General features: G+C 40.6%; 6 protein-coding genes, 1 long non-coding RNA gene and 3 other non-coding genes across 21 annotated transcripts; 4 read left to right on the top strand and 6 right to left on the bottom strand.

Moving 5' to 3' along the window:
- Positions 1–4125: 4125 nt before the first annotated feature.
- Positions 4126–16215, bottom strand: LOC114560540 (uncharacterized oxidoreductase YjmC). The gene is made up of 11 exons (XM_028585979.1): positions 16060–16215; positions 12244–12392; positions 11671–11859; positions 11087–11148; positions 10911–10964; positions 10730–10828; positions 10121–10256; positions 6896–7014; positions 6207–6302; positions 5922–6032; positions 4126–5551 (listed from the first exon to the last, which is right to left on the bottom strand). Exons 1-11 carry the CDS (start codon positions 16065–16067, stop codon positions 5486–5488), a joined length of 1089 nt encoding a protein of 362 aa, XP_028441780.1. The 5' UTR covers positions 16068–16215; the 3' UTR covers positions 4126–5485.
- Positions 16216–21708: 5493 nt separating this feature from the next.
- On the bottom strand, positions 21709–27340 carry LOC114560635 (interferon-induced transmembrane protein 5). Of its 2 annotated transcripts, none has more exons than XM_028586152.1 (4): positions 26911–27340; positions 24341–24516; positions 23804–24236; positions 21709–22188 (listed from the first exon to the last, which is right to left on the bottom strand). In XM_028586152.1, the coding sequence occupies exons 3-4, from the start codon at positions 24008–24010 to the stop codon at positions 21967–21969; spliced, it is 429 nt and encodes a 142-aa protein (XP_028441953.1). In that variant the 5' UTR covers positions 24011–24236; positions 24341–24516; positions 26911–27340; the 3' UTR covers positions 21709–21966. The 2 variants fall into 2 exon arrangements, with proteins under 2 accessions (XP_028441953.1, XP_028441954.1); XM_028586153.1 differs by lacking the exon at positions 26911–27340 and adding an exon at positions 26151–26490.
- trnam-cau (transfer RNA methionine (anticodon CAU)) lies at positions 25623–25694 on the bottom strand. The gene has a single exon. It is a non-coding gene; the product is annotated as a tRNA-Met (tRNA).
- Positions 25984–44973, top strand: fanci (FA complementation group I). Of its 4 annotated transcripts, none has more exons than XM_028586140.1 (39): positions 25984–26351; positions 26899–27046; positions 34260–34359; positions 34476–34548; positions 34688–34818; positions 35429–35582; positions 35740–35797; positions 36008–36049; positions 36250–36373; positions 36617–36702; positions 36795–36927; positions 37026–37106; positions 37196–37332; positions 37442–37625; positions 37738–37825; positions 37951–38081; positions 38190–38260; positions 38409–38523; positions 38646–38768; positions 39019–39087; positions 39192–39293; positions 39388–39576; positions 40026–40147; positions 40248–40409; positions 40780–40959; positions 41069–41235; positions 41328–41404; positions 41716–41832; positions 41903–41954; positions 42038–42165; positions 42379–42444; positions 42544–42640; positions 42765–42949; positions 43444–43500; positions 43580–43639; positions 43739–43813; positions 44014–44109; positions 44265–44366; positions 44636–44973. In XM_028586140.1, the coding sequence occupies exons 3-39, from the start codon at positions 34267–34269 to the stop codon at positions 44696–44698; spliced, it is 3990 nt and encodes a 1329-aa protein (XP_028441941.1). In that variant the 5' UTR covers positions 25984–26351; positions 26899–27046; positions 34260–34266; the 3' UTR covers positions 44699–44973. The 4 variants fall into 4 exon arrangements, with proteins under 4 accessions (XP_028441941.1, XP_028441940.1, XP_028441942.1 ...); XM_028586139.1 differs by lacking the exon at positions 25984–26351 and adding an exon at positions 26559–26661; XM_028586141.1 differs by lacking the exons at positions 25984–26351; positions 26899–27046 and adding an exon at positions 33965–34110 and having other exon boundaries at positions 37029–37106.
- Positions 28071–33870, bottom strand: LOC114560633 (uncharacterized). Of its 4 annotated transcripts, none has more exons than XM_028586146.1 (6): positions 32436–33057; positions 32219–32346; positions 31337–31486; positions 30009–30078; positions 29549–29673; positions 28071–29431 (listed from the first exon to the last, which is right to left on the bottom strand). In XM_028586146.1, the coding sequence occupies exons 1-6, from the start codon at positions 32509–32511 to the stop codon at positions 29210–29212; spliced, it is 771 nt and encodes a 256-aa protein (XP_028441947.1). In that variant the 5' UTR covers positions 32512–33057; the 3' UTR covers positions 28071–29209. The 4 variants fall into 4 exon arrangements, 3 of the variants coding, with proteins under 3 accessions (XP_028441947.1, XP_028441948.1, XP_028441949.1); XM_028586147.1 differs by having other exon boundaries at positions 32219–32316; XM_028586148.1 differs by lacking the exons at positions 32219–32346; positions 32436–33057 and adding an exon at positions 33759–33870.
- On the bottom strand, positions 32453–32525 carry trnar-acg (transfer RNA arginine (anticodon ACG)). Its single transcript has one exon. It is a non-coding gene; the product is annotated as a tRNA-Arg (tRNA).
- polg (polymerase (DNA directed), gamma) lies at positions 43885–53255 on the bottom strand. 3 transcript variants are annotated; one of them, XM_028586143.1, is made up of 23 exons: positions 53170–53255; positions 51955–52552; positions 51520–51715; positions 51155–51322; positions 50883–51029; positions 50658–50737; positions 50304–50486; positions 50066–50208; positions 49781–49904; positions 49271–49495; positions 49038–49155; positions 48531–48614; positions 48177–48290; positions 47913–48073; positions 47778–47831; positions 47559–47676; positions 47317–47452; positions 46892–47138; positions 46642–46764; positions 46317–46485; positions 45880–46088; positions 45622–45782; positions 43885–44869 (listed from the first exon to the last, which is right to left on the bottom strand). In XM_028586143.1, exons 2-23 carry the CDS (start codon positions 52524–52526, stop codon positions 44805–44807), a joined length of 3597 nt encoding a protein of 1198 aa, XP_028441944.1. In that variant the 5' UTR covers positions 52527–52552; positions 53170–53255; the 3' UTR covers positions 43885–44804. The 3 variants fall into 3 exon arrangements, with proteins under 3 accessions (XP_028441944.1, XP_028441943.1, XP_028441945.1); XM_028586142.1 differs by having other exon boundaries at positions 53088–53198; XM_028586144.1 differs by having other exon boundaries at positions 43885–44628; positions 53088–53198.
- Positions 53256–53472: 217 nt separating this feature from the next.
- On the top strand, positions 53473–53545 carry trnar-ucg (transfer RNA arginine (anticodon UCG)). Its single transcript has one exon. It is a non-coding gene; the product is annotated as a tRNA-Arg (tRNA).
- A 198-nt stretch (positions 53546–53743) lies between these two features.
- Positions 53744–55409, top strand: LOC114560634 (Golgi apparatus membrane protein TVP23 homolog A). Of its 3 annotated transcripts, none has more exons than XM_028586151.1 (7): positions 53744–53802; positions 53968–54050; positions 54344–54488; positions 54645–54734; positions 54833–54961; positions 55068–55196; positions 55301–55409. In XM_028586151.1, the coding sequence occupies exons 2-7, from the start codon at positions 53971–53973 to the stop codon at positions 55325–55327; spliced, it is 600 nt and encodes a 199-aa protein (XP_028441952.1). In that variant the 5' UTR covers positions 53744–53802; positions 53968–53970; the 3' UTR covers positions 55328–55409. The 3 variants fall into 3 exon arrangements, with proteins under 3 accessions (XP_028441952.1, XP_028441950.1, XP_028441951.1); XM_028586150.1 differs by lacking the exon at positions 53744–53802 and adding an exon at positions 53835–53873; XM_028586149.1 differs by lacking the exon at positions 53744–53802 and having other exon boundaries at positions 53812–54050.
- Positions 55410–57921: 2512 nt separating this feature from the next.
- Positions 57922–68134, top strand: LOC114560636 (uncharacterized). Its single transcript, XR_003693212.1, has 4 exons — positions 57922–58062; positions 59648–59838; positions 61780–62092; positions 67701–68134. It is a non-coding gene; the product is annotated as an uncharacterized LOC114560636 (long non-coding RNA).
- Positions 68135–68688: the final 554 nt, after the last annotated feature.

The following is a 68688-nucleotide window of genomic DNA, read 5'->3' as shown; positions in this document are numbered from 1 at the left end:
AACCCACTTATACCATGGTCACTTGCCAAATACAATTTGGACCATTTATTTATATTTGAATGCGTTTTACTATCAAAATCTAAAGTTTTTTCAAACATTAACTCTAATTCCCTGGTAACACCTGATGGTTTGACTAATACTTGGAACAATTATTCTCATCCCATAAGGTTCTTCTGCAATGCAAATGTTGTTCACTGCTCCAGTGAATAGAATGGATCTTAAATACAACTTGCCATACTCGGCAACGGGAGATATTTGTAGTTCGCTCAGCTCATAGAACGCTTCTGCTCAGACAGCTAACGCTACGTGCCAGAAAGCTCACATTATGCTAGCAAGATTCAAAGTCAATAACATTGTGTACGGTTGACAATCAGTAAATATAATTTGAAAGTATGTTCACCAACAAGATAAGCTATCTATTCAGCCATGTCATTGTCCCTAAATCAATAAAGACTTTCACGAACAAATGATACGCCACGTGTACTGTTGGCCTGAAGTAGTGAAGTTGAACAGCGGACGTCATGAGAGATGATCACTGTGAAACAAAGTCAGTTCAGTGGGGCAGTGTAACTCACTTCTTGCAGCGTGTGTGTTAGCGCCATCATGTGGTGTTCAGAGGATGAGGCCCAATCCCCAAAATCTTTATAGCATTTTTGTCCAGCATGATAAACACCAATCCCAAAGTGAGGGAGGCAACAGAGGGAGAGATGTTGGCATTCCGGAGCAGTTGGAGAGAACAAGACACCAGATGCTTTGCTTTATTTGTACGTGTTCGCTCGGTCATTTGGAGGTATGGTAGTTCGAGCAGGACAAAGAGCCAAGGCCAAATATGTTGGCTTTGTAGGGACAACAGCTGGGAGGAAAAACCAGGAAGGCGCTCCACTTCATTAAAGACCCAGCAGGAGAGCAGCAGAGCTTTTCTAGCTCTCCTCACACGCTCCATCACTTCACTCCTCCCTCCTGTCTGTCATTACATATATAATACACGCCTTCCCTTACCAGTCTTAGTTAGGTGCATGAACTGAAAATATGGAGATTCCATTCCCACTTAAATTATTTGTCTAATTTTTATTTACTTTATTTTTGTATAAAACCACCTTATAGTTAGTCTTTTTTTATGACATTCATGCCTAATGTTATTATTTTTGTTTCTTAATGTCGACTCTAATGTTCCATCCCTTAATATCAGTGTGTTAGAGGGCTGAGATGTAAAATATCCACTAAGATGGATAATAAAGTAGTATGATTTCCAAAAAATACCCTTTCTATATCAGTACAACACTGTATGGTCATGTAATAGCAATTCTGTAAAAGTGTTATTTTATCAACCATAGAGTTAACTCACTGTGAACAATTTTCATCAGTAAAATAATACATTTTAATCAAATATCATCTTTGTATATTAAGAGTGTCATATCTATCTATCTATCTATCTATCTATCTATCTGTCTGTCTGTCTGTCTGTCTGTCTGTCTATCTATCTATCTATACTTTATATCCTCACAGCTATCTCACCAGTTGTGTTGTTTGTGTCTGTATTTCTGATTCTTAGCTAAAGAGGTTAGTGACAAGCTCTGTGACTTCTAAGCTCTTCTTATCCTCCTACAGTGTGAAAGTGTTCTCCAGTGCTCTCCAGTAGCAGCTACACTAATCTCATTCATAGTGGATCCCTGCAGTGCTGCTGCTTCACAGCCATAACGACTGATCAGCTGCATCAGGATGTCACCTTCTAAAAGAAATTATTTGTCTATGTGAGTAAGCTCACATTTTAGTACTAGTTTAGTTGAGTTTTTTCTCCTTCTCTCCTCATATGGCTGATTTCCTGCAGATATGGCCCTGCTATATGGAAAAAACACCACCGCACACTCATCACTAAGCAGCCAGTTGTGTCTACAAGTCCAAAAACAAAGACACACACACACACACACACACACACACACACACATACACTGATGTAATGACCTTTTGGCATCACTCGCCCCATCAATAGTAGCCGCTCACTTCATGATTTCCTTGTTCTGTGAGTGATGGACAGATCCCCCCTCAGCACCACAAAAGAAAACACCTGTTAGAATCTGCTTAATCCTAGAAAGCGGCCCTGCTCTTTGGGCTCTTGGGGGCCCCATCTAATCCGCACAACGGCACCGGGCCAAGGCCAGGACAGATTAGACCCCCAACATCCAACTCTCTATCCATGCACACACACCTCCTAGTCTACCCCGTATAACGAGTGTTTGAATCAGCCCCTTTATCCTTGGACTCGGTGGAGTCCTCCAGCCAGCACACAGCCTCCTTCCCCCTCAGCCCAAACCTAATCTCCTTGCATCCCCTTCATACACACCTGCAGACCTGGCCCAGCCCAGCCCAGCCCAGCTCAGCCTCACCCCATTCCATATCCTTTCCCCCAGTGGGACTGAAAGCCCATTGATTTGTTGATTTCTCTTCTTTTGTCTGCGGCCGGCCGAGTGTTAACAGGACATCCAGGGTCCGGGGCCCAGTGCCAGGACTTTTGGCATGGGAGATTAAGGTCCTGATCTGGGCATCTGTCACTGCCCTGTCCCCCTTCTCCCTTGTGGCTCTGGGAGAGGCCTTTCCTTCCATAATTTTCAGTACAAATGTGCTGCTTTAGCTGCAAACTGATTTCAACCAAGAAGAGATAAGTTTTGCTGAGAGAAGAGATCATTTTAAAAATAGTTTGACAATAATTTTAATTGTACTTGACCGACTAGTTTTGAGTGTGTCATTTGCATATAGATACACTAAAGACACACACACGCACGCACACATACCCACACATATTATTGAACGTCTGTTACATTCAATCCATTGCCAAATGAGTTGATACAAAGCTAATTAAGACTATCCGTTCCACAAAACTCTCTCTGTATTTCTCAGTAGGGCTATGTTTAGAAAGTGGTGTAGTCCGGTGATTTTCACGCGCAGAAGCTTGAGTGAAGATGATTACCTCTTCTGAAGAGTCCATCATGTTTTTCAATCCTCCGTGTCCTCCTTAGTTACTAGCAACTGTGTGGATGAGGGGTGGGGGTGGTGCCCAATCACAGAATGCTTGCATCATGTGGATGCAACAACAGTATTGTCATTACTTAGAAATTCCTTATTGGGACACAGAAACTATATGCACTATAGCTTTAACACATTTTAATATAATATGAGGTAAATATAAAAATATGTAAACTGTCTAGATACAGCTACCTAACAACCTTATCAACATCACAGAACACATGAAATGTGTATAAAACGTCATGAAGGCAGCCATGAGTCCACAGTGATGCTTCAAAACCAGCTGTTCGCTTATACTATGTCTCCATCTAGTGGTGAGAAAGCTGTAGCATATCATTTTTCTCAGGTCAGGGAGGTTGAACATGAAAGTGCACGCTGTAGGTTATCTTACAGTAATACACCAACTTAATGTTTATACTTGTATAATTGCTTTTGTATGATATTATGCCTTACAGCATTAACTTGAATATAAAGTAAAAATGTTGTCACAATTAACCGATTACCTACAAGCCAACACGAGAAAAAAGGTTGATATTAAGAATATAATGCATTTTGATTGTGGCATAAAAGCAATGTTAAAGGATGATGGCATGAAACACATGTTAAACTGTTTAAAAAATGGATCAAAGTACAAAATGAGTATATTGATTTTTAGCTACTACGGGGTCAAATGTTTCAATACTTACTTTCTTTGATGCAGTTAGGGTTAGGGTTATTTCTGCTCTTGTTTTATTGCCTGTGTTTGCCAACATAAACTATTCTGAGAAAGGAAATATTTCTTCAACTGCATATTACCTGTCACAAGTGGCGTTACATTACATTTGTAGATGCTTATGACGCCATCTGGTGTTTGAAATGCCTGAGGGTGCTGGTTTTATAGATATAGACAGAAATAGTTGGTAAAGCACAACCATGAAAATAACAGCAATACATTTATGCATAAAATATTGATCTAATTACACAACATGAGGTATTTCTGTAAAAGATATAAATCAGAAAAAACTAGTTTTTATTGAATAAGGCACATGGTAAAGTGAACTTTTTTAAGTATTCAAAAAATCTCATAGTCATTTTAAATGCTTTTGAGTATATAAAAAACACCAAAACTGTTTTTGTGCGTCATACAGTATCTAGATTAAAGTACAGTTACAAAACTGCAGTGAAATTTAAGTAAAGCAGCTCACCAACAAGTAATGACCCAACTGTTCACTTGATGACAACAAACCACAATGACTTTAGCTTATCTTTCAACGGCACCACTCAAACTCTGTTAACTCATTAACATCCAGCCATCAGCAATAAATCAACGACTTACAGCTGCTTTATATAAAAAATGTGCGTATTTCGCTGTGAGAGATACAGCATCTTGAAGACAATTTGGATGAAGTATCTCAAGACACAAATAACATGTTTCAAAGAGTCCCTGAAATAAGGAAAGAAAAATGTTCCTTTATATGTCACAAATGTCATGGTTATTATACAAAGAGATTAAAATAATGTTGGGTTGGATTTCAAGTGACTGATGTTGAAGTGTTTATCTAATGTGACAGTTGTAACTACAATATGACTTGTATACAAGGTGAGGTCCCTTACATAGACAGTATACTGTCCAGTGGTGGAATGTAGCTAAGTACATTTACTCAAGTACTGTACTTAAGTAAGTACAAATGTTGAGGTACTTGTACTTTACTTGAGTCTTTTCTTTTCATGCCACTTTCTACTTCTACTCCACAACATTTCAGAGAGAAATATTGTACTTTTTACTCCACTAAAGCTAACAGCTTTAGTTACTTTACAAATTAAGATTTTTTCACACAAAACAAATGTAGTTTATAAAAGATGACAATAAAGTATCTTGAACCTTGAATGATTATAAATTAGACTACCCAACAATATAACGGCCTACAAGTCCAGCTGAAATGATTAGATTACACTATTAAACACAGTTTGGATTGTTTCCAGTTTTCTAAAATTCTTCAGCATTGAGTACTTTTACCTGATGATACTTACTGATATGTACTTTTACTTAAGTAATATTTGCAATGCAGGACTTTTACTTGTAAAGGGCCAAGTATTTTTAAAGTATGGTATTAGTACTTTTACTTAAGTAAAGGATCTGAATACTTCTTCCACCACTGATACTGTATATGTAAGGGAACTCAGTCCATGGTGGTGCTATAGGCAACATCTGGTTGAGTTTGTATGTGCAAAAAGAGATAAGGCAAAAATATTTTTCTGGTTGACTTCTTTCCAAAAGCTGATTATTAATCTGAAGAGGTCCTAGTCTGTCATCTGTTTGGATGATCATCAAACAACCTGATTACACCTGACAAGTGTGGTTAAAATGAATAAAATAGTATGTATAATGTCCCTAAACAAAGTTGCATTCCTAAGTAGCTCAATGTGAACTTCAAGATAAGCAGAAGTTCCAGATTTCCAATGCTGAGAATCTTGACTTCACCAACTAATTGGAAACAAGATTGGTACATGGCAGCAGTGGGCTGACACCAACTCTCTTGGCACATTCATTCTGCAGGGGAAAAAAGTCAAATACGAAGTTAAGTAAACTCAATCTCAAAGGCTTTTCATTAAAGCAATAGTTGGACATTTTGGGAAATATGCTTATTGGCTTGCTGGGAGATAGATGAGAAGATCACTATAACTCTCATGTCTGTACGGTAAATACAGTATGGTGCTACTGCCCGCAGCCACTTAGCTTAGTAAACTTGAAGGCTAGCTGTTTCCCCCTTTTCCAGTCTTTATGCTAAAATATGCTAATCAGCTGCTGATTGTATAGCTTCATATTTAGGATACAGATATGATAGTATTATATTGTCATCTTTGATGTTTCAGACCCTGACCAGTTAGTTTTTTGGGTTGTTTTTTGTTGCCGCTCTTACCATGTAGTTGACGACATTGATGTGGTAGGGGATCCCGCCCATCTCCTCACACTTCTTTATGTTCATCCTCTCTGGATCTCCAGCAGCCAAAACAGGTGTGCTTGGGTCAGCCTGTGTCAAACACCAGCAACAACTAAATGAAATTCCAAGCAATTAACTTACTTTGTTTAATTTTCTTTGAAAATTATGAGACTGAGCTTAGTTGCCATCATTGGACATCATCTACATATTTTATCCCCCCTAATGAGTCTGTATATCAACATTGCAGCAGTAGGATCTACTCACAGGGTCCATCCCTCTCTGGATGGACAGTAGGTCTGACATCCTGTCGGCAAACCCGGGAGCAAAGTTCTCTGGGTTGATTGCAACAAAACACTGACCCTGAAAACACAAAATAGGAGATGACAACACTGTCAGTGTCAACTGACCCAATACAAACAGTAAAGAGAGCTGCATTGTGACGTAATACGGTCTACGTCAGACTCATTGATTGTGCTTATCTTTTAGATAGCATGGACCTATTTCAACACATACAATTTGGCTGATGTTTAGGGTAACTGTTCAGTCACATGCTCCAACTCATAGTGGTTAAGCAACTTTGACAAGAGGAACATAACATCTACATTATAAAACCAGTGGGTTTTATTTTAATTGGCAGCAGCCAATTTTAAATCGACCTCCTTGATGACAACAGAAATAATTCAACTGCAAAGCCACCAAAGTTCTGTCAACATCAAATTGGATGAATTCGGCTCCACAGGACATTTTATGAATGTGTAAAAGCAAGTTTAAACCCTATTACATTTCTAAGATTTATTTCCATTTTAGATATAAACATGCAGCAATCAGTTAAAGGTAAAGCATTTTCAACCCATTTTTCAGTCATTTCACAGATAATAAGACAAGTGGGACAAGGGGCAGGTCTTTCTTTAAATGAGGTTAATATGTTCTCTAAAACACAACAAGTAACGTACCAGGTTGGCAACCCGATCCGTTACTTTCCACGTGCGGACATGATTGCTGTACTGGGCACCAGCCAAGATACCACAGAACACCTCCACCATCATTCCCAGACCGTAGCCTTTGTACCCTCCTGAGGTCAACAACATGAACAGACATTACAGGACACACAGAAATGCACAGCTTTCAAATTTCTGGCAGAAATAGTGAAACACCAAGTTCCATTTTTTTTGCTGCACATAACAGACTGACAGTCAGGCAGTCAGAGTAAGGTTGACATTAGAAACTGTACAATTCCTCCTTTATTGACCAATCATATGTGAGGATAGGGTAAGACAGGAGAATTATTTTAATTTATCTGAATGTCAGCAAAATGTCTAAAAATCTAACTGCAGACAGAACAGTATAACCTATATTAATTCAATTCAATTTTAATTATAGTATCAAATCATAATGAGAGTTATCTCAAGACACTTTACAGATAGAGTACGGCTATAATTTACAAAGACCCAACAATTCCAGTAATTCCCCCAAGAGCAAGCATTTAGTGCGACAGTGGTGAAGAAAAACTCCCTTTTAGGGAGAAACCTCGGGTGATGAGGAAAGTTTCCTTTTAGGGAGAAACCTCAGACAGACCCAGGCTCTTGGTAGGCGATGTCTGACGGTGCCGGTTGGGAGTGTGATGTACAGTGGCAATTATAGTCACAATAAAGATAATGGAACTATGGCTAAAAATAGTAGTTGTAGTAGTTCATGGCGTAGCTGGGCACCACAGGGCATAGCAGGACATAGCAGGGCGTAGCAGAGCACTGCAGAGCGTAGCAGGGTGTAGCAGGGCATAGCAGAGTGCGGAGCAGGACCACGGCGACAGCTGCAACCATGATTTAGATGCCACCCTAATCCAAGGAAAACTGCTGGGCGAAAAAGCATAAGGACTCCGGGGAATAAGCTCCCCAGAGCTAAGTTAGTAACAAACATTTCTGGGACATGGATGCACACAGAGGGAAAGAGAGGAGAGATGAGCTCAGTGTGTCAAAGGAAGTTCCCCGGCAGTCTAAAACTATAACAGCATAATTAAGAGCTGGTGTGTACGTACAGTAAGCTTTATCAAAGAGGAGAGTTTTAAGTTTACTCTTAAATGTGGTGACGGCGTCTGCCTCCCGAACCCAGACTGGGAGCTGGTTACACAGGAGAGGAGCCTGATAGCTGAAGGCTCTGGCTCTCATTCTACTTTTAGAGACTCTAGGAACCACAAGGGACATTCTGGGAGCTGAAGAGACTTTTAACATTAATTGTTGGTCCTGTGTTTAAAGGTGAACCGTTAGAAGTTCTATAATTGCTATAATTTTATCATTAAAGAAGCTCATGAAGTTGTCACTACTCAGAGCTAGAGGAATAGATGGCTCAATAGAGCTGTGACTCTCTGTCAGCCTGGCTACAGTGCTGAAAAGAAACCTTGGGTTGTTCTTATTTTCTTCTATTAGTGATGAGTAATAGTCTGATCTGGCATTTCTGAGGGCCTTCCTATATGTTTTCAGACTGTCTTGACAATCTAAACAATATTCTTCCAGATTGGTGAAACGCCATTTACTTTCAAATTTTCTCGAGGTTTTTTATAATTTGTGAGTTTGGGAGTTATACCAAGTGCTAGTTTCCTTTGCTTCATCATCTTCTTTTTGAAAGGAGCAACAGAGTCTAAAGTTGTCCGTAGTCAGGCCGTAGCACCGTCTACAAAATTATCAATTTGGGAGGGACTAAAGTTAACATAAGAGTCCTCTGTTATATTAAGGCACACTATTGAATTAAATGCTGTTGGAAAATCTTCCTTAAATTTAGCTATAGCACTGTCAGATAGGCATCTAGTGTAGAAGCTTCTTTCTTTTCTTCTAATTTTGTATAGTTGGGTAGTAAGAATTCCAAAGTTATTAAAGAAAAGTCTGATAATAAAGGATTCTGCAGAAATCCTATTAAATCTTCAATTTCAATGCCATATGCCAGCACAAGGTTGAGGGTATGGCTAAAACATTGAGTGGTCTTATGCACACTCTAACTGAAACCAATTGAATCTAGTAGTGAGTTGAAAACAATACTAAGGCTATTGTTGTCAACGTCCACATGGATATTAAAACATTTACCTGCAACTCCCCCTCCTCAGCCTGAGGAGTGGATTCATTTAGACTAACATATTCTTCATGGCACAGCCATGTTTCGGTAAGACATAATAGATCAATTTGATTATTTGATATCAAATAGTTTACTAGTACTGCTTTAGAACAGGGGTCTTCAACGTGTTTTAAACCAAGGACCCCTAAACTGAAAAAGAGATGGAGCAGGGACACCCTACTACATACTGTATATTGTATAAAATTAAGTTGCATATATATTGGGCCTAAAGTAAAGTGTAAGGTGGCCTAAAGCCTTTACACATACCTTTTTAGTGCATTGAATACTAAGCTATTAAAGTAATTATTGTGGGCATGATTTTATAAATCATCTTTAAATGTTGCACATACTGTACATGTGGCACATTGAATCCTTAGGATGGCTACCTTAGTGACTACCTTACCTATAGGCCAGTAAGCCTATCATGCTAATAATATATTGGATTCATGTTAAGACATTTTAATGTGGAAAAAACCTTCAAAAATTAACTATAATTTGGTGGCCCCCCTGCAGTGACTCTGAGGACCCCCTAGGGGTCCCGGACCCCCTGTTGAAGATCTCTGCTTTAGAAGACAGAGATCTAATATTTAATGGTCCACATCTAATTTTCCTATTCTGTTCTATCATTGCAGTGGTAGTTTTAATTCCAATTATGTTCTTAAGTATAGCTCCTCTTTTGTTTACCTTTGATTTAACTGATCTGAGTCGGGGGACAGACACCGTGGTTATGGGACTATGAGTGGGCGACTGCTCCAATGGAAGCACAGAGAAGCGCATAGCACTGCACCTCTGATTACTGACTTCAACCTTGGGTTGTCATGGTTTATGACCAATAATAGACTCGGTCAGATTTCTTGATATGAAATCGGCTCCGTCCAAAGTGGGATGAATGCCATCTCTCCTAATCAGACCTTCCCCAGAACGCACTCCAGTTATCTAGGTAGCCCACATCATTAGCTGGGCACCACCCAGAAAACTACTATAAATTATGTTTAATAACATGCTAACAGAATGAAGAAAAAAAATGGACAGGACCTTTCCTTCCCTGAGCAGACTTTTATCAGCTGGTTTCTGACCTGTGGCTTCACTGCCGCCGATGGGCACCAGTCCTCCTCCGCTCAGAACTCTCTTAGGGTCGGTGGTCAGCTTGCCCTGGGCATCACAGCCCCAGCCCTCAGGGATGGGGTCTCCACGCCGTTCATAGAGCTCCACCTGTGTGCATAAAACATCATGACATTGAATAAGAAGACTTTAAGTATATAGCGTTTCAAAACCGCAGTTACAAAGAACTTGACAAGTGCACATTATAGCATGAAATAAAACTAAAAATGCTTTTATTAAAAGACTTAAAATATTTCAATAAATCATTATAACTGTAAGTGGCCTCTTAACAACTTATTCAACTAGTGGCCACAAGGATTGTGCTTCTGCTATTCAAACTAGTTTTAGAAAAAACGGTGATGCATTTATGTCCAAATCAACCAAGTTAGTATAAATTCTAAACCAATAACTAAACCAACTATTTCATCAATTTTAATTTTAGATAGTTATTTAGATAGCTATTGGACAAACAAACATGTGGCATTAAACTAAAAACAGCTTGGGTCAAACGACTCTTGGCAAGTTATGCTCTGTACGTAAGGCTTCCTTGATGGCTTATTAGTACAGTATAAAGCTGACCTTACCTTTCCAAGTGCTACTGCTGATGTGGCCATATCCAGAACAAAGCTGTCTCCGTCTTTAGCAGGAGCTGCCACGCTGATGGGGTTGGTGCCCAAAGTGCACTACAAACCACATGATCACAGTATTAGAATGAGACAGAGAGGTTGTTTATGGCAAAAAGTACAGTTTATTCTGTACATTTACCTCTTTACCACGTGTGGGAACCACCAGTGGGGACGTGTTGGTAAATGACATGCCCTGTGGTGGTCAGATTGTTATTAGACATACAATTAGATCACACAGCACATTCACCTCCATTCCTAAAAAAAAGGACATTTTGTTTTTTGAATTTATAAAAGGCAGATAAACCTTTCACTCACAATCATGTTTTCCTTCAGAGCTTGCATTGAGTAGTATCCTGCAATACCGTAGTGGTTGGAACCTAAGACAGAAAAGTGCCATACAGTATTTGCATTGTTTTGTCAAGATTCGTTGATCACTTTAGTGAAATAAAATTCTTCTCTGATACTGAAAAGGGATTATTCTGCCAAAAACATAATCACAACTTTCTCCTCTCTCAAGTAAATCCTATTAATTGAAATCCAACTCACTTTGCACTTATCAAACACTACAGTGGTTTTGATTTCTCTTCTACTGCACTTAATTGCCTGTTATATAATACTATGCTTTCTCCATTCCACTAATATTTCAACAGTGAAGATAATCCCTATATGAATGCTGAAAGTTCAGCAATTAATCAAATACAGACCTGCATCTGAAACTTGAGCATGTTACAGTTCACAGGAAACGAGAAAACCTGTTTATCCCGTGGAGGCGCCTTGGCTCAATCACAATGCATCATAAAATTTAAGTTTCTATAGAACTGGACCAGTGCAGCAGTTATGGCCTTTCAAGTTTTTAAATCATTCACCTACAATTACAGCATCAGGATGTTTGGACTCACCGTGTGCCACCACCCAGCCAATGCCAGCTTCTTTTGCCTTCTTAATGGCCAGTTTCATGCAGAAGTTTCCCACCACAGGACCCAGGAGGTTTTTCCCATCCACCAGTGCTGTGGCTGCACTCTCCTTCTCCACCACTGGCTCACCGTCCTTGGCACAGATTCCTGACTGGATGTCCTTTACATACATGTCTGTCAAAAAGTACAGAGCCAGCGAGCACAAACAACAACCATATTTGAATACAGACTTCAAAAATGTCCAAATCATGAAGTTGAAGTTTAGCAGAGAGATTTGTTTTCATATGTAGACTTAAAATTCTAAAGTACCTCATTAGTCTGCCCCATTTTTCAAATAAATTCATAGTATACACATTATAGTGCATAAAATGTAACTGGTAATTAAGATTGTTTTCAAAGGACAAAATACAAAAATAATTGCCTTTGTGAAAAACTGTTTTACATTGCCCTTTATAGTGTCAAAGTTTACAAAATGTTTCTTCTGTACTATTACAATTGTGCTGCCACCTTTAAATCAAACAAGTAGATAAAGTGATAAGCTTCCAGTGCCCCACTGACCCATCCTGTTGAGTCCATGGCTGTAGTGTCCTCTGTGGTCTCCCTCCACCAGTACCTCGGCCAGGCTGCGGGCATGATGCGGCTTTGTGCCCACACCTGTCATACACCTCTCGATGAACCCGGCCACCTCCGACTTGCTAATCAGACATCTGAAGAAAGTAAAAGTTTATAATCTGATGATTATATCCTCAAACATGTAATTTTTTAAGCAGTTAGTCAGCTTATGGTGTTGTCAATGTGCATGTTAAAGTAACAAAGATTCTTATTAATGTCAGATGTAGGATTTTAAAGTATTTAGGAACGTCAAGATAATTGTCTTAAGATTTTACAACAATTACATTTTGGGTGATGTTGCTTCCAACTGCAAGATGAGATGTTTAAAAAATAAATCAATAAAGTCAACAGAATCGTTTTTTTTGGCTGATGTTTGTTTTTGTTCTTTAAACCAACATTTGTATGAGACAGAACAGAACAGAACAGAGAGTCTGACTTTTGGCCTACAAAGGTAATCAAAACCTATTGCAATGCTGCCCCACCAGAGTCCTGCAGTGGTGAACCCTTTTTTGCCCTACATGTTATAGCATTTGACATGGACAGCCCCATGCTAATTCAAAGTTTGAAGTCCATCTTTGCACCAGTGATTACGCAACATGTTACCATATAGATGATGTAGGTCATTACAATTATGCCCTGCTATTACATTAAATTGTTACTGCAACCCGAGATCCTCACATTCTGACGGTGGAAAACAAAACTGCAACCTTTCTGTTGCCCCCATTAAAGGGGTTTGTTTGGGGAGTTTTTCCTTCTCCTTTCCTTTCTCCTATCCTGTATGTCGAAAAGGACAACGGGTGTCGTATGCTGTACAGATTGTAAAGCCCCTTGAGGCAAATGTGTGGTTTGTGATATTGGGCTATACAAATACAATTGACTTGACTTGACTGTTGACTTCACAAAGCAATTTTTTGCTGGGTGAATATAATAACCGGCAGGACTTTATGTACCAGATAATGTTTTGGAAAAATTGTTAGTCTCTCTCCTCACAGTGTCACGCTATAAACAGTGGTGTCACTGTCTCTGTTTGTTCCACAGCTAGAGTCATGCGCATTAAACCCCTCAGGAACTGCAATAATTACACAGTAGGTGTAATAGTGTGAAAGATGGGCTGAATGCATTAGCATGGGCAGTGCACTAAAAAATTAAGTAATCAGTCAAACTAAGAATAGTCATTAATATGCATTTAATTATTGGGAAGAAAAAATTGAATTTGGTTAGATATGAGTTACATGCCTGACTAAATGAACAGCACACGGTCTCTCAATCAGCAACGGATGCAAACAGTTACATCATGGCAGAGTAAAGATTGTTGAATGACAATGACAAAGTACAGACAATACAATTTTAATATTCATCCAAACGGTTGTCACAGGGTAAATGTTAATGATGTTAATGTTCTTTTCCATGTTATAAAAAAAACTACTGCAAAATGTTCTTAAAAAATACTTTATGCTATGACTCACTGTGATGAAACAAGTGTGGACGACTAATAAGAACCAAATTAATCATAAAATCATGCATTTATTAACATTGACAGAACACATCTATAATAATGAGGAGTGCTTTTCTGATCTGTAATGCTGAACACATTACATTCTACTTCCCTTTTTCCTCCTCATTCTCTACTATGTCTGTTGTTTTTTTCATTGTACTCTAGGTAATCTGTGCTCAGAGAACGTTTAACCGTTTTAACCGTAATTGACTCCAGATATGGGCTTTGGGCGAGCTGCCTCTACTTGGTGATTGGATGATTTTCACTACCTTTCCATAACAGCATTGTGTTGTGTTGAAAAAGCCCTGTTAAAAAACAATAATTGATGCCAGTCATCAAATCTTCTGAGCCGCAGAAATTGTATCAGGATTTTTATAGTTTTCTAGCAAGAGCATTTCACTGTGAGACAAACAACTCATGTTCACACATTCGGACTGAAATCTACAAGATCTCAAGAGCAACATATTTGAATTCTTAAAACTTATTTGAGACATCAACCTTTCCAACAAGGAACACACACAATAAAAAGTTCATGCGGGGACAAGTTTCGAAAGTTGCTCTTCAGCTTCATGAATAAACATGCATGAATTAAATTGTGGCACAAAGAAGGGCTCAAAAAGGACACTGTGTACAACTAAATTCACCAACCCCTCCCATCACTAATTGCAACATGAAATCTGTCTGCTTCAGTTTAAATCCAGCAAAACTGGCACATTTGCCCTCAAGTGCCCTCTAGAATTTTGCTGCCTGAAATCATGAAACTTGCTTATTCACATAGGTCTAAGGATAGAGGGTGTTGTGTGCCCCTTGAGGCAAATTTGTGATCTGTGATATTGGGCTCAATAGATCAAGATCAATAGCCCTCTTATATCTGTAGGCTAAATATGAAGCTAGACAGCATGATGGATGTGTGAGACACCTTTCAGACAGCCGGTACCAAAGAAAATCTTCACCTGTCACACTAAGGCCCCCATAGTGTTTGTTTAGGCATTATATAGCCAGTAAATGTTATTATGGCATTTCAAACATCGTTTAAAAAGTTGCCATTGTCACTGACATTCCTCCTTTATAATAGTTCTACATAAAAAAAAAGACAGCTGCACATAAGAACTGATTGAATTATCTGTGGACAATGTAGGATAAAAGGGTAAACCAGCCCTTCCTTTCGTGGTTCATGTTACAAGTATAATGGGACATGCATGTCCAAGAAGGGGTCAACTTCTCTACATCACAAAAACATGAAAATACAATGGAAACAGATCCGCATAACAGCTGTAAGTCTTGATGCTTTTATGAACTGCTCCAAAAATCTAGTAGATCTGAATACAATCTAAGATCAAGTAGATACATACTGTATGATGTTCCACTAACTAAAACAGAGTTTGGCAAAACTGCTTTTAGTTACAGTGCTCCAACTTCATGGAATGAGTTGCAAAATCAGCTAAAACTGCAGGTTTTTATTTCACATACTGAATTCAAGTCCTACCTAAATCAAATATATGTCTGCGCTTGTTTTTAAAATGTGATTTTCTGTTTTTATTTCTTATTTCTTATTCCTGCCCATCCCTGTCTGTCTGTTATTTGTTGTCTGTTAAAGTGTATCCTCTATGTGCTACCTTCTTGGCCAGGGCTCACTTGTAAAAGAGATTGTAATCTCAATGTGATTCTTTTTCCTGGTAAAATAAAGGTTATAATTAAAAAAAGCACAAGGTAGCTTACCATAAGATATATCTTAAAAGTCTCATAATGCAGAAAACAATGCCCCATGTGAGAGTAATACTGAAGTAGCATATTGTGCAAGTAGGCTACCTCAACATTTTAAATGTCCTTACTTTGTTACTTTCCTACAAGTCTATATAAGTCTTATCAGAGCCTTTAGTGTTGCAGCCCCATCCCTCTGGAACACCCTCACTGCAGATATCCGAAATCCTACATCCCTGGAGATTTAAAAAAAGAACTCCTAAAACACTACCTGTTTACCACAGCCTACAACCTCCTTTAGCTTAGCCACAGTCATTCTCTGAAGTGTCCTTGGGTTTCATGAAAGGTGCTATATAAATAAAAGTTATTATTATTATTATTATTATTATTATTATTATTATTATTATTATTATTATTATTATTATTATTATTATTCAGACCATCAGGAAAAGTTTTTTTTTTCTCCTGTCAGTTCTGCTATTGTCGTGTCATGCAACTCATTCATGCGCTAATTGACTTTAATTGCTTTTATGTCCTTTCATCGTGGACCAGACCCGAGTCCTTACCTGCTCATGTTGACTGTCCTGTTGTGCTCCTGCAGGTCCAAGGTTGTTCGCGCTGGGCTCTGGGGATCTGCTGCCGGTGTCGATCCACGAAGACACAGACTTCTTCAAGCCTTGCAGTGTTTGGAAACGCCCGGCGTTGTCAAAATCACAGGTAGGCTATCCTGTCTGTCTGTCTGTCTGTCTGTACTTATGTCTGAGGGCGTGGTGGAGGAAAGTCTTTATGGGGGCAGTTTATCTGCGCAGCAGTACACATCCTTGTTCTTGCCAGGCAAGTTTGTGGCGTTATGTTGTGATGCTTCATTGTTTGACATGATAGGTAGCCTATACCTTTGGAGAGCACATGACGGTGAATGCCACTTGACACAAATAACACCGTAAAATGAACACATAGACGTCTAGGCTACTGTTTATCAAGAAGCTACACTGTTCATTTTTTTCCTGTAAAATCTATAGGAATGCTGTAGGTTCTTTCCTTATCTTTCGGATGAAGTGTCACTGTATTGATTAAACCTTTCTAAATTTCTCTAGGTTCCACTTTATACAAATAATTAAAAAGTAATAATAACAATAATATGGATTTACCAAAAGAAAAAGAAATAAAAGTTTCCTCCCAAACAAAATAAGTCTATATAGGGCAATTATTAATTACCAGCATAATACCGGCTACAGGACTTTAACGAGTTAAATAGGCTGTATTCCAGAGTGATTTTTTGCAAACAAATAAGTAAATATAAACTGACAAGAGATGCTGGGTGTAGAATATGTAAGAAAAAAAATAAAACTTTGCCTCTGTGGATGAAGCTCACTTTCTAGTTACGATACAGTCTGTTTGAGAAGCAACGTAAATCCCTGGTGCTTGTAACCATAGAGCTTGTAACCAATGGGAGCATAATGGCTTTAGGCTAAGGTGTAGTGGGTGACGTCAGAAACACAGAGAAACAAGATGGGTGGGGCGTGGGGGGGAGTGACACGTTGCTTCCTCTAGTGGTATAAATCTATCTTCGATTAAATGTTCTATTACTTATGTTTTTACTTTTGGACTGTTTTTGAGATGCTGCCAACTTGATCCATAACTGTTTTTTAAATGTATGTATTCATTTGTATTATACATGGTCCTATAAGCATAATATTCTTTAAAATCCATATCAGTCAATATGCATTTTTACACAATGTATTTAATACACATTGTCCTGTCCTGTTTTTTTTTTTCTAAATATAATGTATGCATATGTAATGTTCATCATAAAACGTATAACTAACAGCAACCTTTATGTCACTGTCTTACAAATCTTACAGCTGAAGATCCGTGTTGGTGCCTTTCTTTTTTTAGTCCAGCAGGCCACAAGGGGTCAGCCACTCACTGGACTTGGAAGTGCAATTCAACTGAATACGAGTTAGATGCACACAACATATAATCTATGCTATGTGGACATTCACTCCACATAGCAGAAACACGATAGTAAAAACCTAATGAATCTTAGATGTTGGGAGTCTTGTGCGAGCTCACATTTGGCACCAAAGCTGCTCGAATGGACTGACTTCATGTTTGTCGTCTTGTAATTTCTGAGAATGAGAAAGGTGAAAATAATATATTTAGGTCTCATTTTCTCTGCAGTTTACAAAATACTTGGAATTATTATTGGTATAAATAACTGGTTGTGGAACAGTGTGTACTTTAACAAACTTTAACCTAACAAATAAAGCTTTGAAAATACTAGCGGCAGTGAAGCATATTGTTTGTGTTTTTCCAGTGTTGTAATGTAGGCCTGTTTTTAATGTATTGGACATAGCATGCCTTTAGAATGTCGACAAAGGGCGTGGAAACAAGTTTAACTACTATAACACTCACCCATGATCACATGTATTTAAATTCCACAAGATCTTCCGCTTATAGTCACCCCCTGTGTGCTTTTATTGACAAACCCGTGTGCAACATGCATCTAATAAAAGATGATTTATTTATTTATTTTTTTTATTAGGACAATGCACATTAATCAACATTTCTGTAAATGTGCCAGTGTTAGCCAGTCGGCTAATTTTCAACTGTAGTCCTAGTTGCATGCATGTCTTTATGGTGGGAAGAAACCGGAGCACCCGGAGGAAACCCACGCAAGCACGGGGAGAACATGCAAACTCCACACAGAAAGACCTGGGTTTGAACCCAGAACCTTCTTGCTGTGAGGCAGAAGTGCTAACCACTGAGCTACCGTGCTGCCAAAAAGACAGATCCTCTATATATATTAGCCAGTTCCCAGTAAACATGTCGAGGTGGGAAAATGTTAGTAGTGACAGAGGATCCCAGAGGCAACTTATGTTGGAAATTGATAGTCAACAAGAGTCATTGTTGGACTAGTTAAGACATGAAAATAGAGCTTCAAAACAATTAAAATAAATACACAAAAAAAGAGCTTCATTTTCACGGTGTACCCAGGATGTGAGCCAGAAGACAATTTGCATCCGATGTGGCATGTAACTGGGCGGCACCTACCTATGGTAATATAAATAATATATATATCTATAGGTTTCATGAATAATCCACTGTTCCATCTCCAATCCACCTCTTTGTTTAAACAGTAACTGTTTAAACAAAGGCTAAAAAGCAGAGTTTGCTACAATAGTGAGATAGGATTAAAATCTCAGCTAAAGTCTGTCAATGTGCATTTAAGTGGACAAATGCCACTTGTGTGTGTGTGTGTTTCCAATTTTAGCATGGCTATTCTAAGATTGCCATAAATGTTATTGGACCCCTTGAGTATAAATTGTTACGAATGAAATGTCAAAATCTAATATATAGATTTTGATATTTACTGAGCACATTAATAAACCCCTAAAGATGACGAATTTTTTTATTTCACTAAGTGGCTTTGTCACTTGTCAGGCCACCATTGTAAGTAAAAACTTGTTCGTAATGACTTGCTAAATAAAATAAAAACCCTTTCCACATTGGAAACTCCATGAGCTGTCCTCTTGCACCATCTTGTGTGCAGTGTCAGCTTTGCAGTATTTTGATCTAATAGGCATCACTGTAGCACAATAGGCTCAAAGAAAATGAAAGTAATTTATACAGAAAAGAAGCTGGATATAGTGCTGGTTGTTGTTTTTGGGACATATCAAAATGTGGTCTGAAATTAGCTTCTTGCTGGATTCAGTCATACACAAGTAAGAACCAAGTGTGAAATTGTCTATGTCAGAAAGATGTTTGAGGTTAAATTAATTAGGATTTAGACACACGATTAGGTTATTAAGGAAAACATTTTTACAAACATTTTAGTGTATTTTAAATTAAAAATACACTAAATAATACATTAAAATCCCTAATAATTGAGTTGTTTACACAGCATAAACATTGTGCTTGGATTGACCAAACTAACTGCTGAACTAACTGCCTATTTAATGTGATTAAACTCCATGAATAAGTCTAGTTTAGGGTCAAAATTAGGGATGACAAGCCAAGGTTGAAGAGTGAGGAGAGTTTGTTGAACCTGACTTATGCAAAGTCCTTCCTGCATGTATTCCTCTTGCTTCCCCAGGCCTCAGCTGTAGCAACAGCTCCTCAGAAAGAGCAGCGAGAAGTTAGCACCCCCTCCCTCTGCAGTGCCAACTCCTAGCCTGTAATTCTCCGCGGCTCAGACATCTGTATTCATTTCTCTCCGACCACAGGAGGAAAATAGAAATTTGGAAGCTAGAGGCTGTGATTTGGGTGCGTATAAATAAAGTTGCGAGAAAAGGAGAGGCTGCTAATATGATAGGAGTCCAGAGGGTGGGAGGTCTGGAGGAGCGGGACACCCAAGTCATCAAAGCAAGAGACGAGGAGCAGGGGGACAAATGGAGCCTCGGATGGTTTTCTGTAGGACATTCAGATTTAGTCTCTGTATTGCTCAAGGGCATCTCAATGGGTGTATTTCACATACCTTATGCAAGTACAAACATGATTAATTCTCTGCTATCACATATTCCTTGATTTGCATGCCTGCTCACCATTTTTATGTGACTATATTAGTTCCACTCCTTAATTTAATAAAAACACATGCATTTCTGTCCAATACAGCATTACATCCAATTAAAAATTATTTTCTTGTCTCATGCATGATTTTTGTTTTGTTTTAAAGATTATTTTTTAGGGGCTTTTTCCCTTTATTACAAGTGACAGTGGATATACATGAAAGGGGGAGAGAGATTGGGGATGACATGCAGCAAAGGGCAACAGGTTGGATTCAAACCTGCACCGCTGCAGGACTCAGCCAACATGGGGCGGATGCTCTTACTGGGTGAGCTAGAGGCCGCCCTGTGATGCAGGATTTTAAACTGGTGCTATATTTTGAACATATTTCTATGGGCATGTCATATCTGGTGTCTTTGGAAGCCTGAACTGACCCGAAAGGTGGGACCAAGCAGTAGTAAACATACATTGGCTCAGGCTACAAACTAACCATCCAGCAAAGGGCTAATATAAAATGGCAAGTCATCTGCAATAATTCCTCAGACTGAGAGCAGATTGAGGCAAAATGACCCATCTCATCCCATTGCAGGCCTCTCCAGTGCTGCTGACTCCTCTGTAGTGGTCTGCCTGGGCGGCCCTGCCTTACAACCAAGGGCACACTTAAACAGTTTCCTAAAATGGGATGCTCTGTATATAATTGGTAAAGCAGCAGGCTCACAGCTGGGATGAAAACAACCATGCCTTGCCCGTTCCCTCAGACCCGCCCCAGAATCAAACCTATGAAGCCCAAAATGATCACTTTAAAATTGGGTGTAGGTTCAGCAGCACAACCTCAACAGCCATTTGAACGGCAATCTCTTCATCCCCGTGTTCATTAAGAGGGGATCTGAAAAAGACCTGGAAATTGTTAGTCAAGGTTTTCGATAAAGTAAGAAAATGCATCATGTGAAAAAGAAAATAAAGACTTATTTATTTTTTCAATGCAATACTGACTTAACAGTATCTGGTTTATTTAGCTCACTCGCAAGAGGTCAGCAACAACAGGATGTAAAATTAGAATACTTAACACAACAAAATACTAATAAAATACTGTAAATAATGACCAAACAGATGTATTTTTAATATAGTAAGAAGAAGAAAAAAAACTGCTGAAAGAAGAAAACTAAGTGACTATCAATGGGAGGTGAAGGTTGATCGTCCTTTGTCAAGTGGCTTCTCATTATCGTGACATTCAGACTTTGGCTCCACAGTACTCTGTTCTTATGATTTCCGCTGTCATCAAAATTTCTACTCAACATAAATACAATAAATAACAACAAAAAGGACCCAGAGGAGCTGCTTGCTTAATCTCTCGTTTTCTCGTCCCTCGTAATCTCCCGTTCTTCAGTCTGTTTGTTCCCCTCGTCTCCATTTCAGGCTGTTCAGTCTTTGATCAACTTTACCTTTCTACTGACCGCGTCTGGGAGACTGCCATGTGTAAGCTGAACTCCCTCTAATACTGACATTACAACGAGGGATGCACCAATACTAATCTCCCACAGCACTCACGTTACAAATTCTGATGAAGTGTTTGTACACAAGTAACAAACCGTTGTGTTGCTTTGACTGAACAAAAACTTGTATCATTAGTTTTAGCTCAATGGTCTAATGTTTTATCCTTTTTTTTTTTATGTGTAACTCTCAGATAGTAGTTGAATGTCCTGTTTTAGTCTTTAATTTTTAATACCAGCATTAGTACTGGTGCACCACAAAGAGGACATTTTAGTGCTGAGCAGATTTTAGACCAGCGCTGGTCCTGATTTCCATGTAGATTTCCTTTATTGCTTGGCTCAGACTGGCTAAAATTCTTAAGCACTATTATGTCAGCTAGTCCTCATCTGCTGCATCCAATCAAATACCCTCTCCCGGTTAGTGTGCATGGGTTGACTTTGTGTGTGTGTTTTTTTTTTCTCTCCCTATGCCTCCGTTTACCAGCTGAACAGTTTCATGAAGTTTTGGAAGCCGTCCTCCCCGAAGAAGTCAAAGGAGCCCTCGGACGTGCCCAGGTGGATGAGCAGGAGGACGAGCAGGACGATGGCCAGAAGTGGAATCAGCAGGTTCCAGCCGGCTGCCAGGATGTTGTACCACTTAGCCTTGTCTGAGCACTCTTGGGCCAGCTGCAGGTTGCCCTGAGTCTTCTGGTCCCTGGCCTACACAGAGGCACACACACGCAAACTCACATCATTACACGCAACCACTGCAGTCAGTATTAACTAATACAGAAATCCAGAATCAATATGTTTCATAATAGCTTCAAGACGGTTAAATACATAAAAGCTTTGACTCTCCTACATGGTCCAGCTAAATCTTTCTAGGGACAATTTATGTAAATAAAGAACAAAAATGCTTGTTTCTACATCCATGTATTCTGTAAACAGTGAGAGGAGGAGGGCAAACAAAGGCATGATATGGGATAATATTCAGTCGTGTCTTTTTTTTACATCCAGTTCATCACAGCTTGTCCCATAATTCCCAGTTTTTAGAGCACAGATTCAAGGTTGAGCAAGGGTGGAGTGATATGAAATCCTTGAGCTGCTTGTTAGTGTATCCTTATATTTTGGAACGGACCAGGCGGAATCTTTTCCCAGCACTCTCTAATTTCCCATGAGTACTTGCCTATTAGAAGGATGCCAATTACACCATTTTTAACTCCCTAGACGAGCAGCCAGTCACTGTCTTTAATTTGGGTGGTGAGCCAATACTAGGCCTGTGATTCAGAGCACACAGACGATCCCATGCACACAGATGAAAGATAAATAATACCTCAAATAAAAGCGTATACACACCCTCTTGTGGGGAGTTTTCTTTAGAAACCTTTTTATTCTGGTAATCACACAGTTTGTCCAATCTTGCTTTGCATAAGGCATTTTCATGGATCTTCGGGCCGTGTTTTAGTGAGAAAAGATTTTGTTGTGGTTTACGTTTCTGTTTCTACTGTGATGAAGAGCAACCCAACTTTCTACTGCATATGCCATCTGACAAGGGACAATAACAGGTATCCACCATGTTTGAAACATATTGCTTTTTTTCCATTTTACAAACAATATTGTCTGGTGCTCTAAATCCAGCCATGACAAATTTTCCCTGACCTTGGCAAAGAAGTAATGCCGAGGTCCTTCTTGCTCTTTTAGAAAGTATACTGTCGTGCTGGCATTCGCCTGTGGTTTATTTCCCAATGTGGTATTTGCCACAACATGCCCGTTGTTTTAAAGCGCTCCTTGCCAGCTCGACCCACCCTTGTCTTTTTCTGTCAAACTAACATTACAGAAGGCATTAAATCATCTTCCCCTCCCCAGGTTAGGTTGCACCAGAGTGCCACTAATACAATCATACATTATATTGTATGTTGTTTACCAATATCAAAATTGTTCTCTATTCTTGTCAAGTATATTTCAGTGTTTCTACCTTACCAGTAAATAAAACAGTTTTTTTTTTTAAATAAGTTCATAAACATTAATAAAGCTTGGAGTTACAATGAATAGTGACAAATCAAATCAAACCATTTTCACATGACAGTGAACAATGGCTTGGCCCTTGAAATGTTGGACATTGCTATAGAGAGAGAATCCTTTAGTCATTGTTTGGACATCTTAAACATAAACACATGCAGCCTCATCCTGTCTTCTTCCTTTTGACACTTCAGTTCATTTCTTGGCTGTTGCATGAGTCATGAAAACGGTCCAAACTGAAACTTCCAAGTAATATGTAGCACAAAAAAGAAAAAAAAAAAAAAAAAAAAAAAAAAGAGAGAGAACAAGATCTCACCTTGATGGAGTAGACGAGAGCCATGAATCCCAGGCAGCAGAAGTTAACGTACAAGGTGTTGCACAGCGACCAGACTAGATAGTCCCGGGGAGCATTCTTGCCAGCGTTGCCCATGTTCACCACGGTGGATCCAGCCGGCTTACGGGCAGACTTACAGTTGGTGAGCGGGGTGCAGTCTGAGGGGAAGTTGTACGAATGGTTGTCCATGGTTAGCGTTTAGACAGAAGATCCCTGGCTATGGGTGAATAGGTGCGTATGCAAACCGGCGAGCCTTCCAGATGCTTGAGCACGGTCCCTCTTTGGAAAGTAGTGCCCCCTCTGTGTGAGAGACTTATAAAGGCTCATAGAGAGGGAGGTGACCGGGAGAGGACGCATGGGCCGGGTCCTTTAATATACAGCAAGTCTGTCATTTTGTGGTCAGGCCTGAGAGGGACTGAAATAGAGATACAGAAAGACAGAAAGCTGCATGAGAGAGAAGACAGAAAAAAAGAATACATGGGAGCAGTGCAAAGGCTCTTCCACTAAAGCACCCATCACCTCAGCTTTCAGGTCCTAGTGGTTTTGGGCAGGTGGTTGAGTTGGGGCGGAGGTAGCATAGGACAGTGGAGGCAGGGGGTGTAGTTCAAAAGCTTTGAAGGTGTTGAGGAGGAGTTCATCTGAACTGCTGTCTGGCTGAGGCCTTGATAGACAAGTCAGTGGGGTGGTCCCTGGGACTGAGTGAGGGCAAAAAGGTCATGTTTTTACAACACCTTTGTAAAATATATGACAATTGTAAAATGATTTGATGTCCACAGTTACAACACCTAAAATAAAACTTGCCAGAAAGCATTCTGTCTGAATATAGTTTTTATTTAATGTGAAGCTGAAACAATCAGTTGATTAACTTGTGTGTGGGTTTGCTACTTGTCATTGTAAGATATAATAGTTCACAGAATATCTTGGGGTTTTGGACTGCTGGTCAGACAAAACAAGCAAGTTGAAGGTGTCACATTGGGTTCTGAGAAATTATAATATATTCTGCATTTTATAGACAAAACAACTAATCGGTGAATTAAAAAAATATTTAGCAGATTGATAATGTAAATAGTTTCAGCACTAGGTTGAGGGTTGAGTGTAAGATAACAAAGTTAAAACCTGTTTTATTTTGCTTAAGCCTTTCTTTTAGAGGGCAGGATGAGCTCAGTATTATATTTAAATTTTAAGCACAATTTATTGAGTTATGCAAACTGGAGATTCCAAGTTTGACCACATTCTACTGTTGATGGCCACTCAGCATCCCCACTGCAGAAAAGAGGTGTTTAGTGCTTTGTGAAAGGGGACAAAAAGCATTACTCATATTCTTAGAGATTTTCTGAGTCAATACAGTGGGGATTGACTCTGGCAAACTGACCTGCTTCTCTGCTTTATTCTCACTTATTTGATGTTAACGCAGAGAACACATTATTGTTGACAAAAACATCCGGAATATGAAGGATTAGAGACTTCATGTCCGTGAGGAGTTTTCACGGTGGCATTTAGGAATGTTCTGTGTTCAAAAACACAAAATATTTTGGAAAAAGAGTGATCATCTTAAATTGAAAATGAACATTGATAAGTTGAATATAAGCATGGGTATGTTATAGTGTTGAAATGTAGAACAACAGTGCCCTCTGCTGGCCGCTTACAACAACCTAACAAATATGGCTGACAGTAGGTTATCCTAAGCATTCTTTTTTTCTTATTAAACTAACAAACAATGTGGGCAGACATATTAGTTTACGTAAATTATATTTCTTCACAATTCGAAAGTAGTAAGAAACGTGTGCAGAAAAACAAGCCTTAGCAGAGGATGGTTTCGATCCATCGACCTCTGGGTTATGGGCCCAGCACGCTTCCGCTGCGCCACTCTGCTGATTTTTACAGAAGTAATAAACACATTTTAAAATATTAGTTTCAGTCACAGTCATTGATATACATAAAAGGTCGCAATTCATATTCTTGCATTACACGGTAGAGAATGTTTTCGTCGTCATGGAAACCCATTTATTAGAAGAAAAATAATCCAAGATGGATAGCGATAGAAGCTTGTTTTTTCTCCTTACAAAATAAAAGCCTTAACTCTAAAATGAACAAGGCCCATAATGACTCAATTTACATGAAAGCAATTAGTGAAGCAGCAACATTTTTAAACGTTTGGGACTGCCTCATCCACTGCGTGGTAGACAGTTGGAAGCTTGAAGACCTTTCTCTTATAACAAGGAAACTACTAAGAAAGGTTATGTGAAGAGCTCTGTAACTGATTATCCCGCTCTAAAACTTTATATTAGTGCAGCGTGATATAAAACTATCGCTAGCCAATCAAATTTACCTGGGAGGGTTCTTCTGTATAGCTGAAGCAACTTTTTAGTAAAAATGCAACAGAAGCTAACAACGTGCTACAGCCGAGGAAAGGTGGAATAGGCCTAAAGCTAGCTTGTTTGTAACACTGAACGAACTTTACGAAAACGTTCAACTGGTAAAGAAAGGGAACAATTGGTACAACTATTTTGGTACAGAAAAAATAAGGCAGGTAAAAGACTTCTAACTTAAAAAAAAAAAAAAAAAAATAGTTCTTCTTCTTTTTCGGATTTTATTAGCGGTTGGCAGACCAGTTTATAGGTGCATTACCGCCCCCTACTGGACTGTATCTAGTGGGATGGGGAGGTCTCAACCCCCCCAAAGTCTCGCTTTAAAACCCGTGATATATTTGTTTAAATTAATCAAGTTATTTTACTGCGTAGGCTATCGGGTGGAGGAAGACACGACCACAGGAGCGCGGATTCGACTCCGGCAGGATTGAGTTTTCTAACATACAGAATAAAATTGTTTGTTTTGCCCGGGTAAACCAGTGACTGTAAAAAACTAAACATGAATTAATTAAAGATATTGACTTATAAGACTTGTACAATAAAAGTTATTGTTATCATGTTAGCATGTGCCTTTGACTCATCTGAGTCTGCGTTTGCGCTGGTTCATGGGAAAACAAATGTATTTATGCCAATGAAAAAGGTCTTGCTTTTCAATCTGAATAATGCTTTTTTTATTATTATTATTTCAAATACCATAACCTACACAAGAGAGACACCAACCTGGAAGTAACCTGTTGGCAGTGAAAAGACGGTCCCTGAGCAGGATTAGGCCAACGCCCCCCTTTGCTGGTGGCGTCCATGGGAGCACCCGGGGTCTGTTCGGGACCGCCCGTCTCCCATCCAACTCAGCAAACAGGTAAAAACTATGCAAAAGTCTTACTTCAGAGATATGCCCATATAAACAGTGATCTGGCTACTACTAAGTACGTACAACACAAATAATGAAACAAAACAAAAACAATGATAGCCCGTAAGGCTAAATCGTTTCCTCTTAGTCAATTCATTCAGTTATGATTGGTCAAATCGTGGAAGGAGGCTAAACTGGTCAAATCTTGGTAGATATTTGGTAGAAATAGGCAACGCGATTGGCTCTCACATGATTTAAGATGACAGTGTTAAAGTGGTAATGAGGTGCAGGTCTACTGTTCATTTACACTTATAATAATACAATAATGTAAAGACTTGGTCAACTTGCAAAGAGAAAATGTCGAGCCAGCCAAGAGTCGAACGTAGAATCTTCTGATCCGTAGTCAGACGCGTTATCCGGGGGGGAGGGGAAAAAGGAAAAAGAAGAGAAAAATGAGGAAAGGAGAGAAAAGATGCTAAATTACCCACGTAGTGTACGAGTTTTATAGTTTCTATTTAGTCAGGTTTTAATTTAATTGCCGAAATCGTGCTTTTTCTGTTAAATAAGGGAAGTTTAATGTAGATCCAAAGGTCGTAGGTTCGATCCCCACCTAGCGCCAGAGGACCCACAGCTTACCGGTGAGTTTAGTAAGTTGTCGTTACACTGTCCACTACTTTGTTGTTGTACTAAACAAAGTTTTGGTGTTATAATTTATTAGGAAGCTTCTGAAACAGTTGAAAAAAATTATTTATAATTTTTAGATTGACTTTTGAACAAAATATCTGTTTATAGTACTGCAAATATATGTTTTTACATTTGGTAATTCTACTATATTTGGTTAATATTAAAAGTTAGTCTTGTGTGTATTCCATTGCCACAATCTGGTAGTGTCAAATAATGTTTGTATGACAGGTAAAAACAAGCATTTAAGTATGACATAATCATTTGCCGGGAAGTGGTGTGTATAAAGGCAAGTAATATGCTCAGTAGTGTGTAGACTATTATTTGGAATAATATTGAAATGAAGCCAATATCAATATAAACATGTCAACTTTATTACATTATTAATCTGAACAAAACCAAATGTCTTGAGGTAATGAATAATATTGTTTAGCACAAGAAATGACTGATTATAATAGGGTTTGTTTTGACACCAGGTGGGAAAACAAGAGAATCAACAAACTAACACATTCTGTACAAAGTGTAAAACTTAAAGGGTTAAACACACATACAATGTAAAGCAGAATACATAATAGTATTGTATGCATAGGAAAATCTAACTAACTATTTACATTTTCGACTTTTTAATCTGATCTAACCACAGCTCTTTTGATAGTGTTTCTGTATTTGGGCAGTAGCTAGTGCCTTGATATTAGCTGTGCCCAGTCTCTGCGGTCCTGAATTGTCCACATTTCCTGCAAGTGTTGTACTCCACCTTCCTCTTTTTAAACCTTGCCTTAGAGGCAGGGCGACCACTGGTGCTGATGGAGCAAGAGAGGCAACAGGTGTATGGGGGGCACGGTATGCAGGTGTTGGAACAGCAAAAAAAGTGAAAGTTCCTGGGGCTTGAGGACAGACAGAGGTTGCTTGAGGGAAGACAAACTGAGGACCAGAAGCAGGAGGCTGTGGAAAAAGCTGATTCTGGACTGATGGCTTTGGCATGATAGCCTGTGGGGCAGCGGTGACAGGAACTACTGCCCGCCACTTTGTCTTTGCCAACCCCACAGTGCTTGGGGGCAGGTTGTAAACATGTTCAGTGCAGTGTGTTTGAGGAGGAGCAGCAGCGCGGGTGTTGGCAGGTGGAAGGGCCTCCGAGGCCACAGCAATTGGACCATGTAGATTTATTGCCTGCAGGATCAGTGTAACATCCTGGCGCTTCACCCGTTTATTATGCTACTGCATCAGGATTGTTTGATTGATCTCAACCAGCTGCAGTGTAATGCTCTGCATGCTGGCTCCATCACCCAGAATTAGCTGCCGGATTTTGCGGTAATCCTGCAGGACACAAGTCCATCTTGTAATGTAGTACTGTTCTTTACCCTTTACTTTCTTTTTTGGATTCTTGTGTAAACCGCGGAGTCTAATAGAAATGGCTTCCACCAAGCGGCAGCAGTCTGGCCACTGGGCAGGGGAGGCAGTGGATCCCAGCACACATCGCTCAAGCTCTCCACATCAGGAGTAAACTCTGCCTCTGAACTTTCCTGCTATGAGCCTGTCTTGGTGCCTGGCAGCGAACACCATCCGTTGCTGGTCATATGGCAGCAGGCTCTGCCAGAGGTCAATGATGGTGCTGACCTGTTGGTTGCTCCAGGTCAAACCAGTACGGTTCTTCAGAGCCACCAGATACTCTGCTAGGCTGTCCGCATGATCCATTCCCGGCAGGTTGTGCTCAGCCTGAAAAAGGACATCAGACCAACAATTGCAAGTTATCACTAATATTATGTACACAATACTATGGGATAATTCCCCTTTGGGTATTCTTTTTCTTAGCTCTTCTTTAATCCCTCTTACCAGATGTCCTTCAGGCATGGAGACGGCTGCAGTCTGGGTGGACACAGACACAGCAGCAGCCTTGGAAGCCGGGGTGGACACAGAGACAGCAGTAGCAGGCTGGGTGGATGAAGCAACAGACTGGCCTGGAACATATGCTGATGTGATCAGGCTGTCTGACTGTTGGGTCTAGATCCTGGTCCTCAAAGCCTTCATCTTCTTGCTCCTCCCCCATGTTAGTGGTTCTTGTTGCAGAGGCATCAAACAAACTGCCAGATGATGTGGTGGCAGTGCTGGAAACGACCTGGACGGAAAGAGAAATTGCATGTACAGTACCATACAAACTATTGTCCCAAAGAGATACATTTTTATTCATCATCAGTCATTTCAATTCAGTTTATTTGAGAAGAAGAGAGTGCAAACTAATAAAATGCATTAGAAAATGGCTACCACATTCATTAACCAATATGTGGATTCATACCTGAGAAGGTTTCCTGGCCACACTGAGGTTGGGCTTCAGTATGTGTGCTACCAAACCGTGGTTTGAATAACTGGGGGAGGATGAAATGTCACAAGTTAAATGATCACAGAGTTGTACAGGTCAAAGCAATATACATGTAATTAAAGTGTTTGGAACTTTATCATTGTGAAAGCTACTGTTGGCAGGCTCTGATTTGGTTTATATTTTTCATTAAATAGCAGTGCTGAGTACCATTTCAGGGGTTAATTTGGGTGGCACTTAACCAGCAGAGGGTACAGCACCAGTTGTAGCAGCAGAGTCAGCAGCAGTTGACGGAGCTGGGCCAGGTGCAGCAGCAGATGTGGCTGTCTGCACATTAGTTTTCTAATAAAAATATCAAAGAAATCCACACCCACATCCACAACATTGACAGTCTCACACATTGTATAACGGACTACATCAATTTCTGTATGGAAAATATCGTACCGACCAGGACTGTACGGTGTTTTCCCAAAAATAAACCCTGGATTACGCCTGACATAAAGACTCTTCTTAAGGAAAAAAGGAGGGTCTTTGGGTCAGGAAATAGAGAGGAACTCAAGATGATACAGAGGGAACTGAGAGGGAAGATCAGAGAGGTAAAAAAACGCTACAGGAGGAAGCTGGAGGATCAGCTGCAGCGTAAAGGCTCTGACACACCAACAGGTCTGGCTTCTCCCGAATTTCAAAGCCGACCATAATGTCAGCTCGTTCGGAATACGATCTCGTATTTCACGAAAATAGTTCACCGAAACGTGTTTCTGAGAACATTTTAAGCGAGAAATAGGCCATGCAGTTACTGAACCTGTCTGTTTTTTTGATCAACCAAGATCAGTTTGAAAGATTTTCGTCAGATTTTGAGAGGCGTTCGTCAAGCTCATCCCGCTCGTCATTTCCGGTAAGTGTTTTAACATAAGTGCACTGATTCGTTAGTCAAGGGCTAGCACTCCACCAATCAGATTGGTCATTGAGTCCAACTGCCCACGGTTCCTCTGACTGACGACGGCACGGAACACACCAAACAGACTCGAGTCACCGACCTCGCCAGACTGTCCGACGGCCGATAATCGGGTTGGTGTGTCAGCGCCTTAAGAACACCAGGGAGGTGTGGGAAAGCCTTAAAACCCTCTCAGGCTACAAAGAACAAAAACCTCAGATGATGGGGGACACAAAGTGGGATCCACACATGCAGACCTGTGCTCCACCAAAAAGAAACATCTGCCACCGATGCTGGAGTGGACACTCACCAGAATGTTACATGACATTAATTAATTGTTTATACTTGTTAAAAAACATATAAAAAGCTGTACCTTAAGATAGAGGTCATGCCATCTCTTTTGCCTAGGAGCTGGTCTATTCCTAGCGTCAGAAGGCCAAACCCCTGTAGTGGCAAACCTCCTCAGACGGGACAGCCATTCATTGTCCCCCATGGCACGATGCTTCTTAGCTTTAGATGCCATCTGAGATTAACAGTGAATAGGAGAATAGGACAATAATGTCAATAGGTTAGGTGCTTAATTGGGTCCCTTCATTGTATCCAAAAAGACTAAACTATTGTATAAGATTTAATCAAATAATTATATATTACAGGCATGACTATGGAATTGCTAATTTCTGTCATCTAAATCTATCAATTTTCTTATAGTAAAACATTTTGTAAAATTGCTAGGAAAAGGGCTTGAGGCATACATGAGGCTTATTATAATCATTATTAATATTATTATATTACAATACTATAGAATATAGTATTTTGTGGTCAACAAATACTGCAATGGACTGAAGTTAGGGTAAACGTTTGAATGCTAGTCTAAAAGTAATATAACTTAGATGGGATTGATATCAATTCAATCCACTATCAATTCTGTCTCTCTCTTTCTATCTCTCTCTCTCTAACGTTACTAACAATCGGCTAAATTATCAGAAACCATTGTGTTGTTTTGAATAACGTTATATAAAATTACAGCTAACGTAAGATACTGATAACGTTACTTAACATAGTTGACGTTAGTTTACACATAACGTTTACAGTAACGTAATATCCATGATGTATCCTGTTGACTAACGTTATACTTTCTTTAACTAGATAAGTGCACCACAATATGACATCGCAGTCAAATAAATACATAAATTAAATAAACTTTTGACACGTTTTTAATACACGAGATTTGACAGTAATAAGTTACTTTATTTACCGTAGAAAAATACCGAGATGAGTCTTCTCTTGCGATTGCGGCAAAGTGGCAGCGTTTTGATTGGTAGGAATGGAGATGGGCGTTGCCGGGAGGAGGCGCTTTTTTGATTGGTAAGAAATGGAAGGAAGCTTTGGGTTTGATTGGTAAGTGAGATGAGAGATGAGAAAGTGGACGAATAAGGTAAGATAAATAATGCAAAGACTTGGTCGACTCTTACTTGCAAAGAGAAAATTACGAGCCAGCCAGGAGTCGAACCTAGAATCTTCTGATCCGTAGTCAGACGCGTTATCCATTGCGCCACTGGCCCGTCATGAGGGGACTATTATCAATTATCCTTCTTCTTCTTCTCCGATTAATAATTGGCTCTTAAATCTACGTACAGAGCATACCGCTAGCCTGACAAGCCAGACCCACATCAAGATGTTGGCTGCAATATAAATTTGCTGCCACTAGGGTGCGTCTAGATTTCTAGGCTAGCATACCGCCACTCTCTGTACTAGAGGCGAATTTGCGTTTCCTATGATGGCGCCCTACTATACCAATGAGGTTACAATAATTAGAGGCGACACGCCCGTACAATATGCGCTCAGTCAGAGAAGGGTTTAATCTGTTTAAAACTGCTAGAAAACAACAACCATGGCAGTCCTTTAATCCAAACGCATTCCCTTGCCTTTTTTCCTGTTTGTAGTCATAATAGTGACTGGTAGGCTTAACGAAAAGCAACGTTAGGCAACATTACTAACATGCTAGCTAACGCTACACTTTTTCTATATAAACTATTTAGCATAGACCTCTATTACAGTAGAAGCCACGCTAATGTCTGAATGCCTCGAAGAGACCCTTTTTTTTACCTCTTTGGTCGTACTCTGCCTCTTATGTACGTTGGTATTTATGCTCCGTTCCAGACACAATTTGTAGCCCGTAAATTACGACTTCAAGTCACGACTCACGACTTGGTAGTGTTCCAGGCAAAGTCACGACAGACCCTTAGCTAGCGTTCGCGTTAGCTAGCGGCTACCTACCATTGACGTTAGCTAGCGCCAGAGTGATAGAGAAATACATTTATATTTCTATGGCTCTGGCTAGTGCTAGCTAATACTAGCGATTTCTAGTCGGCAACATATTTTGGGCTTCATTTAATAAACGTATACTGTATCGTATGTGTATTGTTTTGATTACAATGTGCAGAATTAATGACCGCAGTCGGTCTTTTAACCATACATTCATGATCGCAGTGTGTAACATCAGGGCTTTACATACTTCAGGTTATACAAAAGTAAAGACAGAGAAAAACAATCTTTAAGAAAAATCAAGAGAGCCTAGCATTACGTAATGCTGATTTTTCTTGAAGTGAGTAACAACTTCTCACGTTGTTACTCATCCCTTCCCAGTTCCATGGCCATTAGGTCTATAGCTTATATATCTTATCTTAGGATACATATCTATAATTTACAAACATCACATTTAGCTCTTATTCAATTACATAAATAGTTGGTTTTATCAGTATATGTCAGAATCTTAATCTTGAATAAACACTTACTCTCTTGAAAGTCTTATTCATCTTAATTGATTTATGTATGCTGTAATACTGTCTCCCTTTGATATCTTTGACTTCCTCTGCCACGAATCTCTCACTGCCTTTCTTATTAATAATTTGGCCTCACCTTTTCCAAAGCGAACTTTCATGACAGTGTTATTAAATACTGTAATTGTGGGATACTTCTAGCCGAACGTGGCAACCACGAATCAAAACAGGAAGTGTGCGCTGGCGGGAAATTCGTAGGGTTACAGACAGGTTACAGCGGGCTTTGCCTTTTCACGGACTAGTTAGCTAGCTAGTTGACTAAATTAAATTGTTATCGTATATGCATATGAAATATTGACAAGCAGAGGTAAACCATTCATGTGTGCACTTCTTTTATCACATTTAACATTTAGCTACAGTAACAACAGGCTCGCTAAGGTTGACAACCAACGAGGATTTCTCTGCGTTTACCAGCCGCCTGTGTCTGTCTAATAGACTGTTATGCTCTGTCGGCAGGTTGGTCATGAAGGCTGCAATGGATAAAATCGTCCTACTGTCAGATGGCGACAGTACCGTGGAACTTCAGAAGTGCCTGTCGTCCTTTACAAATGACCAGGTAACGCCAAGTTGCCCATCACAATAGATGGCATGCGTCAAAAACAAACTGGCACTGTCCGTAAATCCTGTCTTTTGGGTTATGAAATTCTTCCCCCTCTTTTATCTGCTCTAAAGCTAATCACTGGGATTACGAATTACGCACTAAAGGGCACGAAGGTTGGCGCCATGATTAAAGGCATATTTAAAGGTAAGAAACGGTACACAGTGTCAACTGCTGTTAGCGATATTAAAGATCATAACACAGCTGTTAGGCTTACACTTTCATAACTGTAGTCAGATTCATTAAAACAAAGTTTATGTGACCAGCATTGTGTGCTTTTTTTTAGGCTCTACACCCAGTTCCACCGAAGGGTCAAACCGCAGACTTCTTGTTTATCAACACTGCATCCCTCTTTGTGAGTCAGGGGATCTTCAGACTGAGGTGGCAGCGGATATCATTGGACTGCTGATGCTGGAGGTAAAAATAAAAAGCCTGATTATTATGATGCTTTTTCTAGAGTATCTATTTATACAATACATCACTACAAGTGGCTTTTATTAAAAACATTTCATCTTCTGTCAAAGGGCAAAAACAAGTAATGACATGTAAAAAGTAAAATAAAGTCTTGTACTGTAACTGGCAGGGTTGTGGTTGTACTGGTCTTTAAAATGATTAGTCTTTGAATGAGAAATTAAATAATCTGTCAATGCTAATGACTGTTTGAGCTCTTTACACTGCCCAATGCTATTTGGGTATCAACATAATGCTAAAATATCTCAAATGTAGAAAGTATTACACACCTACTGATCAAAACAACATTGTCTGGGAACATGCACACATTCCTGGGGCCTACTAGATTACTCATCTTGTGTCAACATCTTTTTACTTTTTAATCCAAAATCCATTTTCTTTTCTTTTTACAGCATAATTTACTGAGTTGCTGTCCCATCAGTTTTATAATTGTTTGTATTGTAGAAATGTCATTACATACTGTCACCCCTTGTCCCTTTCCTCTGTTCATATGTCCAGCATGGCAGAGGCAGACGTCTTTCTAATTCCCATTTTGCTTCTTAAATGTTATACACAGACTCATACACTCCCTGGACCCTCTCTTGCAAAACTGGCATCTCTTTTTGTTGAAGCAATTAAGGTGGGGAAAATGGGCAGTGGCAAATCCCTGGAGCTATTTCCTACTGTGCTTACTGCCCTTTCAGCCTGTGAAGCCTTGTCTTATGGCAAAGGTGAGTGCAAATTACTTGCCCTGGTAAATTTGTCACTTTACGTTGTATCAAACACATCAGCATTTTAGTTAGTAGTGTAATCTACAAGGTGCGCATTTTAAAATATGAAGAATCTCTGTTCCTGGTGGTTGCTTGTTATTTTTTATCATAACTGTAGGTGAACTCAGTGGTGAGGAATACAAGAAACAGCTGATCAACAGCCTCTGCTCAAGCAGGTGAGGACATCAAACTACAGTATGTAGGTGATGTGCAATTTTACATGGAGTTTTTAAGGAGTCCATGACAGCATTTAACACAAGCGCATAACAACAGCATGTTGGCTCCCCTCAATGAGAGACAAAATAACTAAGCCCAAACCATTTCATATGGATCTTTAACAAACCGTAATAGGAATCACAGGACGTTTTGTATTTATTTTCATGCAGATGGGACCCGCAATGTGTCATCCACCTGACGACCATGTTCAGGTAACACCTTTGGCTAACAGACCATCACATTCTCAGACCCCTTCAGTTTCCCACAGAATAATACGAGTTTATTGAAGTACCTGTTTTTGCTTTAATAATGTTTAAAGCAATATAATAATGTTTTATCTGCTATAACTTGCTACTTGTGATGCCTCTCAGGGCATGTAACATTAGTTTCTTCTGTCTGTGTCGGGTTTTAGGGATGTGCCCTTGTCATCCGAGGAGCTGCAGTTTTTAGTGGAGAAAGTACTGAGGATGATAACCAAGCTGGATCTGCAGGAGGTCCCCCCACTGGTTTATCAACTGCTGCTTTTATCTGCAAAGGTGTGTGTGTGTGTGTGTGTGTGTGTGTGTGTGTGTGTGTGTGTGTGTGTGTGTGTGTGTGTGTGTGTGTGTGTGTGTGTGTGTGTGTGTGTGTGTGTGTGTGTGTGTGTGTGTGTGTGTGTGTGTGTGTGTGTGTGTGTGTGTGTGTGTGTGTGTGTGTGTGTGTGTGATCATGTATCCCTCTGTGATCATGTATCCCTCTGTGTCTAAATGATCTAAATGCCTGCCATGCCTCTCTGTTAGGGTTGTAAGAAACAGGTACTAGATGGAATCATCAGTTATTTTAAAGAGCAAGACGTTCGCCAGGAAGAGGAGCAGAAACAGGGAGAGTGAGTGGCTCATACACTACTGTGTTCCCCTGGAAATCATACGGCCTACTTTCCATTTACTGATTCTTGTTTTTTCTCCGTTTCTTCCTCAGGAGCCTGGATCTAGAGGTTCAGTCCATTCCACAGGACCAGTTGAGGCACGTGGAGGGCACGGCTATCCTCCACATAGTCTTTGCTATACGACTCGACCATGAACTCGGGAGAGAGTTCCTCAAATCCTTTAAGGTTATGTATAACTCATGTGTGTGTTGTTGAAGTTATTTTTGAAAGTGTGATTACATTTGTTATGTAGAGTGTGCCATGACTCTTGAATTGCAATTTAGCAGACATCCTATGGAGATCTGTGCCCTTTCAGTGTTGCCCTGTTGCTCTCAGTCGCACGCATCCAGCGTTATGAAGAGCAGGTAAGATATCAATATTATTTTCCCTACATTAATTTAAGTTTTTATTTGATCTTTTCTGTTCACATATTTTTGACTCCTGGTTTGGTTAGGTGTTTGACCTTTTAAAAGGGGCCATCGTCAAGAGCTTCAAAGATGAGCAGCTGCAGCTAGCGTCAAAGTTCCTGCAGGACCTCCTGCCTGGGCACTGCAGTGTGGCTCAGATGATACTGGACACAGTCAAAAACAGGTCGGAGCATCAGCTATCTGTGGTGGCAAAGATACACTACTTTATCATCTCACATCTATCACAAACACAATATTTGTAGTTAATCCTCTTCAAATGAATGCCTGTGCAGCATGTTTGGTTGGGATCATGTGACCCAGGGGCTGGTGCAGCTGGGCTTCTTCCTTATGGATGCATTTGGACCCAAACCTGGACCATTTGGCAAGACCACAGAAGGGTCTGCTTCTACCATAGCCCGGACCCCCACTCAGCAGGCATGTAAGCTGGGAGGACAGGTGCTCCTGCAGGGCTTTAAGGTAACAATTGTTTTCTTATTTTATAGAATTATCAAAATGTAAATGACTGATAATTGACAACATCATTCTATTGTATTGTCTCACTGGAAGATGTGTCTTTCTTCTACAACAGATGCACGAGCCTATCAGAGGCGAGATACTGGAGCAGGTCTTGAATCGATTGGTCACAAAGACAGCCTCACCTGTCAATCATTACTTAGGTAATACAACCTTTAGATATACAGTAAGTCTCAGCGGTCAGTTGTACGCCAGTGTCTTAATCATTCTAATTAGGGACTAGATTTTGTTTTTCATCCTTCTTTCTTTGTTATTTCTTTATCATCAGACCTTTTCTCTGACATTGTGGTCTCTGCTCCCATGATCCTCCTGGAGTCATCTTCCAAGGTGACAGAGACATTCGACCACTTGTCATACCTCCCCTTGGCCACTGTTCAAGGTCTACTCAAAGCAGTCCAGGTACACACACACACACACACACACACACACACACACACACACACACACACACACACATGCACACACACGTTTCGATTGTTTAATCATTTTTCTCTGTTTAATCTCCAGCCCCTGCTCAAAGTCAGTATGTCTTTGAAGGATTCTTTGATTCTAGTTCTCCGTAAGGCCATGTTTTCCAGGTGCGTACTGCTTTGCTTTTAATCAGATGAGGTTCATCAGTACAGTTTAATGAATCATGCTTTAGTAAACCCAATTCAAATGAGAGGCAGTGTAACCTCTCAAATAAAGATCATTTCACTGTTCTCCCCCTATATGACTCTCTGCTAGCCAACTGGACGGCAGGAAGTCTGCAGTGACTGGCTTCTTGTTGCTGCTGAAGAACTTTAAAGTGTTGGGCAGCTTGGCCTCGAGCCAGTGTAGCCAGGCAATCTCCACTAGCCAGGTACAGTCTGTGGTCTTTCTGTAGATGGGTGTGCAAGAATGAATAAACATCTGCAGCTGTGACATGTGCAATTTTAAACATGGTCTGTCATGTAATATCTGTCTGCCTGAACCCCTGAATAGATCCAAGTGGACGTTCACTCTCGTTACAACTCTGCTGCCAATGAAGCGTTCTGTCTGGAAATCCTCAGCAGCCTGCGTCGCTGCCTCAGCCAGCAGGCTGATGTGCGCCTCATGCTCTATGAGGTTAGAGATCTTGTTTTAATGCCATGTTTATTAGTTGCTTTTGATTTTGCTACATGTTACAATAACTAACCATGAGTGATAGTCTTGACAAGCTCAACTTCTTTTACTCCACCTTAAGCATAATGCGTACATCTTTCACCTTCAGACAAAATCTTACAAAAAAAATCCTTTTGTGATTAATCTGTGCAGCAGATAACATTTAGGGTGTGACATGTTTTACACGGAGAAAGCAAATTCTCGTTTATTTCAGGGTTTCTACAATGTCCTCCGTCGCAACTCTCAACTTGCAAGCTCCATCATGCAGTCACTGTTCTCGCAGGTATGTGTGTGTATTAAGTGTATACTGTGTTAAGTACAATAGCCTGTTTGTCATGTGATCTATAACATGGAGAGCCATGGAGTGTCATGTCTTTGTATCCTTAGCTGAAGCGGTACTACGAGCCTGAACAAGACCTGCTACCCCCGGTGAAACTGGAACCGTGCATCACAGCACTCGGAGACCAAGTCTACCTCCAGGAGCCACTGGTACTCCGACAGCATTGGTGCATTTTTGCGATTGTTTTTATTTTTTTTTTGCTGTGTTAATGTCTTACTATAAATAGTGTTTGTTCCATTTTAGGCCCATCTGGTGAGCTGTACTGTACATTGCCTGCTATGGCTGCAGAACACGCGCCGAACGGCCAACCCCAAAGATGACGACAGTGAGGAGGAGGAGGAGGAGGAAGAGGGATGCCAGTCTGAACTACAGACAATCCTAGAGAGCATGACAAGACGCATGATCAAGAGTGAACTGGAGGATTTTGAATTGGTATGCATTCAAGACAGGAGTGCACACTGTAAAAGAAAACATGTACACTGAACTCCATTGTGTAATGTTCGGCTCAGTCTTTAACGCCTCTACTTTTACTGTCAACAGTAGGAGTATGCTTTTCTTTTTTTTTTTTTTTTAATTGGTCTTACTTGTGTCTCAGTGACCTGCACAAATCTGTAAGATAGGAAGCACTAACCGTTAATAAAACGAGTAGTCTGGTCAAAGATAATATGGGGAATCTTAAGATGTGCAAGCATAAAGCAAATAAGCATCTGTAACTAAGAATGAATTAATGAACATTTTCTTTTTAAATTGTATCCAATGTCCTCTATTGCCATTGTTCCTCGTTCCACATTAGCTTCCACGGTTGTCCCGACACTTGCCAGTTATTTGTTGTGGCACTGGAAGCATCGTCTTAAGCCATGTTCTGTCTGTGTGTTGTTTAGGACAAGTCAGCTGAGTTCTCCGTGGGATCTAGTGTTGGGGTGAAGAATAGTATCTATGCTGTGCTGGTGATGGGAGTGTATGAGATCCTTATGGAGTACAACTTCATCAAAGCCAAGTACAGGTAACAACCACCTCTCTTTCTATGGTTAGGACGTTGTAGCTGAAGTGTTATTAAAGTGGTGCATTTTTCTTATCTGTGTGCTTACCTATGTGCGTTGCAGTAAAAGCCGCTTCGAGGAGCTCATGGAGCTGTTCAACCGCTACCACAAACTGTCTGAGATCCTGAAGGAGAAATCCGGAAAGGGTCGAGTGCCTTCACACAAGACCCCCCGCAGTTTACTGTCTTTGGGCTTCGTATCAACTCTTCTCACTGTGCTCTTTAGGTAACTGCTTTCAGTGGTTATGTTCACATGGATTACTGTTACACCTACTGGCTCTGTCTGAATACAAAGATCACATTTTCTTAAATTAAATCATGAAAACAGCTTTTATAAATACTGTATTCATCAGGGAATGCACTCATTGTACACTTTGTATAGCGTTGATCAAAAGGACAGTTACAAATACTAAGCAAACTTTAAGAGCTAAAAGTTAGAAATACTATGTAAATAAATGTGCATTAAATCAAGAGTAGTATTGACAACTAAAAAACATTAAAACTATGTATTTAAATAGTTAATTACCACTGGATTGTTTGCTGAAAATGTAAGTAGTCGCACAAATGTAACAAACAATTAATTTCTTTCTTTTTAGAGACAGTACTCAGAGCAGAGAGGAGGCTCTCTCAGTGCTTCGCTCAAGTGGAGAATTTGTGCGTTATGCAGTAAATGTGGCTGTACAGAAGATCCAGCAGCTGGAGGAAACTGGTAACACAGATGGCCCAGACGGACAGAACTCAGACAGAACTTTCCGCTTCCTCTGTGACATGACAAGGTCGGAATCCCTTGGCTTCCCTAAATAATAGCATTAAGTTAGACCGTGTTCATGGTTTTGTCGTCTGTGACATTGTTTGACCGAGAGTTCTGTCTTTGCATTTTTTCAGTGTGCTGATGTGGCGTTACACCAACATCCCCAGCGTCGTAGAAGACGCGGGGAGGAAGGAGAAGCGCTCCAGCCTGTCCCTGCTGTGTCTGGAAGGTCTGCTCAAGATCTTCACAACTTGCCAGCAGCGCTATCCAGACAGGATGGCCCAGCTCCTCTCCACCATGGGTTAGACACGCACAGGAAAAAACAACTGTAAAAGCAGTGAATTTTACACTTATTAGTACACAGGAAGCAATCACATTTTGTGTTTTTCGCAGACCTCTCGGAAGACGACGCCGAGCCAGACGATGGCAGCGCTACAGAGATGAACTTCTTTTACATCCGACAGTTTCAGGTGCATCTATACAGAATGGATTTGGTTATTATCTACTTATTTTAAAAGGTTAAAATTCAAACATTTATTTTCTGATGGAAAAGTGTAAGTCACACCTATCCATTGTTTCCTTTTCAGAAATCTTTTCTATTTTTCCGCACAGATTTTTTTGATAGGATGTGTCTAAGATACAAAACAATATTTCATAAAAAAATGTTGCAGGAGCCATTTGATATGTGGTATACAAATCCACTTGACTATCAGACACCAGTGTTTTGAATATAGCGAGTACTGTTCGACACTAAAATCACATTTTCCTTGCCCGTCACCAGAGGGCGCTGTTCACACAGTTAAGTGGAGGCGAGGAAGAATTTAACGGCAAAGAGGCTCAGCTGCTGGTCAGCATCTTGAGTGTGCTCTCGCGCCAGCTAAAGCCCTCCTCCCAACAGGTAGGTACTCTTAAGTGCACTTATTAATACAACAAACTCTGTAGCACCTGTTCCACTAACACATCTATAGTTTGTGCAGATGATCACGTGGACTGTGAAAATCTGCAAGGAGACCAGTTTTGGTGAGTGACTGCGTACTTAATCTTTGCGTCTGTGTTAGCTACAGTAAGGTGTGTTTTGAGATCTGTGTTTTTCTATCTTTTAGAGGATCCTGCTTTCTCCAAGGGCCTGCTCTCTCTTCTCTTTAACCTGCACGTTCTTTATAAGAGTCCTGTAAGCCTGTTGCTGGAACTCTGCCAAGACATCCACAGCCAACTGGGAGATATTGATCAGGTACACACAATTGCACTATACAGTGTTCAGAGCACAAGCAATTTGGCATTATACCTTTTTTTTTTTTTTTTTTTTTTTTTTTTTTTTTTTTAAAAAACAATTGCAGGGCAGTAGGTGGCATCTGTTGCTACAAGCCATTTATAGTGATTTAAGTACAGGTTGTTATTATATATCTCAATTTTTACATTCTTACTTTTCTTCCTGTATGGTCAGGATGTGGAGGTGGAAAAACAGTCTCACTTTGCCATTGTCAACATGAAGACTGCAACCACAGCAGCAGTAAGTGAAGCTTCTGATTTGCTTCAACATCAATGTCTCAGAATCAGTTTGCGCAGTGTGCTCACCATCTTCATTTTCACTTTTAATGTCTTGCCCCAGCTGCTGGTCCTCTCTCAGGTTGACAGAGTGCTCGATGAAGTGGACTGGCTGATCGCCAGAAAGAAAAGCCAGACGGCATCTGACAAATCGGGTTCTGGTAAGAAGCCTTTCACTGATGCTCAGTTGGATTAATGGTGAGAGTTGAGAGGATAAGGGAAGAGATGCATCTCTTTCAGGGAATGGTACTAAAACTACTGTGATGTTGCGTCCCTGATATTTAGGGGAGGCCACCCAGACGACAGGCCAGCACGATCCAATAGAGAAAGCAGTGACGCTGCAGCTCGGGACTCTTCTGACCGCATTAAATGAGCTGGTCCAGACGGCCCTGCTGCCTGGCACCTGTACCATTACGCTGCTGAGAGAACTGAGTCGCACATACACCATCCTCACCACCCTGGTCAAATATGTGCGTATTTGTCCACTATGATCTCGGTATGAATAAGGTTTGTCTAGTTAAGTCAAAATCAACGGGATTGTTCCGGTGCCGCCGGATGTCCCTCATTTCGGCCGGATTTCCTTCCGCTTTCTTGCGTTGGCATTCTAAACTGCGGTTGATTTCTGAGGACTATAGTTAACTGCTCCGCAGATCTCTGCAGGGTAAATCCAGACAGCTAGCTAGACTATCTGTCCAGTCTGAGTTTTCTGTTGCACGACTAAAACAACCTTTGAACGTACACGTTCCACCAAAACAAGTTCCTTCCCCGAGGCTATTTTGCAGCGGCACCGTTGCTCTGTCCAAGTGATTGGTTTAAAGAAACGCCACTAAACCAGAGCACGTTTTTCTCCCATCCCGGAATGTTGTGTGGACTAGCCAGACCCTCCTCCGCAGCGCTGTGAAGGAAGGTCTGGCAATGCAAGACTAGTCAAGTTTGACATTAATTGAATTTGTGTCGTTTTTAGTACATCCAGGTGTGTTCCAGCCAGCACGGTGCACTGCCAGCACGCTTTGAAAAGCTGGTGAGTCTGGGGTATTGTTTCTCTGTTTTGAATCTTGTAGTAAATCTGATGTCATGCTAACGGAGTGTTTTCTGTGCAGGTCAAACTGTCGGGATCCCACCTAACACCACAGTGCTACTCTTTCATCACATACGCACAGGTACAACTCAGTCCAGTTCTGTAGAGTCCCTGCCAAAGCTCCAGGTGTTCAGACAAATGATAATCTTTCATTATGACATTGATCTTTTTTCTCTATTAGAGTGGAGAATTTAGTGGTGGAGGTGCAGATGACAAGAAGAAAAAGAAAAGGAATGAAGTGAACACTGCTGCCTCTGTAAGGACATCTCCTATAATTATGTAATTGTTATGATTGTGATTGAGTAATACAATGCATTTACTTTTGTTTCTTTATTATATAAAACAAAAATGTATACACTGTACAACTAAAAACATTTGAGCCTCAAACAAATTGGATTTTGAATCCATTCAGAACTTGCTAATCTAGATCTGTTCTTTTTCTCTCTCTCTCGGCAGGCAAAACTCCTGCGTGAGACAAAAGCCATCCCTAACGTGGTCTTCGGTATTGAGCAGTATGAGAAATACCTCATCACACTCTCAAAGAAGTCAAAGGTATGTGTGAATGTGATGAGGTGGTTGAGGTAGTTGACAAAATAGGACTGTCAGAAAACATAAAGAGACTTGCAAAATACAGAAAGCTCCCCGTTAGTGCTGTGTTATCAGTTAGGCTACTCCTACTTGTCACCAACACCTGTATGTTTGTCCAGGTAAATCTGATGCAGTACATGAAGCTGAGCACCTCAAGAGATTTCCGCATCAACGCTGCTTCTCTGGACGCAGCCATGCAGGAACAGGACGACAGTCAGGCGGTAAGTGCAATCTCATACCGTAATTAGCAGCTCCAAAGATCCGCTCCATCTTTCCATCCACAGTGCAATTTTATTTCTTCTTTCTTTCCTCCTTTACTTGATTACATTAGTTAATAAAGAAGAGTTGTTTTAACTATGCAGATTGAGCTAATTGTTCAAATATATTTCCCTTGTGAGGTTTTAAATGCATCCGTTCTGCATTGAAGTGCTCTGAACACACTAGTCCTCTGATGGCTGAGCTCTCACGGTTTTTCTTCCATTCCTTTCAGACCACAGAGTCACAGGATGCAGAGGAGACACACGAACCCAAACAGAAGAAGAGAAAACAGTGAGCGAAGCCTCTGTTCCATACACACTTCTCCAGATTCTTCACTGATCTTGAACTTGGCCAGCTGCTGAACAGCTGTTCTAAATAACAGTCGCTTGGCCTACAAAGTGCTATCTTCCTTTGTTCAGAGAGCCTTTGGTGACGTCAATGATTTGGTATATGTCCAAGGCCTCACCTGTGGAAAGTTTGCACACATTGTTTAACACTCTGTTTGTGTTGAAAAGAAAAATGTATTTTGTATATGACATGTATTTTGAAACACGGGAAATGTCAATTGTATCTGTTCTTTTTGACTAATGTCAAAATTGTAATTTTTATTTTACATTGTTTGAAGATTTGTCAAGGATTAGCAATCCAATCTAGATAAACTGTTTTAGAGAAAGTACAGTTGTAACTACATATAGTAGTACTTAAGATGGCACTACTTTATCAGTCCTTGGCTACACAAAGGGAACAGGAGGATCTATGGTTTCCAATACACGTATATGAATCCTGAAGAGATTTTCAGCCTAGCTTTATATCAAGTGCTGTTTTAAAATAAATATTTCATTCCGTTACATTAATAACTACATTGTACATTATTTTAGTAGACCTTTTTACTCTATTGGCCAGGTCACACAAGGCTGTGTAATGCAGTGTAAACTGGAAGGTCACTGGAAAATGGCATCTTGGCTTAGATATAGTTGTACAGTTTGATTTTTTTGAGTGAGACATGTGGATGTACTTAAATATTGTATGTATTAATTCATGCTTAAGGTACCCTCCTATAACAACTTCTTTAAATATACACAAAATGATTTATTTCACACCTGCAGGGCTTTGATCCTTTTACCCTTCTGCTTTTTTATGCAAATTGTTTATATCCCACATTTGTACAATACATATATACCCCATACTACAGAAAAAATGATGGTGTGCAGAACTCACCAGGTGGTAGGCCGTATCTTCTTTCCAGACCTGTGGGGTTTGAGGGGGTCACACAGTCCATGGTGACCTCCTTCCTCAGGCACTGGTCAATGTCAACTGCACTGAAGAAGGCTACAGACTGGGGAAGGTCCTGCATGCCTAACGCATGGGCGAACACACTCCTGCAGGAGACACAAGCACGCGCTCAGAGAAGCTGTCAAGTTTACAGTCTACTGGATATTCTGACAAGGAAGAATCAATTCTAAGCTGCGAGCAGACCTTGTTAGCAAGTTTGTGATCTGAAGTGCCAGCGCTGCTCGGTAACGGTCTTCGCTGCGAACGAGGTACCGCACCTCATCGTGGATGCTGATGCAGAAACGGCCGTCGATGTCGTGCTCCTCAAAGAGCCACTTCATGGCCACCAGCATCAGGTGTAGGTAGTCCACTGCAGAGCTCTGGACCACCCAGTTCACTCTGCTTGTGATGAACTGACAAAAGAAATATAGCCCCATCTTACTATAAAGACAAAGTGGAGATTCTGTGGTTCAGAGAACATTAGCAGTAACACTGGACCATTATTTAGGAAAAAGCCTCCATTTCTATGCTAAGGGTTTCTTCTTTAAAACAGTTTTGGCTGCTCATGCTAATTGATTGCTACTATATTGATTAGATTAATGTTAAGAGTTGGTCTGTCCCACTGATCAGCACTGCCTCACCTCATCCTTAACTGCCTTGGGCTCCAGCGCTCTGCTAATCCTGCAGCCTAGAACCGGAGTGGCAGGCTGGGCGGAATGAGCAATGCTCTCCAGCTTGTTGAACATATCCGACTCTGTACCTCCAGCCCACAGGCGTTTCTCGACCAAATCCCACCTCTTCCGACGAGAGCTGAGGCGTTTGAGGAACAGAGAAAGACGGAGCATGAGGGAACAGAGCAACCGAGAGGGCGTGGAAGAATCTGTTCTGAGTGTCAAAAAATTATTCTGACAAGGATCCTGACAATTGTCTGTGGATGTTTGTGTGAGGTTTTACTGGCTCCCTCACCACTGTGACACCAGTCTAGTGATCCTCCGCAACTCCTGCAGGGTGACAGTTCCATTTTCTTCCTTCTCCACCTCTATACCCAGTTCGTTGACCAGCCACTCACCTTCCTCTGACAATTGGTATCTGGTATAAAACACAAACGTGTAGCACTAGAGCTCAACTTAATCGCCTTTGCGCGAACAACTGAACCGAACCAACTAAAAATACAATCTTTATCTGAACACGCAACTATTGAACTTGTTGAGCTTACCTGCGTATGCCCTTTGTTAAGGCGTACATCTGCTTGGCCTTTCTAGCAGCTTCTGTCTGACCAAGGCGGTGGTTGAACTGCATTAGCAGCCTCTCAGCAAAGGGTTGTCCTGCACCGTAAATGCGTCCATAGTTGAACACCTTGGCATGCTCTCGGCTGATGCCCACAGAATCGGCAGTGCGGCTGTGCAGGTCAGTGCCCTGACTCTTCTTTCCCTGTAGGGTCATCCAGCCAAACGCTGTGCAACCTGAACCCAGCAGAGACTCCAGATGAACACAGAGAACGTCAGATGCTGTTTGTTGACACTATAATAGATTTTTTTTTTTTTTAAACTAAAAAAGTGTATTGTCCTCTACAACTTTAATAATATGGTGTTTAGGTTTAAGTAAGAACTATTTAAGATTTCAAAAAGGGACAAATCTCACCGTGAATGCCAGCAAAGTGAGCCTCTCCGAGCACAGCAGCAATCCACAACTCTTGAGAGTCTACATCTGCTCCCACCAGGTGATATCCAGGTGGGACCTGCACCATGGCCTTCAGCTCACTGCCCACCCGGTCCCGCTGTGGACACAAAGAAAACGGTCCATACAAACTTACTACAGTCAGTAATCTCAGACGTGCAATGTTTTATTTTTATTTTTTTTCCTTTGTCGGCACTGCTTCTTACCCGTGCATTACTGGCAGTCAGCCACGTGGGCTCCACAGCCCTACGTGTGACTGTTCCAGCGGTGATAACCTGAGGTAATATGGCACCATACTGGCCCTCTTCATCAAACTCTTTGTGTCTTTGGGAGACAGAAATGTTGTTATAAACAGCAATGATTTTTTTCCCCTACTATATGGCTGATGAATCAACACAGGATAGCTATTGATATACCAGACGCACCTGCTGACAATACGAGGAAGCTCTCCCTTTCGCAGCCACAGCACCATCTGAGAGCTATAAAGACAGTCAAATCGTGTATTTGCCATCTTTATGACAAAAAGATGAATAACAGTATGGTGGAAACTGACAAGGTACCTTATACGTTTGTGGGCATTCCTCCAGAAGGACATCATTTTGTTGATCTCCAGGGCTCGTGTAGCGTTGGTTCCACCATGTCCTGCCCTGAGAGTACCATCCTCCATCTTGGACAGGAAGTCCTTTGAAAAAGGACTGCCAACATTGTTTTGATTACCATCCTGAAACACACGTGAGACGATGAAAGTGAGTCAATGAAGTGACAGTGTGCCATTGCTACCGTAGTTATTCGGGACACTCGAAAGGTAAACAGCGAAACTTCACCTTATGAGGTAATTTGAAAAACCAGCACCCTGGGAAATCTACATCGTTGTAGGGGCCATTTCCATGGTGATAATGGCAGTGACTCTTCTCTGGGAAATAATGTGGATCTTGAGACTGTTGTTGATACAGAATGTAACAAATCACAATAAGTCACTTTCAATTTTAGCACAGGTGAAATAAATAACCATGTGAATAAAAAACCACAACACACTGCATGTTAGAACAGATAGTACCATTCCATATTAACAAGGCTGTAAAAGGAACTGACAATTAAACGGCACAATACAGTTCTGAGAGGTGTTCATGATACAAAGTCATAAAGCACCTGTTAATGACAACAACTATTTCACTCACCAGGATGTTCTTCTTCTCCCCATTTTTCGTCATTCTAACTCCATTTTCCTCTGTCAGACTCTCCAGGGAACCTAACTCCTCCACCTTGAGGCGAAATTAAGAAACACACACCTATGTCATCCCATTGTATTATTCCAGAGCCCCTGGGTCTGATCATTGTCTCCAAGTAGCACTGATGAAACACCGACACCAGGTCAAAGGATTCAAGGAGGATTCAACACTTGAGCCCTTTATTTATAGCCTTAATTACTGTTTGGCGAATCTGCATGATGGAAAGTCATGCTGCATTAGCTACTCGCTTTTCCTGTTGGTCTATAACAATGTTCGTACAGACAATCACCTTCGTCACTTATCTGTTCTATGGTTATGATGAACGGTTTAAAGTTAAAAAAAACAAACATCTCTTTTGTATGATTTCTAAACAGCAGAATTATGGATATTTTTGAAAAAGAGAACTTCTTGTTAATATCACAAAAATGAGGTAAATTACAGGATGAGCGTTTGCACCTTTGCCCACACTGTGCTGTCTGTCAACATGAGGTCCTCTGAAGGGTTGCAGTCCAGATATTCAGTCCGCACTTTACTGTTCTGCCCACAATACTCTCTGTAAACACTCTCAATAGCTCTGTGGGACAAAACAAATGCTTAAATAAACACCCATGCATGCTATGCTGTGAAAATGAAAGACTTAATAATGACTAGTTCACGTCTTGATGGCATAACCACAGTGCATTAAGTACCTGTGTGGGCACACAGGCCCTGTACTTTCCTCCTCAGATACCAGGTTATCCCTGCGTCCGGGTACCAGGTAGCCCCACCCATGTTTCTCTGTGTAATGCAGGGGGAAACCGTCCCATGTCAGGCCCATCAGCTTAGGAGTCACTCTCATCTGTAGACTGATGAGGTTGGCTCCAGGTGACCAGCTGTCCTCCTCAGACATCTTCTCACACAGCTTACGATACCACCTGAAGGACACAGTAAGGGGCGGAGAAGGACTCTTTATTCATTTTTTTTCCCGAACATGTAGAATACAAAAACAATACAAAATGAACAATATGTCAACATTAGCTAAAATCAATAAGTGATAAGTGAGTGACACCAGAAAAACTAAAACTGACAAGACATTACTTCAATTAAAAATATTCAATAATGTAGTACTTGTACCAGAAAGTAAAGTATAGGACTGACTTGTCATGTCAGTGGAAACTGAAAGCTAAAATGGCTCTGTGGTGTTTGGGGAGTGATCTTACCCTGGATGTCCAGGCAGATGTTGCCTTCTCTTAGGAAGTCGATTCACCGTTTCCTTCAGCTTCTCCACAGCCAGCCTGCCGGGGCAATGGCCTGCCATCTGCTCCTCAGAGGGTGGACCTGGGTCTAATATCGCAACCACTCAACTGAATCATCTCATCTGTTATTTTTTTGCCTTTTTGCATTGTTGTTATAATATTTGAACTAAAAACAGCTATCTTAAAAAATGAAGACAGATATAACATTGCTTTTGCAAATGTGGCCCAGATGTAGATGTGGGCTTATACCTTCTTCCCAGTCTGGAAGAGGAGTAGCAGCTTGTGTTTCAGCTGCTTTTTTGGAGTGTTTCTTCTTGCTGCCTGCTACTTTCTTCAGCTTGAACTCCTGCACATCCCACTCAAGATCCCAAAGCCAGGGGTCTTCTTTGTATCTTAAATAAACAAAAACATATATACAATGTGGATGTTTTTATATAAAGCACTTTAAAGCACCTATTTCTTGGAGTTATGGAAGTAAAATTCTCACCGGTCATCCTGCAGCAGTTGGCAGGCATCGTCTGCTAGAGTCATCAGAGACTTCTTCATCTCCTTTTGAAGCTCTTCGTAAATGTCCTGAGAATCTTCCAGGTAACGCCCCCAGTTTTGATTGACAGGAAGGTAGCTCACACCCATCTCCAGCATTCCTGCAAACGTCACTGGATGAGGACACCTTATTAAGGAAAAAAGAGAAGGCACTATTATGCAGCACTGTGGTCAAAGCAATCATATTCTTGGCTAGAAAATATATATATATATATATATATATATATATATATATATATATATATATATATATGAAATATGAAGGTTAATAGAAAATATTTGGTTGGGTTTTGCTGACCTCTCCATGAAGAGGGGAAGCTGTTCTGTGAAGACTTGATGTGTGGCCTCTACATCCATGGCGCAATACTGCATTAACTCCTGTAGAGGTCAGCAAAGCCAAATGTATTTGTCTGTACGTCATGATGAATGCAAGTCATTAGAGGAGTTGAATGCAACGTAATATGAATACATTTGGCCTTTGATTACAGACATTCAGATACAGGATTTGGCATGAACATCTGACCTGGAAGTTGTTCCTGACATCCATGATGCTGCCCTTCACAAACGTCTCTCTGGCCTCCTTCTGCAGTGGCGGCCCTCCCACATACAGAGCATGTACATCAGCCAGGTTATTAATGCTGCCAATATTAACCCAGTCCCAGGAGCCAATCTAAACACAAAAACATCAAGTCACATTGAGTTTTGCTGATGATAAAAGTGACTAACCTAACCAAAAGAATAATGCATGCTGTAGCTGAAATATGGTGAATAAAAAAAAAAAAAAAGGACACAAACCGTTGCACCCTCCCTTTTCTGTCCAGCTTTTTTTATGTGTTCCTTGACCTCCTGAAGACCCCTCCTTTTACCCAGCTTATTGGCCATCCACAGTGTGCGCTGGAACCCAGTCAGCCCAGAGATGGCCATGTGAAGGCTCATGGTGTCCATGAAGCGTACCTTAGAACCCTTTAGGGCAAAAAACACATTTTTCTCTGGAGTGTGCTGTACATAAACTGTAATGTCATACACAGGCAGGTACATGCTACTTGGCATATTTGCTAATTTTACTCATACAACGAGGATCAATAAATCATACAATAAAGATGCAAACAAACTTTTCATAAAGAGCCAAATAGGACACACACCACCCTCTTAATACTGACCTTTAATAAGTATTGCTCCTTGATGTAAGTTCGGTCAAAACTGACATTATGGCCTACTATGAGCCTCTCCTTCCACTGCCCCCCAGATGGGCGGGCAGAGTTGATAGGGGTCTCCAAGGGGATGAGGTCAGCTAGGGTCAACTGATTTGACCAGGAGTACCGCTCTTCAATCAGACGCTTACTGCACCAGGAGTACCTGGCAAGTGAAAAATATACACATTGGGAAAATAAAAATCTAACTGTTGCCTATTTACATCCACATCCCATTTTTACAAATACAAACTTGTACATTATCCTCTGCTTATTAAACAAAACAACTCAACCCAAAGAGCCACACCACAATAAAGCAAATCAATCTTTCCAATAAACAGTTTACTGCCATTCGGTGCATTTCTCCTTTTTACACGATCTTAACCATTCTTGCTTGTTCCTCACCAGTTAGTGGGAGACACAGCAGCAGCCAGTGTGGGACACTGTCCCTCTGTTATGCACACCTCCACATCAAACACCAGTGCCGACTCCTCTGGAAAATCAACCTTCTGACTCTCCCCATTGGGCCCATAGCGTGTCCATCCAACCTCCCAGCTCCATTCCTGTGGCATGGGAGGGAGCTCAGCCAGCTGCAGCTTGGTGGCAGCCTCGAGGTAGGGAAGACTCTGCTTCTGGGCCAAGACACGAAAGTGCTCATCAATATTTTTGCCATACATTTGGGGAAGCTTCAGCTCCACTTCAGGCAACAGTGAAGTTTCCTTCCCCCACAGCTGATGTTTCTGCAGGTGCCTAACGCTGCGCTCCACATCATCCTCTTTGTGCTCTGGTTCCAGCACCCCAAAGATCTGGTCGTGGAGGTTCTTTGACAGCATCTGAATGTTAAGGGGGTTCAGGCGGGTCTCTGTGGAGACCTCGCCCTGAAGAGAGTGAGGCTTGGTGGAGTAGAGGGAGCGTAAACACCTCCATTGTAGAGAGATGAGAGTCCTCTGTGAAGGACAGCGCAACACATGCAGCATCACCTCATGAGGACTTCACACTAGAGCTGAAAGACACAACCAATTGAGACAATCAATTTTCTGACATGATACATTTTAGCCTGTTTGTCTCTCATGTAATGTAATGAGAGGCACAAACTGGGACTAGAAATACAGCTGCATCTAGGTACTAGACACATTCTAGATACAGATAATGATGTTTGATTTTATCTTAAAATGTGTGATTTTGCAAGTGTAATATTGTTTAATGGCTGAAAATGTATTGGCCCAAGAACACAGCTACATATATTTCACTCAGATAAGTTATTATCACCCAACTTTAACAATAATTAGACATAACGTTAAGAGAAAGTAATTAAGTAAAGTGCTGGACTAAACGTTAGTTATTGTAACTTAGCATAGTAAAGTAACGTTAGGTAACGCTAAATTCCACACGCAGAACAGTCAATTAGTCTTATTTATTTGGTTAAAAATAATATAAGCTAACGTTACCACCAACCTGCTAACATGTTTAATAACTATATAGCTGTCTAATCCTGCGCTTGTTAAATAGACTCGCTAAAAGCAAAAAAGACACCTCACCCGAAATGTATTGTGAGGTATAACGTTAAAGTAATCAACCAAAATATATGTTAAATCACTCCACAACAAATGACGTTCTTACAGCAACTAAGCATGTCAACCATAGATGTTGTCAACCCACGCTGGAGTTCTAAGACCAAAGCCAGAAGACGAGGCGCTAGCGACCCCAATCGGTCCGGATGACTGCATCGGTTTCTACCAATACAAACAAATGATTCGATAAATATCATAGCCCCCACGCTGTTTTTGTTCGTGTTTTTTTGTTTCTGAATGGGCAAAATGGATTAGCCATAACACCTGACATAAAACAATCCCACAAATTCAAGATAAGAATTGTCAAAATCACTGTTAAAAAGAAATTATGCTCCCACGGTTCTTGTATTGTGGCCGCGTGGCCTAATGGATAAGGCGTCTGACTTCGGATCAGAAGATTGCAGGTTCGAGTCCTGCCGCGGTCGTTGTTTTGTGATATTGATGAAAATATTTCGCCTCTTTGTTGCCTTTACCAATAATGTAGATCCGTTATCTGTCATCAATGCTATGCGAGAATGAGCATTATGGTAGTGTTAAAATATCAATTTGACCTTGCAATAATTTTAAACCCAGCTCTGATGTGGATGTGAATTACAGTGACCGAGGATGCAGTGTCGGTCTTATTTCACTGCAACACCTGGCTTATTCCAGCCCTATAATACAGCCTCGCGTTCCCGTAAAGGTAGGCTACTAGGCTTTACTTTACACATCAACGAACCTAAACGGATGGGTATTTTCTGTCTCTCTCTAAATGTAGCTAGTGTTTGTCGTAGGCTATTGTTTTAGCTAGGTCTGTTCGATGCTCTGGGATGATTTGATCCTGTTGTGTTTTGTCGTTGCTTGTCAGACGATGGCGGATGATACGGAGGATGTTGAGCTGGACTTTGCTGCTGACGAGCAGGAGAAGGCGCGGAGAAGCGCAGTCATAAGGTGCAATGCAGGACGTGATTATTGTCAAATGAACTAATTTGTCTTGGACAATGTTTTTCTATTTTGCTTTAATTATAGGTTAGACTAATACGCCTATAAAATAAAAAAGGATGCATGCCAACTTAGTGTAATTTAAATCACTTAAAACGTAAACAAATCGCAACAATTTACTTGGAGTTATGCTCTCTCACATGTGTTTTTTCAGCAACGAATTTGTCTCGGCTTGCTTTAATTATGTGCTCTAGTGGCATTTTAGACTCTTCATCATGTTTAATCTTGTGCCTTTGGTTTAGACACCCCCTCGCCTCCTTTTTTCACCTGTTCTTCCGGGTGGTTGCCATTGTCACCTATTTGCTCTGTGACTGGATCAGCGAGAACTTTGCATCGTGCTTTGTCCTGATCATCACTCTGCTCTCCTTTGACTTCTGGTCTGTCAAGGTGAGAGGGCAACTAGGCCAGCAGCTAATTCCACTTACTTTCCTATGCCTCATCCCTTTCTTGTCTATATGTGCACTTCAGTAGCCTACTGATCAATCCCTTTCTTTCACCTCATTGGTTTACATTAGGCCTACTCACATTTTTCCTTTGTTTCAGAATGTGACTGGCAGGCTGTTGGTGGGCCTACGCTGGTGGAATCAGATCGACGAGGATGGAAAGAGCCTCTGGGTGTTTGAAGCCAAAAAAGTAAGACATTGTTGCCATTTTGAATGTGAAAGAGCATTTTGGGGATATTAAACATGTGTGCATTGCTATTTTGTGTGTTTGTGTGGGTGCGCTCGCAGGCCTCCCGGGGCAAAAACACTGGGACAGAGGCAGAGGCAAGGATATTTTGGCTGGGACTCATCGTCTGTCCTCTCATATGGACATTCTTCTTCTTCACCTCCCTCTTCTCCCTGAAGATTAAATGGCTGGTGAGACACATGTTGGCTTGTGTGTGCATGCTCTGCATATGCAGTAGAGGCGCATCACATAATGTCCCTCTTACTGTAAATGCTTCGTCTCTGTGTCTTCCCCCAGTCACTTGTGGTCGCTAGTATTTCCCTCCAAGTGGCTAATCTCTATGGTTACCTACGCTGCAAGGCAGTGGGAGAGGATGGCCAGCCTGCAGACACCCGCTCTTTCACGGGACAGCACCTCCTGCAGCGTGTGAGTGACAAACTGCTGCCTTTTTTCATCTACAGTTGTCCTGTTAACATGTCAGTGTTCATTGAGATTGAACATGAATTCACTGATCATTTATTCTTTTTCAGCCAGACATAATCTTTGGAATACTATGAAGATTACCTCCTTCTGTACAGCCATTCTGCTGTGTGTGTGTGTGTGTGTGTGTGTGTGTGTGTGTGTGTGTGTGTGTGTGTGTGTGTGTGTGTGTGTGTGTGTGTGTGTGTGTGTGTGTGTGTGTGTGTGTGTGTGTGTGTGTGTGTGTGTGTGTGTGTGTGTGTGTGTGTGTGTGTGTGTGTGTGTGTGTGTGTGAGTGAAAGAAAAAGAGGGGCGATGGATGAGAGTCTCCAAAGTTCCCACAAACTGTATCTACTGTATGGCTGTGCCTTGTGCATGCCATGCTGCTGAGTGTTCACGTCACATGTTGCCAATGTATCAGTCTGACTATTATGTCAATAAAAGATGAGAGCATTTTGCATTTTTTCCTACTCTATTACTGTTGGTTGAACACCATGAAGGCTATCTGCAAATTCTTGAGAGGTAAAAGCATATAGTTTTTTAAACAGCTTAGTTTTGCATGTTGTTTTTCTTGCTTCTGTAAGCGGCTACGATAGAAAACACAGGGCTACATCTGATGTAAGGACCCCTAAATATAGCATGAGTCTAGTAGTTTGAAATGGAGTGATTGGGACACCCTGTCTCCAATGTTTGATTGAAATTGTCCCACTATACCTCCAGGAAATGCTGATGTAACCTCAGATACCGTGCAACATTATATATATGTAAACAAAGAAGTCTGATGAAAATGTAGACAGTTGAAATCTGTTTGAGGCCTTTACGCTGAGACGTGTGCTTCAGTGCACCACATGATGAATAAATGAGCAAAAGAAAAGGAACTGCACAAAATCATCATCAGTCATGCTTGTCTTGAAAAGATAAATAAAAAATCATTCAATCATAACTTAATATCCTATATACTAGTTCATTTAGTAAGTGTTTGGATTATAAATCATGTATATATGGTAGGATTTTTTTCTTCCATGAGAAATTGATTCATAGGCTACTGCAGATTAAAATCTAACTTGAATGCATTTTTCATTCCTCTGTGATTCCAAACATAATCTGGAGGGGAAATTGGCTATTTTACACTGGCTATGTTGAGCTAGCCCAATTCAAATAATATTTCTGCTTAGTGGTCAAACCATTTATTTTAAAATAAATGTGAGTTAAGGTATCTTAACTCCTCCAATCCCTAAACTGGAATGTAGTGAAAGCTTTAAAAAAATAAAAGCATTCCGACCATACACTTTAAAAGTGATTATGATTAAATCTTTCTTCGCGCATTTGAAATTTAATATTCAGAGTAGCTTAACCCAGGTTTGAGTCTTACATTCTGCCGTTGTTTACTGTAAACGTGGCTAAAAGACACAATGGGAATGACTCTTAATGTATTTTCATTTGGTTCCAGTGTACTTTACAGACATTAAAAGTTCACTAATCATTTTATCCTAACGATATCTGGGAACTGTTCATACTGGCCATGGCCCCTGTGTTCTCCACACAGGCTCATACCCCAAAGATCTTTCATTTGTGGAGAATGCTCACATCTTTCAGCCTGTGAAACCCTATGAGCAGCGTAGGAAGGGAAATAATTTTCTCTTGCTCACTTGTCTAAAATATAAACACCTAACAAGTATGCCAGTAAAGAAAAATTCCAGTGATGAAATAAAATATTAACCTATAGGTAGCACCAGAGTGATAGAGAAGCTCTCTCTATGGCTCTGGGTAGCACAATTTGCCCGCCTATAGGTCACCAGAATTGTTGTTATGTTGAGCCACCGTGGCAGTGTTACCTTGGGCGTGGCATATTATCTATGCCTATTTATATAATGGCAGTGGATCAACATTAGAACTAGGCTATCCCTTTTGATAATGTAAATCAGGACATGTGGAATTGATTTTCTGAGAAATTGGTAAAGGAGTGCAATAACTTAGCCTACATGTTGAAGAACTGCAGGCACATTTAAAGTTGAGCTAGATTCTCACTAAGACTTGAAGGCTGACTGAAAAAGACCTTTGAAATTCTGATGACGCCATTTTGTGGAATTGTGCATTTGAGGTTTTTTCTTCAATAGTAGATCACAATATGGCCTCGTTTATTTAAAAGAAATTATAAATATACATTGATATAGCCTATATAAGTTTAAGAAATACTAGGCTACTTCATAGGCTACTGATGAAAATAATGTGAAATTATAAAAAGCCCCACAAAAGCTTTAAATGGACCTTGAGGTGATGCTGTTTTGTCACCTGCTGCTTCCAGGGTCAAGGATGAACTTTAAATATCAAAGCCAACATGGATGAAGATCCCTCCAACTCCTCAGGAAAAAGAAGGAAATTTGAATATCTACAATATGCATAACTCCATATGATCAAAAGCTCCAGAATGGACCACTGGAAAAAGGGTTTGTCTGGTTATTATTATTAGTAGTAGGCCTACATGAAGTAGAAGAAGCAGTGGTGAAGAAATCAACCAAAAGAAAGACAAAAATTGTTAGGAGTGACACGTCTTGCTGAGCTCGGACATTCTTTGGTGGCGGCGGACTCTGTGATTGGTCAACACGCCGCTGCTCCTGCTATGACGTCAGTGCGGGAGCGAATAGAGGAAGCGCGCAGACCGGAGGAGAGGCAGAAGCTGGACGACTGAAGATGAAACCAGACGCACCTGAGAGCAGCAGCGCTGACTCTCTACGAGGGCCCGATGTAAACGCAGTAAATGTCATCTGGAGAATTCGTTACGACCTAAAGTTGAGGACATTTCTCTCCAGAGTCTGCTTTGCTAATGAAAAAGGTAAGAAACGCGCGTGTGAATACACAATAGGCTATTTGCACGTACGGCTCTACATTTGACCAGCTTTGAATCTGTTATCATGCCATGTCCATGTGTCTTATGCAGAGAATTTAGGGACACATACGATGTATGTTCAGTTTTTATTTATTTTTATTTTTTTAACATGAGGTAACATTATTTAACCACCACAGACGCCCTTGCGGACCATTTAAAATGAGGGTAGGCTATCTCTGGTCCCTAATCAGACAAAAACCCTTGTTCTTGAAAGTGCCAGAATATTAAACCAAGCTTATCGGCATATTATTATGATCAGTAACAAATTGGTTTCTGTAATAGCTTATGCGGATAATCCTTGTGATGTGAACTAGTCTAGTTTTAGCAGAAGTAGGCCAATCGCAACTCTCATTAAAAGTAGGGATTCGTTGCCCCCAGGAGCACTGAAGAGCCCAGAGCGAATTAAAGCATCTTAAAACCCAGCTCAATTCACATTTAGGAGATTTTTTTTTAAAGAGTCAGCTGTTGATCTCGGAGCATCATTAAATCTGCTGCATTAAAGAGACGTTTCTTTACCTAACGCTGTCTCAGGTTCATGGTCATTTTCAGGCCGCCCTTTAGTTTGGTCACACTGACTTTTCATGATCATCCAGTAAGACAAAATAGGCTGAAAAAGTAGCTGCTATTACTCTATACAAACATGTGTTCTAAAGGATGTATCTTTATGAGTTTACAACATAAGTCAGGTTGTAAAATGTCACCAGTCATTCATTGGGTGTGTTAAGATGTAGCCTATAGCCATATAAAATCGCATGGCAGGCCAGCAGTGGGTCTAAATGTTGCCTTAAATGAAAAATACCTCGTTTAAAAGGAGAGGGTAGTTTGACAGAATAGCTTTGCGGAATACAGGGCTTTTCCTGCAAATTAACTGTGTGAGTGTGTTATTTATTTAAATGCTACTTAATACGTAAAATGTGACTTGCTTGTTTTTCTAATAGCCTATGTCTTTTGCCGGAGTTTATAACAATAAACATTTGACACTGTTAACTATGTAATATTATGCCCTATTCCTTATAGGGTGTTAATTGCAAGAAATGCTAATGCAATAGGCTCCCCACATATATAGGCCTATGTAGGCTAGCCTATATAACCTTTTTAATTTATTAATAATAATAATAATAATAATTTTTTATTTTCTTACTGAAGCCTACAGTAAACATATCTTTTTTTGAAAGAGGCTTTTCAAATATAGCCTTATAAAATGAGACATTTATATTACATAAAGTAGAATTAGGTCACTATAAAATTGAATAGGCCTACAACCAAACACCTTATATATCACGACAGGAATATTTGACGGCTGGATGCTTAAGTTTGAAGCTTCTTTACACACACACACACACACACACACACACACACACACACAATATGTGTTAGCCTAAATGTTTAAATGTAGGCTACACATCTGATCTCCTCATATCATTTCGTGCCAGGCTGCTGTTACAGTATTCTCAGTGGCCCGTATTTAAACAATAATAAATGTGTTTTTAAATATTCTAGGCCTACTAAAAAATCTTCATCCTCCTTCTAGATCACGTCAGCATCATGTCGGGCTACATCACTGTGAGAGGGGGTCTGTTTCTGTCTTTGGTTATCTAGCTGTATGAGTGTTAAATGCCTGTCATAAAGCTAGATAACCGAAAGTAGAAATGACCTCCGTAACGTTGTGTTCATTCCCGATAAAAAAAGAGAGGGGATTCCTCAGGCTTTAAACTCTAAAAGGTAAGAAAATAGTTTTGCTTTGTGGTTTGTGATTTTATTGTGAAAAAAATTTGCATCAAATAATCCTAAATAGTACAAATCGTAAGCTAAATATGACATCTCAGTTTTTTATATAGCATAATAAGTGAGTTTTTTATTCCTTTTATAATAAGCACAAACGTTTAGTATGGCAGATTTATTGGCATCTTAATAGTTTACAGAGTATTTTCTTTGCAGAAAAAAAAATGTTTATCTGTTAATTGTGTCATGCCATTATGGGGTCGTTTTAAGGAAAACAAAAATGTATTTGAGACAATATTGAGACAAAAGTCAAAGTTAACCAAGCTTATTATAGAGTTTGATAGTGTGTTTTGCATATAGTATATAGTGTTTCTCTCACTGTATCTTTATTTTGAGGATTCAGTATACCAGCTGTAAAATTTACTAAGGGGCCTATACAGTTAATATCTGGCCCTGTTTTAGGGTGGTTAGGGTTGCTGTCCATTCAGGTCCTCTGCAACATGGTGCTGAATTTTAAACAGGTCGCTATAGTGGAGGGAGAGGAACAGTGTAGAATAAAACAAGAACTCCCAAACTTCCTCAAGCGCTCCTAAATAGAAATGCATGAGACCTGAGATTTAGTAACATCTTCTTAGAAGTATTTAGGTTATATTGTGTGAAGAAAAAACTAATAATATTAATTATGTATTATGCCGGGGGAGGGGCTTGTTTTCAGAGCAGATATTTTGACTTGGTACTCATAACATATATACATATGCTGTACATATACACATAACATGTGTATATATAGCAGTTGCGCAATATCAGGGCCCTGAAACTGAAGCAGCTAAATGGAATTCAGCCATCATTGATTTGATTATTTACACCTGTGCTTTTCCCACTGTGACGTTTTCTTCGTTGTGTCATCTGTGAAAAAAACAATAAAGCTACAGTCCTCCAGGATTTCTCTCAGGGATCCCTGGAGGTTCCTGCTTTGGGACACACTGGTGTGTTGCCATGCCATCCCTATAGTCAACGCTCACATTTTACCAAAGCAGATCCTCTGGACTTATCTTTTGCATTTCACAGCATACTGCTCAATTCATTTACTTTAATCTTTTGGAAGAGTATTTTCAATGTATTATATATTTAGATTTAACCTGTGGTACTTAGTTTTTTTTTTTTTTTAGAAAAGGGAGGCTACAGCTTTGTCAAGGCACTCCTGTCTCTGGGACTGCTAATAATGCAGTTGAGTGATGTAGCACCCTATACACACAAGGTTAAAGGGTATTTAAAGCTGTAGCTAATCTTGGAACCTTTGGGCTACATTGTGTTTGCCTCAATGAGAAGGCCAAGGCCATCCTGTAGACAGGAGCTGAACTTTTTAACTCGGTACTTTTGCATACGCTCAGCCCGGAGAATGCCACTAAAGCCTAAAGAGCACCAAAGTGAGATGAGTTTTCATTCACTCTGTTAACTACCTATTGTAGTAGAGCTTGCTGTCAAACCCGGCTAATTGCTTCGTTTCACAGCGAGATATTGGATATGTGAAAAGGCCGTGGTCCAAGTCTTTTCCTTCGCCTCTTTAATGAATGGGAATAAAAACACTTGAGGCTTTATTTATGGGATGGTCCAAGGCATTCTTGTTTCAACCTGTGTACATGTATAATGCAAATGATCCTTTTTGTGCTTTTGTTGTAGCAAAAATACACACTCATGCACACAAAAAACACAACAAGGGGACTGCACTTTAAATCAGCAAAGGCCAGAGATTTAAACGTTTCGGTAACTCTATAACCAAGACTCGGTGCACATGTAAAGTGCTGCTGGTTTAAAGAAAAAACTGAAGCAATTGTTTAGTTAAGAGACAGTGTTTAGCTATACCCATATAACTAAAAGTGCAAAATGTGCTTTTCATGTTTTATTCCTCTGTTTTCTCTCTTCCATCTGTTCTTGATACAGACTTCCGATTAACAACATTGAATGATCGGGGATTCCTGAAAAGAGGGCAGAACCATCATTAAAAGAAAACGAAGAGAGAGGGGAGGAAAAACGGTCGGTCCGGAAGTGCCACCTCCTCCTCTCCCGTGCCCCCACTCCTCACCCTTTTTACCCAGGAGCCTCTGATGCCATCTGTACCGCCAACAGGGGACACTTTGCCCGTGCCAGGAGGCGTACAAAGACCCTATTGGATCCCTGGAGTATGGGCGCGCTCAGAGGAGCCATCTTGGGAGATGTTGCCGCGACACCTAAAATGGCTGAGCTGGCATACGAGGTAAGCTGCATCATGATTTTGTGTTGGGTACCAGTGTTGATGGTGGTGGGCAGGAGGTTGGGGAGTGTGTGTGATTGTATGATGGGGGATGGGGGCAGTAAGAAGGATGAGGGAAAGAAGAAGAGTTTTCCATTTCCTCCCCAGTCACACATGGCCTCTCTCTTTTCCTCTCTATATTCTGCTCCTAATTAGCAGTTAAGGGGTGATGTGAGGGGGGTGGCGGGTGATGAAGGGTGGTTGGTGGTGGGAGGTGGGGGGTGGTAGCAAACAAAATTAATGAGCTGGCACTGGTTGAAGGAAACCTGTCATCCTCTCTTGTCATGGTGCTTCTTTACTCCCTGATGCACACCAGGCAGTGGTGTACGTCATGTTTCCACCTGACAAACCTCGTAGATTAATTCATGCAAAACTGCTTTTATTATGAGATTCACATTATGATATTTAGTACAGTATCTTAACTATCTTAATGTGCTGAACCCCTCAGGTGAATTCTGTTTAGGAGGAGATCCGCGCATAATTCCTACTTGGGGAAATTCAGTATTGTTTTTAAAAGTACAACCATTCCAATCTTAGATTTAATTTACTATATGAACAAAGATATTTTGGCTCACAAAGCAGTTCTTTATCTGTAGTAATATCAGCACCGAATATTAGCAGTGTATAATATTTATATCACAATGCTCATCAGAACATTTGAAATGCTTCAAATGGCATTTTTGAAACACTTCAAATACTGGTTGTTGGATCTCCTATTTTCTTAAATGTAGTCCCAAACATTTGATATTGCTTACAACTCTCAGTATATATAAGCAATAGGAATCTGCTACTGCAACACTGCTCACATGGTTAAGAACTTTATTTGACACACACACACACACACACACACACACACACACACACACACACACACACACACACACACACACACACACACACACACATACACACAGACTAAAAATGTCAAACATCACTGGTGTAAAAATGTCACATTCTTCCAAAATCTGACATGGGCAAATATCAAAGCTCCAAACCTTTACCACTTCCATCCCTGTTAGCTCTCAGACACACACACACAAATCCTGCGAGCGCCTCTTATCATGGCGTAGAGCAACTCTGTAACCCTGGTGGCTCTGGCAGCAACCTGAAGCAGAAAAGAGAGACACGTGAGCATGTGTGTCCAGGACCAACATGTGCAGCTGCAGTGCTTATGTGTTAATGAACAGTGCCGTGCGTTTTCACATTATCATTCAGCTCCGCTCTCTCGCTCTCTCCCCTTTCAATAGCTGTTTAGTCCCCCACCCCCCGCCCTAAGTAAAGGCCTGCTTTCCCACCATTGTGGGAGCTGGTGCTGCGGCGGGCCTGGGCTGGGGGGCAGGGTGGGAAAGACCCTCCAGACTAGACATGAGCAGATGCCTGAGACATTAGACTGTCGTGCGGATCACCGGGGTCGGGCGAGCCGCTGAGTTTTAATGTGTGAGCAAGTGTATGTGTGTTTGATATGTGTGATGGGGTGGGGGGGGTGGTAGTCCAGGCCCTGGAGTGCCACCTGACTGTTCATTAGTCTATTCAGCCTCCTCTGCATGTCTGAAAGGCATGGAGATGCTGTTTTGAGAAGGATTTTACTGGCATGAGAGATGCATTCATAAATTATATGCATATAAAAGGTCAGGCCTGTCACACAGTAGATCACGGTTTGCCATCAGATTCTATCAAAGGCCTAATGCAACAATGTTTAAACACCACAGATGCATTTTTAGGTCTTTTATTGATTAAGAATATTATTTTATTTTATGGAGTGTGCCTGTCATCAGCCATGCACTTCTTTATCTTTGCTCAATTTACCAGCTACTTCATGCAGACAGAATCTACATATTTGTATTGCCCTCAGGTGGTGAAACAGACAGACATCATGAAAATCTCACAAGACAGTTGTATGCACAGTGTATCACCGAGAATGACTCAGCTGAGGCGATGGGTGTGCCTAACAAGCTGAATGATGTAACCCCGTGGATAATGATTATTAATGAGCTTCATACTGTACATGTGCCTCCACAAAATATGTAGGCATGTGCAGCCCACATGTCAAAAGATTATTCCCTCTCTTTATTCATATGAACGACTCAAAGCTGTCTTTATAATTGCATTTGCCCTGCTCATGTGTGCTGGAGCACATTGCTTCAGGCAGATTAGACAGAAGGGAGAAAGCAAGGTGAAGGCAAGAAATTAATCTTGGAGATACTGTAGCTTGCTTTATGCTACATCTATGTTGCAGATATATACATGGGGGGGAGGGGGGATGATAAAATTGTGGCTTTCTTGAAGTCAAACTAAAGATTGGCTTGTCAAGACAGGGTTAAAGACAGTGGAGACAAATGTATACGCCGCGTATGTAAAGGAGGCACCAGAGGCAGGTGGAGCACATGGGCAGCCATGTTTGTGTTACCTCTGCATTAGCTTCTGTTAGCTTGTGCAGTGCTAAAGCAGTTTACAGCCTGCAAGGAGCTGGGCATGGAGGACTTGTGTGTGTCTGTGTGTGTGTGTGTGTTTGTAAAGAGCAGGGGGTGGGGGGGAGGTTAGTCTGCAACTGTATGTGATAGCTGCGGCAGTCGACAGAGACAGCGTGGTCAAAGAGAGTGGGTGACTGAAGCAAATTTGTCAGTGAAATGTATTTGTCCTCACATGCCTGCTAAAAGAGCACTATTTCTAGTATTTGGAGGATGTAAAAATGAGTGATACACACACACACACACACACACACACACACACACACACACACAGACAGACACATGCACACAGAACATTACTTCATCTAATGATTACTGTTCTGACTAGTTGCAATATGCAGCTAGACGTAACGATGAAATGAGTATTAGGGCGTGGACACGGAATCAAAATACGCTATCAAGGTGAGCTTATCTTGATTTTAATAGTATGATGTCTTATAAACACTTTGGTGAAACTGCTTAAGAGTGTGGTTCTAATCTGCTCTGAAACAAACAGTTTTCAATTAAGATTGTCTGAATCCAGAGCGGCTGAACGGTGAGGTCAGCAGCTTTGACACCGGTTCAGAAGGATTTAGGATGTGAACGTCCCTGAATATTTCTCTGTGCGCTGTAGACACAGTAACTTCAATATTCATTCTTCAGTTCCTTCTTGTACATTACCTAAAAACTGACAAAAATGTATTTCCCCTTCAGAAAATGACAGAATATAAATGACTTTCCTTTTTTTCTTCTCTCTTTACTCTATTATTCATTATTAACTATGTATTGCTTTTGCTATGTGGGATTTTCAGTGCAAGGAAATTATAATGTGTGACATGATGAAGTGACAGTAGCCGGCGCCCACTTCCAATTCTGTGTGGGTGAAGCAGCGTAGCCATAGTAGCGATAAAATGTTAATACCACATCGCTCCTGGGTTACCTCTTCGGATTCTCCTCACTATGTGTGGACACTATTAATGTTTTAACGGCTCTACTGTGATATATAAAGCCCGGCTCAGGGGCCGCCCAGAGTCTTGGATGAGGTCCAATGTGGGTCAAGCAAGGCTCATCTGGGGGGTTTTAATGCAACTTTGGCCGAGACTAATCTAGCACAAAGCCTGACATTAAGTATCTTAGAGGAAGAAGATGGAGAAAAGTTTTTACATCCCAGGCTTTTCAGATTATGTCTGTTGGCTGTGGCATCCCTGAGCAGGGGTCCTGTATGCTCCAATGAAAGTAGAGGAGAATTAGGTGACTGAGCCTTTAAGACAGAGCCCCTTTGTAATCATATCAGGAGGAGATGAGGTTCTAGGGTGAGGAGAATTAGAGGGGAATCCTTGGTGTGGCCTCATTTTTACATGTACGTAAATTTGATACCACGGCAAAGGGTGAAAAAGGGGAAAAAAGGGGGAAAAAGTCCAGAGCATACTCAAGTCAAGTTCAAGTTCATGGGTGCAGCCACTCTGTCTGCGTCCAGTCAGGGGAGTTAAGAGAGTCTGTGGCCACCCTGGAGTAAAGGGGGGAGGAGGAGGAGGAGGCGGTGGGTGGGTTGGTGGGTGGGGGGTACATAGCCTTTGACCTCTGTTAGGGTTGCTATGGGAAAGAGGCCGGTCGGCTCAGTAATGTACAACTGAAAAGGCCGAACTGTCAGAGCTGTCCAGCAGACATCAACCCCCCCCCCCCTTCCACCACCACCACACACGCACACACAGACTAACTCTAACCCATTCACACATATTCACAGATGGCACTGGCCAGCTTGGGAATGTTGATGCGAGAGAACGCTTTATGTTCATCAGACACCGTTATAATTCACCCAGCCGTTAGAGTTACACATTACCAGTTACTTCCTCAGTGCAGACACACTGTTGTGTTTAACCACTTCTGTCTCATTTTTCAGCCTCATCCTACAAATCTGATTACTCATTGTGTGTGTGTGTGTGTGTGCTGTGGATTTATGGGCTTATCAGACACAAAATATACCACTACTATTGTAAAACAACACTTAAAATAAATAAAAGAACTGCTTGCATTGCAAACAAAGAGCTTTGTCGCCTAAATAAAAAAAACACATTCCCAACTAAAACATAACTCAAGTCTTTTCAACCAGGATCCCTCTTCTGTGGCCCATACTCCATACTTATGCTGTCTGCATAAACTACATTTATATAGATAAAATAAGCTGTGGCATCAGTTAAGCATATACATTTCTGTCTGCTCAATTTAAAATGATCAGTGTTCAATGTTGGCTATGTGTCAGAGAGGGCATGCAAATCCCCTGATTGTAATGTGTGCATGTTTCCATGCCCCCTCTGTAAATGTGTGCAAGTGTGTCCTCATTTAAGGTTGCATTCATTGAGGGGAGGGGTCTCAGGAATAAAAGAGCGCCTATTTGCATACGCTGCATGCTGTCTGCAGAGAGGGAGCAGTCAAAAAAAGATATCAGAGGTGGACAAAGAGAACAAGGACAAATCCTTCATTGTGGGGTTGGTGGGAGAAAAGGCTTGTCTGAATTGGGGAGTGGGTGAAAATTGACAGAGAAAGAGTTCTGACTGGTTCCCTGTGGGGATAAAAGCCTTAAGATCTCTCCATGCATACAGCCTGAAAATGGGAGAAAAGAACAACATGCAGGGGCCTATTTTTACAGGGCATGAAAAGGAAGTTTGTTTCTCTGAAACGATGCCTACAATTCTGATGTACAAAACTAAAAAATCATGCCAAATCATGACAAATTCAGTATTGTCAAAACACACTCATCAGCATTTTGAATAACCAAAGAGTTTGCAGAATCATTATTACCTTTTACATATTGGTTCTTAAAACATATCTCCATATACCTGCGTTTATATGCCAGTACTTGAGGCCCTTTTTGTTTTTGTGGTTTTAATCTTTTTTCAAACAAATGTTGCGAGCACTTTGCAAGCTTTAAAAAATGCTATACAAATAAAGCTTTTAATTAATATTAGGAATGTTGTATGTACTAGTTCTTGACAAAACTAATTAACCGAGAAAGTATGTAGTGGAAAGAATCTTGTGAAATATTATTACCGCCCGTGCACAGTGCAAGAGTTTATAGAATGATGTTTTATTCTTATGCTAATGATTCTCTCCATGTTTATCCTCAGGATGGGACAGGATCTGCAAGCCTCTCGGCACTCTGTGGGAACCTGCTGGGGCACAAGACACTCATCAGAGACTCTCAGCACAACATGAGAGAGATTAACAGTCACCTAAATGAGGAAGAGTCTTATGACTGTAGAAACAAAGTCTGTAAATCATCTGTAAACCTGAAATGTATAGGCCTAACTCAACAGTTAGTTATGCAAGTCTGTTATGCATGAAAATAAGTTTATTTTAAGATACTTTAATGATAAAGTGGTGTGTGATGTGATGTGACATGTTTACACAGATCTGTTATTTTCAAAATTGCAAATAAAATAAAAAACCTTGAATGTTCCTACTTACTTCTCACTCAAGAGATTATGTGCATTTCCATCACTAATTTTTAATGAATCATTAATGGATTCATTGTTCTCATATGTCTAAATTGAAATGCTAATTCAGGATGTAAATGCTTTAATAATGAAGTGAATTGTTTTAAGTTTACTGCTGACACTTCTTTGAAATAAAAATGATGGAAATATTATCATCTCTCTGTTACAGTCTTGTTTTTGAGCACTATTGTGTTTTATTTTGGGGACCAATTAGGCAGGGAAACAATATAATCACTGCTGACATACTAAAGTATGTGTTTTTATATTGAATATTTTCAACAGCGTTTTGTTAATTTTCAAAAAAAGCAATTAAAATACATCTAAAATAGACAATGTATATAGGAGTCAAGCCTGCAGGACCCTTTCTCTCTCTCTGTCTCTCTCTTTTCTTTTTTGAGATTCACCTGGTGTGTGAGGAAGGAGTGAGAAAGGGTTTGAGTGACCCCGCATTAAGTTTTAATTAGGAGGAGCAGACAGAGGGACGTGTGTTGAATCAGTGTGGGAAAGAAAAGTTCATCAGCCCCAAAACTCAGTGGACAAAAATGACCCTGCCCACTGTTAAAATATAAAATAAGCTTTTGTAACTTCCCCTTATTTTTTATATATCAGAAAAAAATGT

The sequence above is a fragment of the Perca flavescens genome, chromosome 8 (genome assembly GCF_004354835.1).
Source record: "Perca flavescens isolate YP-PL-M2 chromosome 8, PFLA_1.0, whole genome shotgun sequence".
NCBI lineage: Eukaryota > Metazoa > Chordata > Actinopteri > Perciformes > Percidae > Perca > Perca flavescens.
The sequence above is the reverse complement of the archived record's forward strand: the minus strand, read 5'-3'. Positions and strand labels throughout refer to the sequence as shown.

Excerpts from the sequence above, each read along its gene's own strand:
- LOC114560633 (XM_028586146.1), bottom strand. The coding sequence starts at position 32,511 with ATGGATAACGCGTCTGACTACGGATCAGAAGATTCTAGGTTCGACTCC. Across the intron at positions 31,487-32,218 it reads CATCTCGGTATTTTTCTACG|ATGGCATCTAAAGCTAAGAA; the intron begins GTAAATAAAGTA and ends TGTTAATCTCAG. Across the intron at positions 29,674-30,008 it reads TGGCCAGGAAACCTTCTCAG|GCCAGTCTGTTGCTTCATCC; the intron begins GTATGAATCCAC and ends CATATGTTCCAG.
- fanci (XM_028586140.1), top strand. The coding sequence starts at position 34,267 with ATGAAGGCTGCAATGGATAAAATCGTCCTACTGTCAGATGGCGACAGT. Across the intron at positions 42,445-42,543 it reads AGACTGCAACCACAGCAGCA|CTGCTGGTCCTCTCTCAGGT; the intron begins GTAAGTGAAGCT and ends GTCTTGCCCCAG. Across the intron at positions 43,501-43,579 it reads CAGCACGCTTTGAAAAGCTG|GTCAAACTGTCGGGATCCCA; the intron begins GTGAGTCTGGGG and ends TTTTCTGTGCAG.
- polg (XM_028586143.1), bottom strand. The coding sequence starts at position 52,526 with ATGCTGCATGTGTTGCGCTGTCCTTCACAGAGGACTCTCATCTCTCTA. Across the intron at positions 49,156-49,270 it reads GGGCCTGTGTGCCCACACAG|AGCTATTGAGAGTGTTTACA; the intron begins GTACTTAATGCA and ends TTTGTCCCACAG. Across the intron at positions 45,783-45,879 it reads ATCACAAACTTGCTAACAAG|GAGTGTGTTCGCCCATGCGT; the intron begins GTCTGCTCGCAG and ends TGTCTCCTGCAG.
- LOC114560635 (XM_028586152.1), bottom strand. The coding sequence starts at position 24,010 with ATGGACAACCATTCGTACAACTTCCCCTCAGACTGCACCCCGCTCACC. Across the intron at positions 22,189-23,803 it reads CTCTCGTCTACTCCATCAAG|GCCAGGGACCAGAAGACTCA; the intron begins GTGAGATCTTGT and ends GCCTCTGTGTAG.
- LOC114560540 (XM_028585979.1), bottom strand. Across the intron at positions 10,257-10,729 it reads CAGCAGTAGCACTTGGAAAG|GTGGAGCTCTATGAACGGCG; the intron begins GTAAGGTCAGCT and ends TTATGCACACAG. Across the intron at positions 5,552-5,921 it reads TCAATGTCGTCAACTACATG|AATGAATGTGCCAAGAGAGT; the intron begins GTAAGAGCGGCA and ends TTTCCCCTGCAG.
- LOC114560634 (XM_028586149.1), top strand. The coding sequence starts at position 53,920 with ATGCTCTGGGATGATTTGATCCTGTTGTGTTTTGTCGTTGCTTGTCAG. Across the intron at positions 54,735-54,832 it reads GGGTGTTTGAAGCCAAAAAA|GCCTCCCGGGGCAAAAACAC; the intron begins GTAAGACATTGT and ends GTGCGCTCGCAG. Across the intron at positions 54,962-55,067 it reads CCCTGAAGATTAAATGGCTG|TCACTTGTGGTCGCTAGTAT; the intron begins GTGAGACACATG and ends GTCTTCCCCCAG.